The sequence below is a fragment of the Caretta caretta genome, chromosome 22, assembly GCF_965140235.1.
Source record: "Caretta caretta isolate rCarCar2 chromosome 22, rCarCar1.hap1, whole genome shotgun sequence".
Taxonomy (NCBI): Eukaryota; Metazoa; Chordata; order Testudines; family Cheloniidae; genus Caretta; species Caretta caretta.
Genome location: NC_134227.1, coordinates 2,614,316 through 2,684,223, shown reverse-complemented (window position 1 = coordinate 2,684,223; position 69,908 = coordinate 2,614,316). Strand labels below are relative to the sequence as shown.

The following is a 69,908-nucleotide window of genomic DNA, read 5'->3' as shown; positions in this document are numbered from 1 at the left end:
CTGGCGCCTACCCCTGCTCTCCCTGTCAGCTCTCAGGCTCCTCCGCCTCTGGCCAGAGGCTTCTGGGCTGCAACAGCACCACCCTGTGTCAGTTTGGGGGCCAGCACTAGGGCAGAACAAAGCTGGAAGGCCTGTCTGAGGGCACGGCTGCCCCTAAACCGCTAGGGCTGCACTGCCAGGGCGCTCCAGTCTAGGGGAGAACGGAGGAGCTGAGGGAGACGGAAGGAGCCTGGGGGTGAACCTGGAGGGTAGTTGGGTGTGGGTGGGACAATACGGAACAGTTTCTTTGGGGACGGGGGATTGTTAGGGAGTTGGGTCCCCCCTCCCATTCAGCCTCTGGGTCTACAAATCAGACTCAAACCTTTCTCCTCTTCTGATCCTCTAAACTGCTCCCTCTGTGCCAACAGGGACATTTTCACAGGGGGAAAGGAATGAAACTATTCTCTCCTGTGGGGACACTGCCGAGAGACACAGACCCAAAGCCCACACTTCTGGAAAGCACTATGTGTGAGAACCAGCCTCTTAAGTAATTTATGAAACAGCACTAGAGCAGAAATAAGAAAAGCACCCACCTCAGAAAGAGAAAATAGAGAAACTGACAGAAAACACAGCTCAAGGTTACAAATAAAAGAGCAATATGGGACACGTTTTTTCTTTTTTTGAACCATCATGCTCTCCCCAGGGGGAGGTGCACCATACCCAGCAGGACTGCAATACCAGGCTGATGCGTGGAGTGGATGGAGCAAGCCTCTATTCCAGATCCCTGTTCCAAAAATCCCTTCAATTGAGTTCTCAGCTAGAGAACATATCAGAGATTAAACTGTTAAGAACAGATTTAATAATTTTATTAAGATGATGTTGAAGTAAAAAGAAAATGGTACAGAGTTTAAGCATAGAAGTTTCTGTTTATCAGGGAATAAGGTACAGATTATCAAGGGGTGCGAAATTCGGCTTAGGAGCTGGTGGCGTAAGGAATACATAATCTGCAATCTCCCCGATTGGGGGTAAAAGTTTAACCGGTCAAAGTACAGACATTGAGATATGGGGGTATGTTGTCCATATAATGGCTATGTTCAGGTGTGGAGTATAATGAGCGGATACGATGATGAGGATGGATTTACCCTCATTTGGTGGGATTTAATGTTCAGTGAGTTTATGGTTCCAGTTCATACGGTCCAATGGAAAAAGCCTCTCAGTCCTTTTCCCATAGTGGATGCACGATGTCGTACCGGCTCACACCTCCTGGTACTGTCGGTGGCCGGTGATGTGTTCAATGTAGATGTCCCTGGACCATTGGATGGTGTCCGAGACCATGAGGAGCCGCATGAGCCGTGTGTAGTGTCGACCGATCCCACGGGTCCGCAGCACATGCTCGTTGCAGGGGTCCCAAGCGCCCAGGGCTCCGACGATCAGGGCATCCATCTGCACCTCGTAGCCCTTCGCTCTCAGGGTGTCGGCCAGGGGGGTGTAAATTTCCAGCGTCCGAGCTCGGGCTTCTCGGAGGGCCGGGGTCCTGTTCTCGAAGGAGACCGTGATGTCGAGGAGGATGAACTTTTTCTGGGCCTCGTTGGTGACTACCACGTCGGGTCGCAGCTGGCTGTCAGTGCCGGGGATGGAGCAGTTCACGGCGACCTCCCCCAGGCGCGGTGCGATGGCTTTCACCAGGCGGTCCTGGATGGCATTGTGGTGCAGCTGCCAGGCTCTGGAGTGGGGCTTGCAGCTGCACAGGATGTGGGGCAGGGTCTTGTTGGAGTAGCCACACTTCCTGCAACGCTTGTCTCGGTTCCCGTGGTGGACAGCCCCGTTGAGCGGGACGCAGTTGAGCCGGGTGCAGTGGCTGAACCGCCAGTCAGCGAAACGGGTGAAGCCGCCCCTGGCGAGGAAGTGGTTGCTGGCGTCCCACTTGCTGGTCAGTTTGAAGGCTTTACCCTGGTCCGGTTTACGCTTCAGGGCTTCCATGTACAGCGAGTGGATGGCTGCCTTCAGCGTCCTCTCCAGCATGCCCCTGGCGCTCGGGGTGAAGATGGTGTTGTCCTCAGACCTGATCTGCGGCCCCAGGACTCCCAGCTCCTGGCGCTCCTCGCACCACTCCCAGCGGCAGCCGATGTGCTTCCCCAGATGACGCGTGGCACTGCGAGCACGGGACCACAGTGAAGTGATGTCGCGCCCGTCCCGTCCGAATTCGCCATCCAGGGAACCGCTCAGGAAGCTGGCGGTGTCTTGGTTGGAGGGGGCTCTGCCGATCCGCTTCTTCGTTGCGTCATGGAGGGCGTTTGCTGCGATGTTCCTTACCATGGCATCGGGACACGTCAGCAGGCGGAAGGCGCGGGTGATCACCGCGATGTCACACATGCGGGGGACATTGGCACTGCCATGCCTGTGGGCGATGTAGACCAGCTCGTTGCTGCCTCTGTGGGGAAGGAACAGCCACATGGACCTATCCTCCATGAATTTATCTGGTTCTTTTTTGAGCCCTGTTCTAGTCTTGGCCTTCATAACATTCCTCCACCCCGTGTGGCAGCTGGGAGCTCTGGCGTCCCCCCGCAGAAGCTGGGAGCTATGGGGCCATCTGCAATGGCATGGGACTGCGGCTTCTCCCCATCACCCATGGTGACTGGGAACTCCAGGCTCTGCCTGCAGTGTCTAGGAGCTGGGGGCTCCCTCTGTTGCCTGTGGTGGCTGGGAACTCCAGGGTCCCCTGCCCCATGGGGTGCCTGGAGCTCTGGGGTCTGCTTGCAGCATCTGGGAACTGTGGGATCTATGTGCAGTGACATGAGCCTGTGGGGATTCCAAGATCAGATCCAGAAAGACCAATATGCTCAGAGAGAGTAGGCTACCCCAGAGTCCTATGGAGTAGTTCCAGAGCATTCACCCAGTGATTCTGGGCAAGACCAGCTGGGAGCAAAGCAGCTGCTGTTGTCACTAAGGTAAGTGTTTGTCTCCTCCAGGCTGTGGTGACAGCCCTGATGACTGCAGAGAGACTTCCCTTGGGCTGGGGCTAATTTCCAATTAAAGGTTCCCAACTAGCTCTGCGGGCAGGTGGAGAATTCCTTCATCTTGAGAGCTGCTAATCTTCCTTGGCATCGTCTAATGTGTACTTCTAGTGCAGCTCCCTGACCAGCTCCTCATACCTCATGGGAGTTGTAATCTCCTGGGGCCTGTGTTTCGAGATCTTGGTGACCTGGGCACTGCTTGGTGCAGCTGGATGTCTGCTCAGTGATTGATCAGTAGCAGGGTTTGGGGATTTTTTGGTAATTTTGGTTTTACAAAGCCCAGTCAGGCCTAAAAATTTTTTCCCTGGAAGCCAAGCTAGGCTCCTCCCATCCATCTCCATTGCAGCAGCCTGGTCCCTAGTAGAAAAAAATAGCTTAATGAATACTGGACTTCAAGTGAATTTTGTGTTGTGGCTACAGTAGAACCTCTAGCATTGCAAACACCAGTTACCTACTGACACGTCAAAAACACACCTCATTTGGAACTGGAAATACGTAATCAGGCAACAGGAGAGAGAACCAAAAAAAAAAAAAAAAGCACAGTAGTGTATTAAAGGTAAACTAAAATAATTAAAGGGAAAATTTTAAAAAAGATTTGACAAGGTAAGGAAATTGTTTCTGTCTGGTTTCATTTAAATTAAGATGGTTAAAAGCAACATTTCTCTCCAGCATAGTAAAGATTTAAAGCTGTATTCAATCTCTGTTCAGTTGCAGACTTTTGAAGGAACAACCAGAGCTTTCTATTCAGAGTTCTGAACCACCGCCATCCTGGGGTATTTGTAACCCGGAGGCTGTAATGTAATTGCTGAGGCTGTGCTGGTTTTTAGGGGGATCGTTCTGTGGAGGGATGTGGTTCTGGTCCCATTCAGGGGCTAGCAAAACGAGTGTGAATAATGATGCTGGAAATAAAATGTATTTTTCATATTTTTTATTTTTGCAATGTTCTAAATCCACCCCAATTGGAAAGGAAAATGAGATTCAAGCCCTGGTGGTTCAGGTGGGAATTGTGCGGGAGAAGATAGCTGGAAGGTTCCCGTTCCATGGGAGCAGCACAGGGCTGGTGGATTGCCCAGCTTTGGCTTTTGTTTGCTGGTTGTCCCCACAGGGTTGATTTTGTAGTTGGTCTTTTAGAATGTATTTGCTGGACACTTGTGTGGATCTTTTTGCCCTGGGGCTCCCATTGCTGGGGCCCTGGTTGCAGCCACCTCCATCTGCAAGTTAAACATGTAAATATTGTCCATAAAATCCATGCAGCTGTGTGCTGTGTCAAAGACAACTCCTGTGTCACTCTCCTATCTGTTACAATCCTTCCCCAGGGGGGCCCACAGATATGTTTGGCCCCAGGCCCACAAAAAGTTAATTCTGCCCTGCTGCCCGGAGCGGAGAGCCAAGTCCAGCCAGCCCCATGGCACCGGAGGTGCAGGAGCCGCCACCGTGGGGTGAGTGAAGGACAGGACCCAAACTTCCAGAGGAGGCAGGATCCACCCAAAACCCCCCAAATGCCTCCACCCCCAGACAATTTACTGAGTTGTGACAGGCCATAAACATTTACTAATGGGCCCTGGGGAATGTTTACTAATGGGTCCTGGGGAATGTTCTTGGTGTGGCCAAGAGTTTTCAGACTGTGGGAGGGGGCTCAGGACTGGGGAAGAGGGTTGGATTGGGGGGGGTGAGGGCTCTGGCTGAAGGTGTAGGCTCGGGGGGGTTGGGATGAGGGGTTCGGGGTACAGGAGGGGACTCAGAGCTGGAGCAGAGAGTTGGGGTGCAGGAGGACAAGGGCACTGGCTGGGGGTGAAGACTCTGGGGTGGCATTTGGATGAGGGGTTTGGAGTGCAGGAAGGGTCTCAGGGCTAGGGCAGAGGGTTGGGCTGAGTGGTCTGGCTGGGGGTGCAGGCTCTTGGATGTTGAGATGAGGGGTTCAGGGTGCGGAGGGGGCTCAGGGTTGGGGCAGAGGGTTGGGGTGCAGGGGGGGGGTGAGGACTTGGGCGTCTGTCTCATCCCTCCCTGCCCCACCCCACCTTCCATCCGTGCGGCTCTCCTCGTTGGCTAACCTGCCTCCTCCAACCTGCTCACTTCATTAGCCATCTTCCCTGCACCACAGGCTGTGCTACCTACTATGGAGCAGGGAGACAGAACATATCTGGGTAGAAACAAACCCTGGCTAATGTGCTGCTCTCACCAAAGTGTGCCCTCCACACACTTAATTTAATTTGCCTCCACACACTTTTTTTCCCCGCCTGCAGACTATAGTGATCTCAGCCCGAGAAGCTCTGGAATGCGATTCCTTCCACAGACATGCTCAACTGAGACATAATGGCATTGACTTGGTGTGCAAAAGAACAGTAAAAACATAATCAGGTCCCAGTTTTATGTGATTAATCCAGCCCTATGGCAGATAAAACCTAATGATAACACATCTTCAGCCAGAACATCATCTTCTGACAGCAGCCAGTGCCAGGGGCTTTGGAGGGAATGAACAGAACAGACAATCACTGAGTGAACCATCCCATCATCTACTCCCAGCATCTGGCAGTCAGAGGTTTAGGGACACGTAGAGCATGCAGAGACATCCCTGATTATCTCAGTTAATAGCTGATGCACTTATCCTGAGGAACTGATCTAATTCTTTGTTGAACCCATTTACAGCTTTGGCCTTCAAAACATAATGAACACACGTCTACAACCCCAAGGGGGTTTGACAATCCCAAGAATTCTAAAAACAGGCATTATACACCCGGAAGTCAAGAAATGTGAATAAAGTCATGATATTTCGTTCTTATGGGCCTCTTTGTTCCTGAGCCTTTAGGGTGCAGTAAGGCCACTTCCACAAAAGCTGGAGCCTAAACACCTGAATGAATCTTGGTCTCCCCTCATCCTTTTCCTGTTACCTCACCCAAACATTTCATAGACCTAAGGCCATAGCTACCCTACAAGCCTATGTTAACTCTCGTTACGTCAGCATAGACTCGCAACGGTCACTGTGTCACTTGTGTGACTGACTTCCTTGTGCCATCGTAATAAATAAAGAGGTAATGGATACAGACGTACACCAGGCAGGGTCGTTTGAAAGCCAAAGACTTGATGCTTCCATCCCATGCCACTGTCAAGTTTTAGCAAATTGGGACAAGTCATCCAGTAAGAACAACCTCAGGTATCAGTAACTGCTACATGTAGCAAATTCCTACAGATAGCAGTTTCTGGCACTACACCAGCACAGCTCTGCTCCCCGGCTCTTCTTGGGCAATTAGCGTATGCTTTTCAGTCACACCCCCATACACCATGCACGCAGTCCAGCCAGTCGTATTTATAGTTACCAGTCCAGAGTCTGGATCAACCTAGTGGCCAGCCAGATTGGTCGCAGAGGGGAGCCGGGCTCTGTCGGTCACAAACCGATGCTCCTGGAGTTGTTGGCAAGACGAACCCAAAGCCCCATGGCAAAGCACCCTGTTCTTGTAGTCCTTTTTCTTGTTGAAGTCTATGGGTTTTGCTGTGTCAGTTTATGACCAGTTACTCCTCTGTGGGTGTTATGTTTTGATGGCCAAAAGACCTCCGGGAGGGTCAGCCTGTCAGGTTTCCATTTAATCTATTATCTTGTGTTTTAAGGGTGCCAGTCTTCACCTGAGGTTCATCAGTCTGCCCCTCCTCAACCATGGATGTGGGTTGATGGTTCTCTGGTGTCTTTGAGTCTCTGCAGTCTCTTCACTTGTCCTCCCTTAGCCATCTGGCTTCAAAAATGGCCTTCACACCTTATCTTTCCCTGATGCATACATTCCTCAATCACACAAACAGGTCTTTGCGGAGACCGTCAAAAGGTAACAAATGGCAGTGTTTTATGTTGAACAAGTAAGGCATCGTAAATTAGGCCTTACTAAATCTTGCAACTATCTTTTCCTACATTGGGGCCTAGGCCTTCAAAATTCCTCTGATCTAATTAACATAGACACAGACAAGATCCTGTCTGTTACTTACAAGGCATGAATAAAAAGAAAATGGCTAATACTAGTATCCACTATCCTATTCATTTATTCTAATACCTTAATTCTTACTATAAAACATACACTGTATATAGCCAGAACATAACCAATTATATAGCACAGTACCCATGGTACAACATAATGACTCCCTCATTAGACTGCTTGCTCTGTCAGTCTGGCTAACTTGGAGCTTTGGCGTCTCCCCATTGCCCCTGGGAACTGTCAGTCTCTGGGTCCTGATTCCCCATTGGCCCTTCCCGCTTCTTTTGGTACTGGGAACTAACCAATCAAACAAACCCACAAAGTTTTAGTAAAGGGCCAACAGCCCCCTTACACAAGCCAGCCCCGTGGGGGTCACTGATATCCAGAGAAAGCAGCATGAGCTGGTCCCATGGTGTAATGGTCAGCACTCAGGCCTCTAAATCTTGCAATCTGAGTTCAAATCTCTTTGGGACCTTGTATTGGTTTGTAGTAAAGCCCTGGAGCTCAAAGTGCTCAACTTCCCTGTCTCCAAGTGTGAAAGAGTGAGTCATTTCTGTCCTGCTGGGTGACTCATGCCCACTGGAGCCAGGTCTTTGGTCAGGATGGCTGCAATGGGTTGGGGCCCTAGAATTTGCCACGCTGGCTAGTGATGCCTGCTGTCTGACCTGATGGTTGGGATTCTCGCTGTTTCACCTGATGCCCATGTCATAAATATAAAGGGAAGGGTAACCACCTTTCTGCATACAGTACTATAAAATCCCTCCTGGCCAGAGGCAAAGTCCTTTTACCTGTAAAGGGTTAAGAAGCTAGGATAACCTCGCTGGCACTTGACCAAAATGACCAATGAGGAGACAAGATACTTTCAAAGCTGGAGGGGGGGGGGGAACAAAGGTTCCTCTCTGTCTGTGTGATGCTTTTGCCAGGACCAGAGCAGGCATGCAGGTCAGAACTCTTGTAAAGAGTTAGTAAGCAATCTAGCTAGATCTGCGTTTGATTCTGTTTTGTTTAAATGGCTGATAAAATAAGTTGTGCTGAATGGAATGTATATTCCTGTTTTTGTGTCTTTTTGTAACTTAAGGTTTTGCCTAGAGGGATTCTCTATGTTTTTGAATCTGATTACCCTGTAAGGTATTTACCATCCTGATTTTACAGAGGTTTTTCTTTTACTTTTTCTTTAATTAAAATTCCCTTTTAAGAACCTGATTGATTTTTCATTGTTCTTAAGATCCAAGGGTTTGGGTCTGTGTTCTCCTACGCAAATTGGTGAGGATTTTTTATCAAGCCTTCCCCAGGAAAGGGGGTGTACTGCTTGGGGGGGGGGTATTTTTTTTTGGGGGGGGGAGACGTTTCCAAGTGGGCTCTTCCCCTATTATTTTTGTTAGACACTTTGGTGGTGGCAGCATAAAGGTTCAAGGAGAAAAGGTAAAAGTTTGTACCTTGGGGAAGTTTTAACCTAAGCTGGTAAGAATAAGCTTAGGGGGTCTTTCATGCAGGTCCCCACATCTGTACCCTAGAGTTCAGAGTGGGGAAGGAATCTTGACAGCCCACAAGTTTGGCCCTTGTGCTTGCTGCCCATGTTTTTCCTCTTTCCCACATGGCGCTTGAAGAAAGGAGTGGCAGGGCCAGGCTTCATAGTCAGAGCTAGGCAGGAGGGAGGAAGAGTCCCAGACTAGAGCACAGCACACCTCTCCTCCTCTGGGCACCTAGAGCAGAGGTGGCTGGTGCTGACAGCTCCAAGGGAAGGCTAAAAAGCCAGAGAGCAACCGAGGGTGGGGCAAGAGCAGGGGAGGACCGTGCCTGCACGTGGCCAGCAGACAGCCACAATGACACCCAGCCAACCTGTTCCCTGGCATGCCAAACACTCACTGAAGGCCACCCACAGACCAGCATGTGAGGCAGCTGCTGTTGCTCTGTGGCCAGCATCAGAAGATGGTAGGAAAACAGGGCCAGCCCCGCCAGTGTGGCCTCTGACCATTCCCACTCCAGGTACTCACTTTTGCAGTGGGGCAGGAGATTTTACCCCAAGAGGCTTTCCTCCGCTGGCGAGAAGCAGAGAAACACCCAGCCCCCTAGGCGCTGTTTAGCACCCTCAAGCACAGGGACAGGTGCACATTTGGAGGAGGGAAACTGCTCTACACGCTAGCCTGGGCAGCTGCCCATTTACTTTGGCAAGTCAGGAATGGCAAAGGTTAGACTGGACTCACCTGGGGCTCATGCCCTAGCCTTTGTGACGCCCAAACCCAACTCCTTCCCAGGGGTCTAGCTGAAGCCAGAGCATTGGCCTGAGCAGCCAAGAAGAGGATCCAGCCCTGAAGAAAGCAGGACCTTTAACCAAAGCAAGCACAACCATGGAGGAACTCCAATCCTGAATCATCTGATCCACAGGGAGATGCCTTATCCATCCGACCACATGAGGAGATATTCTAAGCACTTCTTCAGAAAAGGCGGACACTGTGTTTCTCGGGTCATCTACTGAGGGGGGCAGAAACTCTCTGGGCACAAGAAGTCGAGTTCCCAGCAAGATGTGAGATTTAATTCTATGCAGCCAGGTGCAGGACTTGGGAAGGGAGGCTTAGGCATGGGGGATTGGGATGCAGCGGATGGACTGGCTGTCTAGGTGCAGAGATTTAGTCACACTGAGGCACAGGAGGGAGGAGGAGGAGGAATCCTGCTGAAAGGCAGTGGCTGTGGAGAAAAAGAGGAGGGGTTTCTGGCACTTTTTTGCCTCTCTTTTGCCTGCCTGCTCATTCTTGTGGTCAAAGGGGTAGATTCTATCGGGAAGCCTAGTTAGCTCAGTCAGTTGAGCATCGGGCTCTTACTTTGGGGGTCCAAGGTTGAAGCCCCTGGCCGGGCACTCAGCTTTTAAATTGCCTTGTGTGCCAGGAGCCAAATGATTCCTGGTGGTGTCCAGAGCCACACAGGGATTCCCAGAAGCCATGACCATTTCCTGGAAAGGCCTCTTTCTGCTGCTTAGTCCTAGGAAGCAGGATAGAAGCCCACCTCCACAGGAGCGGGCCCAGAAAGCAGAGTCTCTGGTTGGCAGAAAGTGGGGCCAGCTACTATGATAAACCAAGGGAAGGGCGAGAGCAGCAGAGAGAGGGGGAGCAGCTGGAGAGCTGTAAGCGCAGAGTTCAAGCCTGCCAGCTGAGGGCCACAAGTGTCTAGAGACTGTGACATCATCGGGTCCCATGGCGTAAAGGTCAGCTGTCAGAGTGCTGAATACTGCAAGCTGAGCTCAGATCTCAGTGGGACTTTTGGACTTGTTGCTTCACACCTAAGCATAGGTGGAGTTTCAAGGCTTTGTCTTGCTCTTTCAAATGTGGGAGCCAGTCTTTTGCCTGCTTGCAGCTGTGACTTGAACGCCAGAGGAGACGTTGGATCCAGAAGGCTGGCCTTGCCTGGAGCCCTATAGGGAGGGATGTGAGCTGGATTTACTCTGAGTGCTGCAGCTGGGCTGCAGCAAGGCCTAGGAGGCAGCCCGCTTGGTTGACCTGCTGGCCCAAAGTCACTTTGGCGGTGTTGGTCTTTACCCAGGAATGCTGAAGGGTGGGCCTGAGGGAGGGAGACTCAATCCTCCTCCCTATTGGTCAGGGCTGGAGAGGAGGCTGTAAGAGTGGCCAGGTTGATGAGCTGGGCCTTCTAGAGTTTGGGGAGGGTGGAGTTGACTTGGGCATTGTGCTGGCAAAATGCCTCAGGGTGCTGGAGGGAGGAGGAGACCAGGGCTAGGGCTGGGAAGAGATAGAGAGAGAGCAGCAGGTTTCCTCTATTGTTTCCTGCTCTCTTTTTCTTGACTAGTTTCTCCTCTGCATGAACTTGTTCCTTTTCTTTGTGAGCCTGGCTAGCTCAGTTGGTAGAGCATCAGACTTTTAATCTGAGGGTCCAGGGTTCAAGTCCCTGGTCAGGCAATGAGCTATTTCCCAAGATTATAAAAGTCTATCACTTTTGCATCCTTCTGCGTGTCCTTTTCTCTTCAGGATTTTGCCTTTCCTAAGAAGGGCCTCTAGTGTGTGGGATTGAAGGGGAAACTTCCTGACATCCCCTCTGTCCTCACAGGCTGGAGGAATAAAGGCCTCTGGGCATATCGCAGGTTCCTCCCAGATAGCTGCATCTCACAGGGTGGAGGTGGAAGCTCTGTCTCCTTGCCTCTTTTTCTGCCTTCACGTGGCTGTGCTGATCTGGCTGGCCTGTCTGAGACAGGGTGTGGGGAATGTTTGGAGCTTTTGCTTCGTATTGAGGGCTCCCTCCTACAGCAGAGTGATGTGGGCTCCGTGGAGAGTCTGAAAGAATTGCCCCATCAGCGTTAGGTTTCACCCAGCGCTCGGCTTCCCTTCGTGGGAGTGGGGAGGAGGGTGGGGCTCAGCCCCCCCAGTTGGAGAGGGGTGCAGGTGGCGGGGCTGCTGGTTGGGACTTGGAGGAGCGTGAAACATCTGCGAGACGAGTGGAGTGGGAGGAAGAGCATGTGTCTGCAGTGCCTGGGGTGGGCCTGTGCCTCCCCCAGGAAGAAGGTTTTTGTGTGTGCCAGTCCCTGGGAGGCTTGGGTCCAGGCTAGTGTTGGGGCCTGACTTGTCAGGAGACCAGGTGAAGGAGAGTGCGGAATTGGGGGAGCTGGGGAGTGGAGCACCAGGAGTCTCTCACCCCACCTTGGGAGCACTTGTGGGGACTGAGCTGTCTTTGGGTCGGGGTAGTGGTGGGACCCCAGGGGATGGGGAGCAGCAGTCTGGGGGCTCATTCACCCAGGCAAGGAAACACCCATATGGGGGGAGAACTGACCCAGCGGTGAGCACTGGACCTGTTGGTGAGTCCCACAGTGTCCTTGGGTCTGACTTGAGACCAGAGGGCCCCTCGCCAGCGAAGAGGAAATCCAACACAGCAGCAGAAGCCTCTCTTTCAGCGACCACAGCGTATTCAGCGGTGATTGAGGGACTGCAGCCATCAACCTCCTTGCAGCAGCAGCGTCATGTGCTTAGGCTGCGGCACATGGGGATTTTGAGTGGGTGCCCCACACTTGACTTTGTAGTGGGCATGTTGCTGCTCTGCTCCTTGGTCTTTCTCCCTCGGCAGTTGAGGTCAGTGATTCACCTGCCCGACAGTAAGGAATTTGATGTTTGTTTCTATTCAGTCAAGGAGTCCGAGCAGTTCTGGGAGAAGATTGGGGAGAAAGCCCTCGTGGAGCAGGTGTGGGTGGGATTTGTCACTATCCCCCTTTTCAAGCCTGCCGTGAAGACAGTAACCGTATTTTTCCACACAGATGTGGTACGGGAGGAGGATGGAGTGTCATGCTCGGGTGAGCCGGGCCCTGGCCAGGGTACATGACAAATCCGGGGTGTGGGCGGGTGAATTCTGGGGGACAGTTGAGCTTTTAAGGGTTGATGGTGACCAGTTAAGACATGTTCCAAATATGTTTTCGATTGGGTTGGAGTGGGGTTATAGCCAGTATGTGGGACAGCCTAAGGCCTGCTTCAGCTCCAGCTCATCTGGGCACTTCAATTATGGGTGCTCTAGCTAGCGCTGTCTGCGTGGTGAGTCCCCGGAGCACAGGACAGAGGGCTGCCGGCTGGGGATCTGTTGCATTTTGTGTGGGAGGGAGGGACCAGTGTACCGCAGTTGTCCAGAGGCATGGCATATCCAAGAGGAGACACACTGGCGACTGTGTAGAGCATGCATGCAGATGGAGAGTGCTTAGGAAACAAGGGAAAAGGGAACGGGAGTGGCCAGGCAGACACCGGCCTCGGAAGTGAAAGGAGTGGAGGGTTCATGCCCCAGAGATGGGGAAAGCAGTGGACCCAGGGGTAGCAGACCGAGCCTGGAGGAGCTAGTGCAGAAGAGGGAGGGAAGCAGTGGGGCAGGCATGGGAGTACAGTCAGGCAAGGCCCTTGGCAAAGTGCTGGCCAGGGTAACAGGGCCCAGACAATCTCTATGTGACCAGAAACAGGGTGACGGGACCCAGCTGGGTCGTGAGATGCCTGACCCCACCATGAGCAGGTGGGAGGAGGCTGAGTCACTGGGGAGACTTTTGTGAGGGTTTCCTGAAGGAAGAGGCAAGGAAGAAAGCCTTCTGGAGTTGTTAATGTCCCACTGGCTCTGCGGGGGTCATATGAATGCACGTTGCCAGCTCCGGCTGCAGTAGGTGGTATGGCACTTCTCCAGAGCCACCGTTTTGCAGTGTTGGACCAAGCAGAACTGGCCGGGGAAGGGAAGGAAGGGTAGCTTGATGGGCAGAGGGTGATTGGAGGAAGGGCCCGTCTCTCTGGTCCTCTGGGCCAGGGAAGAATGATGGGGTTGGAGTCTTGTTCTTCACATTCGCGGTGTGAGTACCGAAGGTCGCGGCATTCCGACCGGGGAGCAGGATTGTTAAATCCAGACACCAAAAGCTCTTTGGATGTGCCCCTTCCCTTCACAACACCTCATTCCCAGCTGCTGTCCTGGTCAATGAAAACCCAGAGTTGGAACTGTGGAGTTCACCTCTCACCTCCTAGGGGGAAAGCCCCTTTCCCCCTCCACTGACCACATCACCAGTCTCTTGCCACTCCACCCTTTCACCGCTCTGCTGGCTAACCTCACCTCTCTGGGATGTCTTGTGGTCCCACCAGGAGCATCGCAGGCTCCCTAAAAGTAGCAGACCACCAGAGCACGAAGAGTAGCCCCATCCCTTCCCCTTAAGGCCATGTCCCTGCACCATCCCTTCTCCCCAAGGTCCCGCTCCTGCACTGATTCTTCCCCCTAAGACTCCGCCTCCCGATCATTGCTCTCCTCCCCCTCCCCACCCTCACTTGCTCTTATGGTCATTACAAAGTGGTAAGGCAGAGCCCTCCCATTTCTAAAAGTCCTGAGGCGTCGTGCCCCCCTGTTCACGCACCCCTGGGTCCCGGCACTTCACACAGCTCTCACTGATCTCAGCTGTTAGGGAGGGAGCCTCACTGCTCGCACAGACTCGGCAATTTCCTGTCTGAGAGACTCTGTCCCAAAGCAGGACTAATGCTTAGACCTGGTTCTCAGGGATTTCAGATCTGTTGATCTGCAGCAAGACTCTCCATTGAGTCTTAATCAGCTCTGGTATCGCACAGAGAAGAACAAAAGGGTCAAATGGTGCCTGGAACCCTTCAGAAGAACCCACCCCACCAAGGACCAACACTTGTCTCTACCCTCGCTCAACTCTACTGAGAATTTTTGGGGGGTCACGCCTCGCCTTTATCAACCTAGGGCCCTGGGAGAAAAGCAATGGACAGGTGCCCCAGTGGCGCAATTGGTTAGCGCGCAGTACTTATAGGGCAGTGCTGAGAGGAGCGATGCTGAGGTTGTGAGTTCAAGCATCACCTGGAGCACTGGTTTTCATTAGCCAAATGGCTTCACTCACTTGACCCTGTGGAATGTAGAATTCCAGCCCAGGGGACACTGAGGAGGGGAGGACTCAAAAATGCCCCTTTCAGTTATTACCTCCTCTCCAGAGCCTAGAGTCCTGCTGATCCCTGAGCCTGGGGAGGAAGAGGAGCCATTTTTAAAGGGCTTTCCCTTCCCCTGCCCCCTTCCCTGGTTCTTGTCACAGAGACAGGAAGCAGCAGAAGACCAGAATTCCGAAGTGCAGACAATGCAATGTTTACTGGGGTTAGTTTCCATGCAAGCGTATTCCAAAGCCCTTCACACCAGTTGGGCTTAATCTCTATCCGCCAGTCGAATCTGTTCCCCAGGGTTCCCTTCCCAGCTCCGACGCCACAGAGCATTTGCCCCGCGTTCCCCTTCCCAGCTGTGACACTGCAGAGCCTTGCTTGTGTTCCCGTTCCCCCACCTTAGCAAACATGATTCCAATTTCTCCTTCCACTTCCTGTTTGACCCCAGTTTATATAGTAATATTCTCAGCTATACCTTAACCAATCATATTGTAACATAATTCTCTAACCAATTATATCCCACTACTTACACCTAGCAACATTAATTATACAACAGACAGAAACAATTAGAGAACCAGACAGATTGACAATAGAAAAGTGGGGGCCGTAAAGATAAAATATACAGAAATGAGGGTTTCACAACCATTGAAAAGGGAATTCTTGCCAGACAGGAGGCTCTCTTAAGATCTGTTTCTTTATCTGGTGGTGATGGGCACTATCAGGACAGGATCATCTTCCTAGCAGCCCAATACCTCTGTATTTTAATGTGACTGGTTTGGGATTGGAGGATGTGACCTTACTCTTCCCAGCTTATAGCTGCCCCTGCTGCTTAGCCAAAGGCCTTAGCCTAAGAACAAGGCCTCAGACTCTCCCGAGGAGAGAAGACCCATACACAGGCAGACTGTGATTTTGATTCTTTGTTTTATACCCCTGTAACTCACTAAGTGATAGAAATACACCTAAGTTCTTCAAGTCGAGGCCTGTACAGGCAGTCTAAAGATCTCTATTCTAACAGCCGTCAGTCCCTGGGGCAGAATGATCCATGTAGCTCCCTGAGTGGTTGGTGGGCTGAGCTTCCCCCCGCTGGAGCTTTTCAGGGATGAGATTTTGATTAATTGTAACAAGAAGAAAATCTCTCCTGTTCCTAAAAAGAAAAGGAGTACTTGTGGCACCTTAGAGACTAACCAATTTATTTGAGCATATAAATAAATTGGTTAGTCTCTAAGGTGCCACAAGTACTCCTTTTCTTTTTGCGAATACAGACTAACACGGCTGTTCCTCTGTCTCCTGTTCCTGTTTGTCACCTTTTGCCCTTCTTGTACCTCCCTCAGCCTCTGTTCTCCCTGATAGGGGAGATGCAGAGACAAGCCCCAGTCTTTCTGAGTCATACAGTCTGTATCCACCTCTGAAATATTGCCACTCGAGAGTATGGCTCCCACTCCTTCCGTAGAGGGACTGCGACAGCGGCTACCCAGTTGGGTCTGGGGGCACCAGAGATCCAGGCTCTAGTGTTCAGGTGATATAGGGCCTATAAGTCCCCCGCCTGAGGGGAGGCCAATGCATATGGTGGGCCATAAGCACCACAGGTTTTAACCCTGTCGGCTTCCTTCCCCATGGCTCTTATTTAGATTATATTGAAGTACACCTGTGGATGGGAATATGAATTTGTGGGCACAGCGTTGTGCAGTGTGCTTCCAAGGCAGCCTGTAATTCAGCCAGGGGTTTGCAACTGGGCTTTGGGCTGGAGGCGATTTTCTCTCCACAGAGCAGATGGGGGATGCGCTGGGACCAGCTCCTGGCTCTTTTTTAGTGAGCTGGTTCCCTGTGAGGACACACCAGACGTCACTGCTATCTATGTAGGGGAGAACCAGCTGGGGAAGTTCTCCAGACCCAGCTGATTTGGAAGGTTAAATAGGATAGTGAACAACACAGCAATGTGGGGCTAGGTCCCTGAGAAAACAAAGTGGGGGGAAGACCAGAGATGAGAACTAGAGATGGGGGAGGAGAAAAGGTCTCAAGGGAGGGAGCAGCTGGAGAGAACCAAGGAGTGCAGTGGACAAGTCTGCTGTCTGAATACTAGTGGTCATAGGTGTTCTGCAGAAAAACCAGAGCCAGCTGGTCCCATGGTGTAATGGTCAGCCCTCAGGACTCTGAATCCCAGTTCAGAGCTTGGTAGGATCTTCTGGAGCTGCATCAGATTGCTGTGAAGCCCTGGAGGCGCTGCTGCTCAGCATCCCAATTGCACAAGAGTCTCTCTTTTCCCTCCTGCTTGGCTACTTATGTCTGCTCAAGGGAGATTTTTGTTCCAGATGCCCCCATGCTATTGAACTTGCGAGTCCAGCTAGAGATGCCTTCCATCCTTTGGGTTGACTTATAGCTGCATTCCAGGCTGCCTCAGCTGATGGCCACAGGCTATTGGGAACCCCAGCCCCTAACCCAGGGCAGGTGGAGGGTTCGGAGCTCCCCATAGTGGCTTGGGCTCCCTAGGTGTTTTTTTCCACAGCCTGGCTTGGTTTTTACCACAGCTTCTGTCCTGGCTCGGGGGCAGGGCCTCCAGGGGAAGAAGAGAGGTGGGGCCATGGAGAAGGGCAGGGCCTCGTGGCTCCCCTACTTCTTCCAAGGTTCCGGTGCTTTTGCTCAGGAGCAGAGGCTGCATCATTGTTTAAATCTAAACCAACACCAGCTGAGGATGGGGACATTCCCTTGGTATCTCAATCCTAACCTGCCTCCAGTCCTGCTGCCAACGCAGCTCAGGCGAAGCCTGCAGCCCCTAGCTGTTGATGCTGCCCTTCAGCCGCAGCTGTGCAGGGTGTGAAGCCCTTTCACTTGTGTTGCCAAGTGTACCTAGCCCTGAGGACTTTCTCTCTCCTCGTCCTGAGGGATCTTCCACTCCATTCCCAACCCATGTCCTAATGATCCAGGCGGTCTTCTCCCAGAAGAGGATCATTTGGGAGCTGGATCCCTCTTTGCCTTTTCTCTGTGTCTAGCACAGTTCAAGGTGCCTACGGGTGGGATGTTTGATCCCAATGACCTGATGTGGAGCTGCCATTCAGCTTCCCATATTTGGTCTCCTCTTTCACTGAATCCAACATTTTTTCAATCTATCATCACCATCCTCCCAAGCACATTTCAATTGCTTCCACCTCCCTTAACCAGATCGTGTCCCTGTAGTTTGAGGTGTCTTCATAGGTCATTTCTCCATCTTTCTCACCCTCTCGTGTCTTTTCACCCTCATTAACTCTCCTGGGTCTCTGCTTTCTAAGCTCAGACTGTCTCTGCATTTCTGGCTGTTCAGAGGAGGGAGGACCATGTCTGCGCGTGGCCAGCCTGCTCCCTGCCATGCCAAACACCCACTGAAGGCCACCAGTCAACCAGCATATGGGACGGCTGCTGATGCTCAGAGGCCAGCATCAGAAGATGGTAGGAAAGCAGGGCTACCCCCTAGTGGGGCCTCTGACCGTTCCCACTCCAGGTACTCACTGTTGCAGCGGGGCAGGAGATTTTACCCCAAGAGGCTTTTCCCCAGCTGGCGAGAAGCAGAGAAACACCCAGACCCCTAGGCGCTGTTTAGCCCCCTCAAGCACAGGGACAGGTGCACATTTGGAGGGGGGAAACTGCTCTACACGCTAGCCCGGGCATCTTCCCATTTACTTTGGCAAGTCAGGAATGGCAAAGGCTAGACTGGACGCACCTGGGGCTCACGCCCTAGCCTTTGTGACACCCAAACCCAACTCCTTCCCGGGGGTCTAGCTGAAGCCAGAGCATTGGCCTGAGCAGCCAAGAAGAGGATCCAGCCCTGAAGAAAGCAGGACTTTCAGCACAAAGGGAAAACTACACAAGTCCAACCACGAAGGGACTCGAACCCTCAATTGCCTGAACTGAAGTCAGATGTCTGATCCATTAGGTCACGCAGTCACACAAGAAAAGCCTCTCCAAACACTTCTTTGGAAAAGGTGGACACTGTGTTTCTCAGGTCAGCTACTGAGGGGGGCAGAGGCTCTCTGGGCACAAGAAGTCGAGTTCCCAGCGAGACGTGAGACTTAAGTCTATGCAGCCAGGTGCAGGACTTGGGCAGGGAGGCTTAGGCCTGGAGGATTGGGGTGCAGCGGGCGGGCTGGCTGTCTAGGTGCAGAGATTTATTCACACTGAGGCACAGGAGGGAGGAGAAGGAGGAATCCCGCTGATAGGCAGTGGACGTGGAGAAAAAAGGGTGGCGATTCCCTCATCCTAAATGGGTTGGCTGGCTTGACCCTCACCCCTCTGCAGAATATGGCGGGGGCTGCCGCTCGCCCCCTGTGGGGCAGGAGGGTGCAGGTGTGGGTTGCTGGGCTCTGATGCACCTGAAGGGCAGCTCGGGTGAGGCGGGGCAGGACCTGTGGTTTCCATTCTGTGTTGCCTGTTGCTGGGCTGTTGCACAAGCCCCAGCCACGCAGCACAGGGTGCCCTGAGAGGGGGAGAGGACCAAGCAGATGATCCAGCACGAGGGGGGAGAGGATAAGTGGTTGTGGGAATGGAAGGCCTCGGGCTGCACTTGGGGGAGTGAAGAGCTGGGTGACAACCCAAAAACCTGCAGCGAAGGGATGGACAGGTGGAGGGGGGGATAGAAGAGGCAGCGAGCCTAAAATCTAAAAGTGCAGTAGGGTCTAGTGGTCAGAGCGGGGCTGGATACCAGGACCCCTGTGTTCTATCCTGGGCTCTGGGAACAGAGCAGGGTCTAGAGGTTAGAGCAGGGGGACTGGGAGCCAGGCAGTGTTTTCTGCAGGAATTGCAATGGGGCAGGGGTTCAAATGTACAGGGGGTGAGGGTCACGGCCGATGAGGGGTGAGACCGTGACAGTGAAGGTAGGCTGTATGGCACCATAGTAAAAACTGAAAAATGTTTCATGACCATTTTATTAGACTTAACTCATGTTTTAAAATCATCACACAAATTAACGTTGGCTACAGAAACCTTCTATGGAGCACTACGTCTACATCCTTCTTGGTTTCTTGTTACAATTTTGCACAACTCTGTTAATGAACTTCTTGAATGCAGTGAGTTCATCTTTGGTGGCTTATCGTGTGTCCGGTACTTCCATTCCGTCAATTGATATGCTCATTAGTTCATTCACATGATCAGGCAGAAGGCGACTTCTTTCAGAACACAAAATTCTATTCAATGAAGAAAAAGAACACTCTTTTGTTGTGTTGTTGTTGTTTTGTTCTGTTGTGAGTGGGAGTAGCAAGAGATGAATTCTTACTCCTTTGATCCCAGGAAACAGAACACAAAGGTCGGGTAGAGCCACTAGCGATGATAAAAAAGAAGTTGAAGTCAAATCTTCATTCATTCGTCGTATGATATTTCACTCTATGTTCAAATTCTCTCTTCTGGACTGAGCACGTGGCAGCCCCCTTGCTGGTAGTACCTCGCTCCACTCAGCTGTCGGTGTTTTATAGGACAGGCATCTGTAAAAGCTACGTAGAGGTTGAGTAGAATCTAGAAGTCGCTGTTGTAGATCTTTAAGAATCAAGGCTGTGTACTTTTTCAGTTGTCTTAACAGACACTTCTTGTCCTCTACACTTAAGTATTCACTATAAATGCCTTCATTAGTCAACTTCTGGACTGAAGTCTTTGCTTCTTCCAGTACTTTTTCAAGGGATAGCTCTCTGATTGATCCAAATTTTGCTTCTATTGCTGGACAAAGATCTACTACTGTTGTAGCAGATGCCTGGACGGCATTGTTTAATGGCCCAAGTGGTTTCAACAGTAGACTTACAAGGGAGAGAATGGCAATAGTCTTCTCTAAATGTAGTAGGAAAAGTAATCCACCAGCCTCACTACTTAGATCCATCCCATCTTGGCAGATACTTTCCAAAGCCAGTAATAATGGCTGGAGTAATTCTAAGACAACAGCCAAGGATTGCTCATGAGAAAGCCAGAGGGTTTTCCCAGGTTGGACTAATCTGAACTTCAGTCCTAGTGTATCTTCTGTATTTTCCAAGATATTCAGTCTTTTTGGACTCTTGCTGAAAAAAGAATATAATGAAGACGTTAAATGTACAGCTTTTTGAATGTCTTTTGAAGAGTTGGCAGCTCGTACTAGCGCTAGTTGGAACAGATGGCCTCTGCAGTGTGTACAGGAGAGATTAGGTTTCAGAGTAGCAGCTGTGTTAGTCTGTAGTCGCAAAAAGAAAAGGAAAATCTCCTCACTGTATTTTCCACAGTATGCATCCGATGAAGTGAGCTGTAGCTGACGAAAGCTTATGCTCAAAATAAATTGGTTAGTCTCTAAGGTGCCACTAGTACTCTTTTTCTTTCAGGAGAGATTAGGGTTACACTTTTCTCTGAGCAAAGCTTGTACTCCACCAGAGAAGTTTGCAGCTCCATCAAATGCACAAGCAGCCATCTGTTTGGGCTCCAGTTGACAAGCATTTAACTCTTCTAAGACGTAGGTTGTCACAGATGCAGCCGATGTGTCTTGTGTAACTTGAACATCTAGAAATGCATCTACTGGCCTACCACTGACATCAAGATAATGTACACAATGACTTAATGCTTGATGCCCATTTGCATCTGCGCATTCATCAGCCATGTATGCAAATGTTTTGAATGTGGGGAGAGAGTTCTTCACTTTTTTAACTGATGAGACTTTCACTGTTGCACCACGTGCTTCGAGCCAGTCAGTGGAGTTTCTTGCAGAAAGGCAGTGAGCATTTGCTGGTCTTGTTCGGAACCAGTGTTCAACTTCAGGATGAACAAGTGACCATGCCCTTAACATCGGCCTCCAGTTCGCAGTGTGCGGTGTCTCGCGCTTCAATAGGAAGTACTGTACGATGCTTGTTTGTTCGCATGAACTGTGCTGTGTCTCCAGCATTCTTACGAGCCCCGTGAACACTCACCGGTGTTGTCCTGGGTCAGCGGAGACTCAGCGTTCAGAGGAGCTTTCACATGAGTTCATCTCCCAGGTGAGGGGCAAAAAGGCACCTTGCTCGTTCCTCCAGCTGCTCACGGTTTGCTCTGGCCACTGTTGTTCGTTGTGCCACCGTTCACTCCATCGCTCTGTAGCCAATGGCCCTGCGCCGTCACCTGCTGCTGCCACCTGCCACTGTGACCTCTGCGAGTTGGTCTCTTGAGGTTCCACCGGCTCTCAGTGATTTCAGCCGAGCTCTCAGTGCGGGAACCTCGCTGCGAGTGCAGACTGGGCCGTCTCTGCCACAGAAACACTGTCCCACTGCAGGTCTAAGCACTTAGACCTGATTCTCAGTGATTTCAGCTGTAGTGGTTACTTAACAGAACAAAGACTCTCTATGGAGTCTGATCAGCTCTGTCTTTAATCAGTGGAGAGGGGCAGGTCAAACAGTACTTGTGACTCAGGCAGACCATCAAGCTAAACACCTGTCCCCACCCTCTCTCCTGATGCCCTCAGTCAGCACAGGCTAAGGACAGTTCTACTGCCCTTTACTCAGACAATAAGAACAACATTTCATTACCCCCCGCAACCCTCCACATTCCAGTGAGTTGTAACCCAACCCCAGCCAAAATCTATCACTTGGGCAACAGAGCTTTGTTTGCTGGATACCTCGGTAGATTAGGTGTGAATGTAAATACAATCTGGTCCTGAAGCCTTTCCCCCAGCTCATCACTAGCTGTCAGGGAGAGCTCATTTAGACTTTGCTTACAAATCATCATTTGAAATGATTAGGTTGGCCAACATCACCGCTAAGAATGCACTGACATGGTCATTGTCAAGGTTCCTTCCCAACTCAGAATCTAGGGTACAGATGTGGGGACCTGCATGAAAACCTCCTAAGCTTACTTTTACCAGCTTAGGTTAAACTTCCCCAAGGTACAAAATTATTTTACCCTTGGATTTCCTCTGCCACCACCAAACTTTATCTGGGTTTACTAGGAAACATGGTTTGGACACATCTTTCCCCCCAAAATCCTCCCAACCCTTGCACCCCACTTCCTGGGGAAGGTTTGGTAAAAATCCTCACCAATTTGCATAGGTGACCACAGACCCAAACCCTTGGATCTTAGAACAATGAAAAAGCATTCAGTTTTCTTACAAGAAGACTTTTAACAGAAGGAAAAATAAACCACCTCTGTAAAATCAGGATGGTAGATACCTTACAGGGTAATTAGATTCAAACATAGAGAATCCCTCTAGGCAAAACCTTAAGTTACAAAAAAGACACACAGACAGGAATATTCATTCTATTCAGCACAGCTTATTTTCTCAGCCATTTAAAGAAATCATAATCTAACACATAGCTAGCTCGATTACTTACTAAGTTCTAAGACTCCATTCCTGTTCTGTCTCTGGCAAAAGCATCACACAGACAGACACAGACCCTTTGTTTTTCTCCCTCCTCCCAGCTTGGAAAGGCTCTTGTCTCCTCATTGGTCAATTAAGTCAGGTGCCAGCGAGATTACCTTTAGCTTCTTAACCCTTTACAGGTGAGAGGATTTTTCCTCTGGCCAGGAGGGATTTTAAAGGGGTTTACCCTTCCCTTTATATTTATGACAGTCATAAAAAACAACAGCTGTATAAGGAAGCTAATCTATGTTCATACTTTCCAAATCTATTATAGTTTTTCAGATACATGTATTTTATTATACACATTATATGCTTTTAAAGTGTGTATTAATATTTCAATTTCAATTCAAATGTCCAAACAATCATTATATTGGCAACACAGCATGTAACTAATTCACAAACCTCGGGGATGGGAGGGTTGGGGAAATTCAGGGGGTGTAGGAAATCCCTGCCAGCGCTCCAAATGGGGGGCCTGAACCCCGCCCTACTCACCGCTTTCCAACTGGGGAGCCTGAGCGCTGCCCTCCTCACTGCACCCTTGAAGGGAAGCCAAGCACTGGGTGAGCACTTAACGCTGATGGGGCAATTCTTTCAGGCTCTCCAGGGAGCCCACATCAATCTGCAGTAGGAGGGAGCCCTCAATACGAAGCAAAAGCTCTCAGACAGGCCAGCCAGATCAGCACAGCCACGTGAAGGAAGAAACAGAGGCAAGGAGACAGAGCTTTTACCTCCACCACATAAGATGCAGCCAGCCATCTGGGAGGAACCTACTATATGCCCAGAGGCCTTTATTCCTCCAGCATGCGAGGACAGAGGGGATGTCAGGAAGTTTCCCCTTCAATCCCTCACACAAAAGGCCCTTCTTAGGAAAGGCAAAATCCTGAAGAGAAAAAGACACCCAGAAGGATGCCAAAGTGATAGATTTTTATTATCTTGGGGAATAGCTCAACACCTGACCAGGGACTTGAACCCTGAACCCTCAGATTAAAAGTCTTATGCTCTACCAACTGAGCAAGCCAGGCTCAGAAAGAAAAAGGGCAAGTACATACAGAGGAGAATCTAGTCAAGAAAAAGAGAGCAGGAAACAATAGAGGAAACCTGCTGCTCTCTCTCTATCTCTTCCCAGCCCTTGCCCTAGTCTCCTCTTCCCTCCAGCACACTGAGGCATTTTGCCAGCACAATGCCCAAGTCAACTCCACCCTCCCCAAACTCTAGAAGGCCCAGCTCATCAACCTGGCCACTCTTACAGCCTCCTCTCCAGCCCTGACCAATAGGGAGGAGGATTGAGTCTCCCTCCCTCAGGCCCACCCTTCAGCTTTCCTGGGTAAAGACCATCACCACCAAAGTGACTTTGGGCCAGCAGGTCAAACAAGAGGGCTCCCTCCTAGGCCTTGCTGCAGCCCAGCTGCAGGACTCAGAGTAAATCCAGCTCACATCCCTCCCTCTCTCTTCTCCTCTCCCCCTCCCCTTGGCTTTCTCAACACCTGGCCCCACAGCAAACCAGAGACTGGTGCTTTCTGGGACTGCTCCTGCAGATGTAGGTTTCTATCCTGCTATTTAAGGACTCAGCAGGAGAAAGGGACCTTTCCAGGAAATGGTGACAGCTTCTGGGAGTCCATGCATGGCTTTGGACACCACAAGGAACCATTTGGCTCCTGGCACACAAAGCAATTTAAAAACCTGAGTGTCCAGATAGGAGCTCAAAGCTTAGACGAAGGGCCTGATGCTTGACCAACTGAGCTAGCCTGGCTTGCTGACAGGTTATATCCCTTTCACCACAAGAGCAATTGGGCAGGCAAAAGAGAGGCAAAAAACGTCCCAGAAACCCCTCCTCTTTTTCTCCGCAGCCACTGCCTATCGGCAGGATTCCTCTTCCTCCTCCCTCTTCTGCCTCAATGCAACTAAATCTCTGCCCCTAGACAGCCAGCCCATCTGCTGCATCCCAATCCCCCAGGCCTAAGCCTCCCTGCCCAAGTCCTGCACCTGGCTGCATAGAATTAAGTCTCACATCTGGCTGGGAACTCAATTTCTTGTGCCCAGAGAGTCTCTGCCCCCTCCCTAGATGACCCGAGAAACACTGTGTCCACCTTTTCTAAAGAAGTGCTTAGACTCCCTCATCATGTGGTCAGATGGATAAGGCATCTCCCTGTGGATCAGATGATTCAGGATTTGACTCTCCTTGTGGTTGTACTTGCTTTGGTTGAAAGTCCTGCTTTCTTCAGGGCTGGAACCTCTTCTTGGCTGCTCAGGCCAAGCTCTGGCTTCAGCTATACCCCCGAGAAGGAGTTGGGTTTGGGCATCACAAAGGCTAGGGTGTGAGCCCAGGTGTGTCCAGTCTAGCCTTTGCCATTCCTGACTTGCCAAAGTAAATGGGCAGCTGCCCGGGCTAGCGTGTAGAGCAGTTTCCCTCCTCCAAATGTGCACCTGTCCCTGTGCTTGAGGGGGCTAAATAGCGCCTGGGGAGCCGGGTGTTTCTCTGCTTTCTCTGTTCACTGTGGTGGAAAATTAACCACTCGTTGTGTTTGGTTCAGAACAAGACTGAGGCCAGCTTTATTCAAGAATGCGCATACAGGGAGAGTCAGCCGGAGCTGCTCTGGCGTAAACAGAAAATACAGGAGTTTATATAGCTGAAAACCACAATTGGTCAAGCGCACTTCCACCAATGGAGCTTTCGCTTATTTGGCATATAATGCGAGCCTTAACAGTAGTTTTGCCTTATTTGGAATATAACAAAACAAGCTTTTCCTGTTATTGACAGGTTGTTCTTTTGCGGTTAACGGTCTTTCCTGATTTCTAGCTGTTAGGGTTACTTTTCTTAAGCTGTGCTGCTGCAATTGTCCCACAATGGAATTTTTCTTACTGTCTTCTTAGGCTTCATATACACAGTTAGCTTGACCAAAGTTTTGGGCCTACTTAGGTCTACCGTGTTTTTCCTCCACACCACCAGCTGGGGAAAAGCCTCTTGGGGAAAAATCTCCTGCTCCGCTGCAAAACTGAGCACCTCGAGTGGGAACAGTCAGAGGCCCCACCATGGGGGCTGGCCCTGCTTTGCTACCATCTTCTGATACTGGCTGCCAAGCGACAGCAGCTGCCCCACATGCTGGTCTGTGGGTGGCCTTCAGTGGGTATTTGGCATGCCAGGTGGCTGGGAGCAGACCGGCCAAGTGTCTTTGTGGCTGTCTGCTGGCCACACATAGGCATGGTCCTCCCCTCCTCTTGCCCCACCTTCGGTTCCTCTGTGGCTTTTAAGCCTTCCCTTAGAGCTGTCAGCACCAGCTGCCTCTGCTCTAGGTGCCCAGAGGAGGAAAGGTGTGCTGGGCTCCAGCCTGGGACTTTTCCTCCTTCCTGCGTAGCCCTGACTATGAAGCCTGGCCCTGCCACTCCTTTCTTCAAGCTCCTTGTGGGCAAGAGGAAATGTGTGGCAGCAAGCACAAGGGCTAAACTTGTAGGCATTAGGTGAAGCAGCAAGAATCCCAACTACCAGGTCAAACCGCAGGACTTCAGGCATTGGTAGCTAGTTCAAGATCCCCAACCAACTGCAGCCATCCCAACCAAAGACCTGGACCAAGTGGGCATGAGTCACCCAGCAGGAGAGAAACAACTCGCTCTTGTACAAGTGGAGAGAGGGAAGGTGAGCAGTGCAAGCTCCAGGGCTTTACCCGAAACCAACACAAGGTCCTACTGAGATTTGAACTCAGATTTTAGGATTCAGAGTCCTGAGTGCTGACCATTACACCATGGGACCAGTTTATACTGCTTTTGCTGGAGGTCGGTGACCCTCATGGGGCTGGCTTGTGTAAGGGGGATGTTGGCCCCATATTAAATCTTAGTGAGGTTTTTTTGGTTGGCTAGTTCCCAGTCCCAATAGAAGGGGGAAGGGTCAATGGGAAATCAGGACCCTGAGACTGACAGTCCCCAGAGGCAATGCAGAGAGGCCAAAGCTCCAAGTTAGCCAGACTGACGGGCCAGGCAGTCTCATGAGGGAGTCACCAGGCCAGGGGGTCCCATCCTCCGTGTGAGCTGGAACTACCTGAGCGAGAGTGGGGCCGAGCTAAGGTGGGAGCAGGAGCCCAAGAAGAGCCGGGGAGCAGAGGTGCACAGGAGTAGTGCCAAAAACTGCTACCTATAGGAATTTGCTACCTGTAGTAGTTTCTGATACCTGACATTGTTCTTATTTGCTGACTTGTCCTAATTTGCTAAAACTTGACAGTGGCATGGGATGGAAGCATAAAGTCTTCGGCCTCCAAACGACCCTGCCTGGTGCACGTCTGTATCTATTACCTCTTCATACAGGGTTGCAAAATATAGAGTGAGGTCATTTAAACATCATTTATTTTGCAGCTTCATTTACTGTGCTAACAATGGAGCATCCTGACACTGATACTTCTGCCCAAGTGACCTGTGGGTTGGATTCAGTTTAGTGGGACGCGGGACACGTGGAGGATAATTTAAACTCTTAATTTCCTTAGGGTTTCCCTTCAACATACTGTAAGGAGGGTGCAATCTCTTTATTTATTACGATGGCACAAGGAAGTCAGTCACACAAGTGACACAGTGACCGTTGCGAGTCTATGCTGACGTAACGAGAGTTAACATAGGCTTGTAGGGTAGCTATGGCCTTAGGTCTATGAAATGTTTGGGTGAGGTAACAGGAAAAGGATGAGGGGAGACCAAGATCCATTCAGGTGTTTAGGCTCCAGCTTTTGTGGAAGTGGCCTTACTGCACCCTAAAGGCTCAGGAACAAAGAGGCCCATAAGAACGAAATATCATGACTTTATTCACATTTCTTGACTTCCGGGTGTATAATTCCTGTTTTTAGATTCTTGTGGTTGTCAAGCCCTCTTGGGGTTGTAAATATGTGTTTGTTATGTTTTGAAGGTCAAAGCAATAAATGAGTTCAACAAAGAATTAGATCAGTTCCTCCGGATAAGTGCATCAGCTATTAGCAAGATAATCAGGGATGCTTCCCCATGTTCTCTGTGTCCCTAAACCTCTGACCACCAGATGCTGGGAGTGGACAATGGGATGGTTCACTCACTGATTGCCTGTTCTGCTCATTTTCTCAGAAGCACCTGGCACTGGCTGCTGCCAGAAGACAGGATACTGGACTACACAAACTATTGGTCTGATCCGCTATGGGAGTTCTGTTATTCAGTGAAAATTGTCCCTTTAACTCTCCAGCCTGGGCTGTCTCTTACAATGCTGTGCTAGTGACAAGCAGCAAAACTCCTCCAGGAGCTGCGATCACTCAGCCAATAACATGCAGTGATACACCCAACCTAGTTGCATGAATGTTCTGTAAGCCACTCATGAATTACATGGAGAGAGACACCAGCATATCTCCCCAGCCCTCAGTCTTGCACCTCAGAAATGTACTATCTTCCACTGCTCAAGAAAGTCTCTTGAACTGTGCAAGCTCATTAATTAGTTCACCACTTCCTCCAAAGAAAGTGGCCATATGCCAGACTTTATAATCTGAGCAACTCTCCCAAGCTCTTTGGACACTCACTAGTAAATTGCATAATGACAGGTTTCAGAGTAACAGCCGTGTTAGTCTGTATTCACAAAAAGAAAAGGAGGACTTGTGGCACCTTAGAGACTAACCAATTTATTTGAGCATGAGCTTTCGTGAGCTACAGCTCACTTCATCGGATGCATACTGTGGAAAGTGTAGAAGATCTTTTATACACACAAAGCATGAAAAAATACCTCCCCCCACCCCACTCTCCTGCTGGCAATAGCTTATCTAAAGTGATCACTCTCCTTACAATGTGTATGATAATCAAGTTGGGAGTGGCTAAGTCATTATGCAAGGTAACCTATTTCCCCTTGTTTTTCCTAACCCTCCCCCCCCCCCCCCCCGACGTTCTTGTTAAACCCTGGATTTGTGCTGGAAATGGCCCACCTTGATTATCATACACATTGTAAGGAGAGTGGTCACTTTAGATAAGCTATTACCAGCAGGAGAGTGGGGTGGGGGGAGGTATTTTTTCATGCTTTGTGTGTTTAAAAGATCTTCTACACTTTCCACAGTATGCATCCGATGAAGTGAGCTGTAGCTAACGAAAGCTTATGCTCAAATAAATTGGTTAGTCTCTAAGGTGCCACAAGTACTCCTTTTCTTTCCACTAATAAATATAAAACATTAAAGTAAGTCTATTAACTACAGAAAGATAGATTTGAAGTGATTAGAGGTGTTAGGCGCAGAGGTCAAAGTTGGTTACATAACAAATAAAAATGGGATCAAAGTCTAAATTCTAACTTGAACAGACTAAGCAAGAATTATATCAAATAACTTTTGTCACCCCACTGGATGTTCCAGGCAGGTTTGAGTTCTTACACAGGCTGAATTCCCTCTCAGCCTCGGACCAATCTCCCCAGTTCAATGTCTTTGTCTTCTGGACGATCTTCCAGGTGTTGAGATGGGGGAGGTGTGACGTTATTGACATGAACTGGGATTGTATAGATCATTGTTGCAACCAAAGTCCTGTAGTGGCACCAAATCTTGTATAAAGGGGGTCAAATAAGGTGTCTAAGACAAGGTTATGGTTTGCTGGTTATAATTATGCTATCTGTATATGTGTATCATTTTTGTATTTGAAGTTATCAATATTGGCTCTATACTGTCTGTATTTCAAACTATTGTGCTATGCTTCTGGGTGACACCCCAGACAAGTTGGTGTCAGCTGTGCATAGGCTGCTGGATGGCCTATTAAGGACCATCAGCTACACAACTGACCCACTGAGAGAAGGCAAATACATCTTGTGACTCAGCAAAGTATGCAGGGACTTGCCCATGTGACGCCAAACTCTATTTTGCTGTAATTTTCCACAGTGAGAACAAAGCGGGGATCTTACACCTGGAAAAGAATATAAAAGGCTGATGCCTCATCTCCATCTTGTCTTCAATCCTGCTCCCTGCCTCTGGAGGGACTTTGCTACAAACAGGAGCCCTCCACATCCCAGCTGGGGATGTTCTTCAGAGACTTGATTTGAACCTGCAATTTGTTCTATCACTGCTGCAAGTCTGAAGGAAGAACTCTGCCATGACTGTGTGTCATTGATTCCATTTAACCACTTCTAGCTCTCGTCTGTATCTTTTTCCTTTTATGAATAAACCTTTAGATTTTAGATTCTAAAGGATTGGCAACAGCGTGATTTGTGGGTATGATCTGATTTGTATATTGACCTGGATCTGGGGCTTGGTCCTTTGGGATCAGGAGAACCAGCATCGTTACCAGAGATAAGAGGCCATTTGGTGGTATCATCAACCCTCATTTATATTTTCTCTTCAGATGCTAGAAAGACCCTTGCTGGGACATGGAGGTTAGGTAGCCCCCATTGTGTACCGTGCCCTCGCTGAGAAGTCTCTGGGAGCATGGATTCTTCTTGATGGGCCACCAACACACGTCTTGTTGGTCCTGATGTCGGCAGCTCCTTTGTTGATACTGAAAAGCTAGATGCGGGCCTTTGCCACTTACCCCACATTTCAGGAATGAACAGATAGCAATACATGATAACTTCACATACAATAAAAAAAAAGGAGTACTTGTGGCACCTTAGAGACTAACCAATTTATTTGAGCATAAGCTTTCATGAGCTACAGCTCACTTCATCGGATGCATACTGTAGAAAATACAGAAGATGTTCTTATACATACAAACCATGAAAAAATGGGTGTTTACATACATTGTATCACATACAATAATAGCACATACAATCCAACAGGATAGTGATGTTCAATGGACCAAGACTTTTTAAACCATACCTAACAAGGCATGCTTTCTTCAAAACATATCATAATCATAGCACAGCTGTGAATATGGGGGTCCAGGATGCTACTTTGAGGTCCAGAGCATCACATTCTGCCAAAGCCTTTTTCCGCTAGCAGGGACCTCTCTGTGCCCAGAGCTCCTACTAGCTGCATGTCTGGAGGCAGTGGAGAACTCTGGTTTGGCATCTCTTTCTCAGTGAGCATCAGCAGTGGCTCTTGAAAGGCCTCCAGAGAGTGACCTTTCAGAAGAGCTCACTGAAGAGCCTTTCTAGGAACCAGGAGCTCCTGGCTTGACCTGTCAGACTTTCCTTGCTGAGATGACTGTATCTGTCGGGCTGCCTTTTTGGTATCTCTTTCTTCTAACCAGAAAAGACCTTCCTGGGCAATCCTTTAAATGCTTGTTCAAGACAGAGAGAGGCTTCCTCGTGGCTAAGTCTTGGAATTCGGCAAATGACAAGTCTGGAGCTGATGAAAAGGTTACTGTCACTCAGAGTCAAGTCGAGGTTGCTATGACCACAATGCAGCACTATACGAACACAGCTGCTAGCAGGAAAAGAGTGCCTTAGAAACCCTTTCTCCCCTCAGATGTGGCTTTCTGTGCGCAGAGAGCCAGGCAGCTTGATGTCGGCAGGCCTTGCAGAAAACCATTTGGAATTTGGATGCGTTGTCTTGGAGCATCAAGTGGAGCAGTTGCCTATTGCTTCCAGTGGCAGGCACCATGGCTAAGCTGGCTAACGCGCCTGTCCAGTAAACAGGAGATCCTGGGTTCAACTCCCAGTGGTGCCTTACTGCACATCTTTTGTCTCCTCTGCTCAGAGTTTGCAATGTCTTTCTAGGAAATGGAAGAGACCTGTGTCAGCAATCCAAGAAATTACTTGATAAGGAAAAGGCTTCTTTTCAGAGGAAAGTTGGAAAGAATCAAATCACCAGCCTGGAGCTGATGAAAAGGCAAATATGTTAGCAAGGAGGTTGCCTCGGCTGTAATTCCTGTGACAGGAGAGCCTGTGTCTTTTGTCTTTTTTATTAATTAAAATATCGGATCCAGCAGAAAACCCCGTTATACAAAGCAAAATGAAATCACCGACACAAAGCCATTGGAAATACCAAAAAAGGAATAATGCAGTCATGAGTAACGCAGGGTTTCCGGGCCAATCCTGTGCACTGACCACCCGCTAAGGGTCCTGGGTGCTTAGCAGAAACCCGGAGGAACTGATACCGGGCCTGAACATGAAACTCAACTGCTCCCAGTTGCTGCTGAAAAGCCCCGTCCTGCCTAGAGAGAAAGACCAGCAGGAGGGAATCAAGGCTCGTCCTGGTCCCAGAGCCCACTCCACACCCGCCTCCACTCTGCTAGTCACTAAAGTTTTTTTCCACCCACAGTCAGCCAGTTAACAGCCACATAAATCCGGTTAGCCACTGCTGCAGGGAACTGCCTTCATCGCTGAAGATGCTCCTGACAGCGTCTCTGCCAAAGGTGGTACATTGCTATGGCATCGATCAGGTGCAGTGTGTCCCGTGACACCCGCCCACTATACGGCGGCCCCTGCTGAGCTTGTCCTTGCTGCAGCTGGTTCTGCTGGCACCCTGCGGCTTGCCCTCCTTGATCCAGGAACAAGCCTCAGGCGAACTGTAAATAATCCGGTCCAACTAAGTCTGGCATCCGCCATCACGTAGCCAGAAGTCCCCACACCTCCTGGGTAAAAAAACAAGCCACCAGAAAGTGGTCTATAGTTTCAAGTGGTGCCAGAAACTGACACAGCACCTGGGGGCAACCTTTGCTCTGCACATGCCGGCTGTGCACATTGGCATGGACGGACAGTTTCCCATGAATGATGAGCCACCACAGGTCTCGGTACTTAACAGGCACCCGGGCCATGTGCAGATACTTCAAGGCTCCCGTCAGTAAGTTCCCAGTGAGATGTGAGACTTAATTCTATGGAGCCACGTGCAGGACTTGGGTTGGGAGGCTTAGGCCTGGGGGATTGGGATGCAGCGGATGGGCTGGCTGTCTAGGTGCAGAGATTTAGTCGCACTGAGGCACAGGAGGGAGGAGGAGGAGGAATCCTGCTGAAAGGCAGTGGCTGCGGAGAAAAAGAGGAGGGGTTCCTGGGACTTTTTTTTTGCCTCTCTTTTGCCTGCTGGCTTACTTCTTGTGGTGAAAGGGATCAACCCTGTCAGCAAGCCTGGATAGCTCAGGTGGTAGAGCATCAGGCTCTTAATCTGAGGGTCCAGGATTCAAGCCCCTGTCCAGGCACTCAGCTTTTAAGTTGCCTTGTGTGCCAGGAGCCAAATGGTTCCTTGTGGTGTCCAGAGCCAGACAGGGATTCCCAGAAGCTGTGGCCATTTCCTGGAAAGGTCCCTTTCTCCTGCTGAGTCCTTAAGAAGCAGGATAGAAGCCCACATCTGCAGGAGCAGGCCCAGAAAACACCAGTCTCTAGTTTTCTGTGGGGCCAGGTGTTGAGAAAGCCAAGGGGAGGGAGAGAGGAGAAGAGAGAGGGAGGGATGTGAGCTGGATTTACTCTGAGTCCTGCAGCTGGGCTGCAGCAAGGCCTAGGAGGCAGCTCTCTTGGTTGACCTGCTGGCCCAAAGTCACTTTTGCGGTGTTGGTCTTTACCCAGGAATGCTGAAGGGTGGGCCTGAGGGAGGGAGACTCAATCCTCCTCCCTAATGGTCAGGGCTGGAGAGGAGGCTGTAAGAGTGGCTAGGTTGATGAGCTGGGCCTTCTAGAGTTTGGGGAGGGTGGAGTTGACTTGGGCATTGTGCTGGCAAAATGCCTCAGGGTGCTGGAGGGAGGAGGAGACCAGGGCTAGGGCTGGGCAGATATAGAGAGAGAGCAGCAGGTTTCCTCTATTGTTTCCTGCTCTCTTTTCTTGACTAGTTTCTCCTCTGTATGAACTTGCTCTTTTTCTTCATAAGCCAGGCGAGCTCAGTTGGTAAAGCCTCAGACTTTTATTCTGAAGGTTGAGGGTTCAAGTCCCTGGTCAGGTGTTGAGCTATTCCCCAAGATCATAAAAGTCTCTCTCTCTGGCATCCTTCTTGATGTTTTTTTCTCTTTTGCTCTTCAGAATTTTGCCTTTCCTAAGAAGGGCCTTTTGTGTGTGAGATTGAAGGGGAAACTTCCTGACATCCCTTCTGTCCTCGCATGCTGGAGGAATAAAGGCCTCTGGGCATATAGCAGGTTCGTCCCAGATGGCTGGCTGCATCTTACGTGGTGGAGGTGAAAGCTCTGTCACCTTGCCTCTGTTTCTGCCTTCATGTGTCTGTGCTGATCTGCCTATGGTGGGGAATGTTTGGAGGTTTTGCTTCATATTGAGGGCTCCCTGGAGAGCCTGAAAGCATTGCCCCGTCAGCGTTAGGTGCTCACCTAGCACTTGGCTTCCCTTCGAGGGAGCGGTGAGTATGGCAAGGTTCAGGCTCCCCAGTTGGAGAGGGGTGCAGGCAAGGATTTCCCTACACCTCTCCTGAATTTCCCCAACTCCACCTCCCCATCCAGGTTTGTGAACTCATTACATAGAGTATTGCCAATGTAGTGATTGTTTGGACTTTTGAATTGAAATTGAAATATTAATACACACTTTAAAGGCATATAAAGTGTATGATAAAATACGTGTATTTGAAAAAGTATAATAGATTTGGAAAGTATGAACATAGACTAGCTTCCTTATACAGCTGTTGTTTTTTATGACCATGTCAGTGCATTCATGTCGGTGATGTTGGCCAATCTAATAATTTCAAATAATGATTTGTAAGCAAAGTCTAAATGAGCTCTCCCAGACAGCTAGTGATGAGCTGGGGGCTGTGGGGAAAGGCTTCAGGACCAGATTGTGTTTACATTCACACCTAATCTACCTAGGTATCCAGCAAACAGAGCTGCATTGCCCAAGTGATAGATTTTGGCTGGGGTTGGGTTGCAAACCACTTGAATGCAGGGGAGCAGGGGGTAATGAAATGTTGTTGTTATTACTGTATGAGTAAAGGGCAGTAGAACAGTAGAACATTAGCCTGTGCTGATGTTATACAGACAAAACTACACAGGATCATTTCAGGGAACAAGAGAAGTTGTCACGTTTATTATAACACAATTTGATTTATGACCAATAACTAATATCTAATACCTATGTATACACACACACACACACACACACATCAAAATTTCTGCAGCTGGTAGATAGTTACCAGTCCTGAACATAGCTTGAGCTCGTGGCTTGATTTCACAGCTTGGGATCGTAGCTCGTGGTGGCTAACTGGCCAGGAAAGCCGGGCACGAGGAAGGGCTGGGTCTCTGTCGGGCACGCACCGATGCCCCTCAATGTTGGCAGCAGAACGTTACCCAAAGTCTTCCATCTCACCCATCCTTTTAATCATTTTTTAGTTTGAATCCAGAATCTATAGGTCTTGCTTTATCACACTGCCTCTGGGTTCGGTGTGATTGATCACCTGTCAATTGCAGATGTGACTTTTAGCCTAGGACCTGGCTTTGATCTTCCTTCTATTGTACCTTTGTTCTTTTCTTTGTAGGGTGGGCTCTTTTTACTTTGTTAGGGCTGTTCCCTGCATCTTCAGCCGTTGGTATTTGAACTTTATTTCATCAGGACAGGCTGGGGCTGGAGGTTGATTCCATCATCCATCCATACCTCATTCACACATCTAAACTACACTAATAAGATTGCAGCACGGTTTTGCAAAAATGAAGGTCACAGCAAGCTTTTTCAAAATGGAGTGAACATTTTAAAATGGAGTTTGGGACAAGTTAAAATGGAGTTTGAGTTACAATATGGACAAGTGTAAGGAATGGCAAACAGTGAGCAGAAGTTACAATGTTGAAACAGTGTAAATTTCAGGGATTTAAGCAGCAATTGGATTGAAAGTGAAATTTACAAGGGCAGTGGCCTGAACAGCTGTGGCTCTTAACAAGCAGCTTAATTGTCAGTCAGTTATTGGGGTACCCAGTTTTATGAATGAATGAAGTTTCATTAATAAAACTTTACTTATGAAGTTATAGGAATAAATTGAACAATTACAAACAATTTCATTTATCAGGTCTACATTGTCCCCCTTTGACCCTTCAATCCAGGGGTATTGAATGGGTCACACTTTATGTAATTGTTTCAAGGCTATATATTGTGAAGCAATGTGAGCCTGTGGTTTCAGCTTAAAATACAGTCTTTTCATCCAGCAGCACATGCCACACATTACAATTAACATAGAATCTCAGGGTTGGAAGGGACCTCAGGAGGTCATCTAGTCCAACCCCCTGCTCAAAGCAGGACCAATCCCCAATTTTTGCCCTAGATCCCTAAATGGCCCCCTCAAAGATTGAACTCACAACCCTGGGTTTACAGGCCAATGCTCAAACCACTGAGCTATCCCTCCCGCCAAACAGGGAGCTTCTCAGGATAAAGAAAACAATTGGGTATAACATAATTTTTAAAGTTGAAGACTAAGAGGGGTCCTATCCTTTAAAAATATCACACCAATGGTGCGTCATGATTTGTTCTGCTTGTGCGGACACTCTTAATATTTCAAATCCCTGAAGTAAAATAGCCAAACTGCGTGTCTGAACCTGGGTCCGTGTGGTTTCAGTCAGTTGGCTAATTTGTTCATTTCTCTTCATTAGTTCATACAAGCTTGTCCAATTGACCCCCAAAGAGAAATTAAAGTCTTGAATATTACTGGTATCCAGTGTGTTAGTTCTTTTATCCTCATGAGTTGGGAAGTAAAGCGTTAAGTTGGGCGTTTTTAACATAGTTATATTACACATACACTGTTCTACTGGCGGTTCTGAGATGTATTTATCTTGCCACACAAGCTCCTCTAATCCAATGGCACAGACACAACTTTTTCTATCAAAAGACACTTTTGGGGTACTGTTATCTAGTTCATCCCAGTAACAGGTTGCCAGACTTTTATGTTTTAAGGAGTAGGGCTCTTCTAATTTTGGTAAGGTAGGACATACCCATTGTTGTGCAGTCCACCTTGTACACAAGCAATGGTCTATGATTTCAGTGCTGCCCAGTGGGAGGCCACACCCCAATCCCCATGCCTGAGCCCCCTCCCAAAGCAAGCACCCCCTACCCCCTCCTGCACTCCAAACCCCAGCCCTGAGCTGCCTTCCAGAGCCAACACCCCATAACCCCTTCTATACCCCAAACCCCCTCCTGCACCCCAAGCACCAGCCCTGACCCCTCTCCCAGAGCTAGCACCCTGTACCCCCTCCTGCACCCCAACTCTCTGCCCCAGCCCAGAGCTCCCTCTCACACTGTGAACCCCTCAGCCCTAGCCCAGAGCAAGCCCCCCATCCCAAACCCCAACGCCTTGCCCCAGCCCAGTGAAAGTGAGTGAGGGTGGGGGAAAGTGAGCAACGGGGGGGGGGTGGAATGAGTGGGGCAGGACTTTGCAGAAGGGGCAGGGTCTCGGGGAAGGGGCGGCGTAGATCTTGAATTATCCTTAGATTCAAAAAGTGATCTTGGGCATAAAAAGGTTGGAGATCACTGCTGTAGGCTCTTTGCAGATAACTTGAAAGTTCTCTGACAGGAGCACTGTACCTAATTCATGTCTAGAGAAAGAGAAAAATATACACAAACACCAATTAAAGCCATATTTTAAGTTTGTGTAAATTTAGAATAATCAGGTGATAATACAGAAAGATATTCCTAATCCCAAGACTTGAGGTCTCATCTGAACATGAGAATGGCCAGACTGGGTCAGACCAGTGGTCTATCTAGCCCAGTGTCCTGTCTTCTGACAATAGCCAATGCCAGGTGCTTCAGAGAGAATGACCAGAACAGGCAGCCATGGAGTGACCCATCCCCGGTCATCCAGTCCCAGCTCCTGGCAAACAATGGCTAGGGACACTCACAGCATTGGGTTGCAGCCCTATCCATCCTGGCTAATAGCCATGGATGGACTTATCCTCCATGAACTGATCTAGTTCTTTTTTAGCCCTCTTATACTTTTGGCCTTCACAACATCCCAGGGCAACCAGTTCCACAGGGAGACTGTGCCATGTGTGAATTAGTACTTCCTTTTGTTCATTTGTTTTAAACCTGCTACCTTTGGGGGGCCCCGTGGCAGCTGTCCCAATCACTGTACCCTAGGGACAGCTGTGTGTGCGTGTCATGCGGGGGGAGGGGGGTGCTAGGCCAGCCCGGGGAGGGGTGGGGCTAGGGTGCGGGGGGGGTAAGGCTGGTCCAAGGGGCCTAGCGGGGGGCTGACATTGGCAGCGGGAGTCAGACCCACAGTCACCGGTGAGAAATGGTATCAGCGACCCCAGCTCCCAGCATCTCCCGGCAGAGGGAGCAGAAGGTGGAATGAGGCGGAGCAGGGGCTGGAAGAGTTGGGGTGGGGGTTTGGGGGAAGGGGAGAGTGGGGACGGGGTCCAGGGCAGAAGTGGAGGGATTAGTCCCAGGCCCCACACCCCCCTAGGGATGCCCCTGAAGGGAAGTTCTGACTATTACAGTGACAATAAAACTGACCAGCATTGTGGGGGAGACTGAAGGAGATCCACACTCATCAGGTCTCTTCTCTCCCCCAGGGTGAGCCAGACACTGCTCTCTCCTGGCTCTCATTCTAGCAGCTGGATGCCAAGGAGCTATTTCCCCCCAAGAAGTGCATTGAGTTCCCCTGTGGTGCTGAGGTGGCTAGCGCTGCTGCTGGCTAAGGGGGCTGTCAGGGTGGGTTGATGTGTGCATAGACTCTCAGCTGCCAAGCAGGAGGGGACACTTGGGACTCGATCAGACTGGCTCAGTGAAGATGGGGTGTTGACAGACCAATACAGACGCTCTCCAGAGTATGGAGGAGCTTCCCCCCATGCAGCCAGGCAACGAGCATTTCCCACAATGAACCTGGAGCTGAGAGGGAGGCGGCAGCTGCTGTTCCCGCTCCTCAGGGAAAGGCCTGTCACCCAACAGACACTTGTTACTCAGCCACTGCTAAGGGCTTCGGGTTCCTCTGGTGGGAGTGTGGAGAAGCCATTCATTTTCCTGTTCACACTCCTCTGTGATGTGAAAACTGGGGAGGGGAAGCAGAAGCCCCACTTCCCTCCCAGAATGACGTCCAGTGGGAAAGCCAGGACAACAGGGTGGGGTGGAAAGTGGTGGCCAGACTCTTGCCACCAGGGTCTAGTCTAGCTCAGGGTCCAGCTCAACTTCCTCCCTGCACCACTGGCCCCCAATCTCCTTCCACCACCAGGTCAACCCTGGAACTCAGGCAGGAACGGGGTGAGGCAGCAAGTCAAGCTGAGCAAGGCAGGCAAAAGAGAGTCTTGCCTTCGTGGGCCTCTCACAATGATGTCCTTTTCGTGTGCCATGGCTGACAAAACATCCCTGACAGAGAAGCAGCAGGGCAAAGGGGAGCCATGCAGCTGCCAAAGTAGCTCAGTTGGGAGAGCGTTAGACTGAAGATCTAAAGGTCTCTGGTTTGATCCCAGGCTTTAGCAGGCCCTTTCCTCCTCCTTTGTGCAGGGGTGGCTTGTCCTCTAGGAGCACAGTGGCACCTTTACCTGAGGTGAGTCCCTGATTTTGAGCTCCCCAGCAGGACAACAGAGCGTGGGCTTCTGTCCCTAGTTGGCCCACCTGACCTTTAACAATGAGAGACAGGAGCCGTCTTTCCAACACACTTATTGGTCAACCCAATATGGCGGGAAGAGAGTGAGGCATGGCCATCGGAGATGGTGCCAGAAAGGGTGCTGGGCAGTGACGGGCAGGGACTGGGGACGAAAGATCCTCTGCACAGCTGAGCGAGGGCAGTACTGGGGAAAGGGCATCTGTGAAAGTGTCCACGTGGAGAGGGGCCCAGGAGGAAGCGCTTGTTGTTCAGTGCCTTGGAGTAGCTGGACTCGGACATGGTGGGCATTCAGGAAATGCACATTAACGAGTTTAGGGCAGATCGATGGGCAGAGGGTGATTGGAGGAAGGGCCCATCTTTCTGGTCCTCTGGGCCAGGGAAGAATGATGGGCTGGAGTCTTGTTCTTCACATTCGCGGTGTGAGAACAGAACGTGGTAAAGCTATGCCCAAGGAGGGCATTACTGGTGACTTTGTGCTCCATGGCACTGGTTACTGCTATATTAGTGTGTATGGTCCCCAGTTAAAGTGTGAAAGGAAAGATCAATGGAAGGAACTGGCTCCCTTCCTCTGGACCGCACAGTGTTTGCTGTTGGGGGGGATTTTAATTGTGTCCGACGGCCTGAGGACCACGGGTCCCATTTTCCAGACCATCAGAGGACACGTTTTTACAATAGGTTTCAGAGGAACAGCCGTGTTAGTCTGTATTCGCAAAAAGAAAAGGAGTACTTGTGGCACCTTAGAGACTAACCAATTTATTTGAGCATGAGCTTTCGTGAGCTACAGCTGAAGTGAGCTGAAGTGAGCTGAAGTGAGCTGTAGCTCACGAAAGCTCATGCTCAAATAAATTGGTTAGTCTCTAAGGTGCCACAAGTCCTCCTTTTCTTTTTACAATAAGCACTACCTGGCACAGGTCTGTAGCAAGGTTGTCTTAGAGGACTTGTTTCTCGATAGTGGAGCCAGTGAGGTGGTAGCCTCCTATTCCTCTCATCCAAGCTCACACCAGCCACAGAGGGGGTACACCTTTCTGTGGGGGCAGGCCAGGAGTCGCATTGACTGGATTTACATGAAAGAGAGCATGTTGACAACCCAGTGCAGGGTAGTGCTAATGGATTGTTTGGATCACGCAGCTCTCACCATGTGCCTCAATGTGGGCAATTCCCTGACCCATGGCAGAGGATATTGGAAGCTGAACTTCCAGAGCTGGCAAGATAAAGGGGAGGGGCGGCTAGGACTGGTGGTGCTGGCAGAATGGGAAAGCATCAGAGGGTTCTATGGCAACCAGTGGGATTGGTGGGAGCTGGTGAGGGAGGAGCTGGCGGCTTTGTTTCGGGGGCCAGGCAAACACCACAAGTTAAAGAAACGAACAGTGCCAAGTCCTGCAGCATCGTCTGTGGGATTTCCACAAGAGCATCCAGGCAGGGGAGCCAGTCAGCATGTGACTGTGCGACCGGATCAAGCGACAGCTGGCCGAGTTCCAGGACATGAGGCTGCAGCTGGCCAATATGAGCGGGACCACTGAGTGAAGGGAGGGGAGGCCTCCCCTGGCATTTTTGCAGCCTGCAGAGACCAGAGGCAAAGCAGGGGGATGTGGGGACTCAGGGCAGGATCCGTGGATCCGGTAATGCAGGACCACATTCGATGGAGGAGGAGAGAGAATTCTGTGAGAGGAAGCAGCTGGAGGGAAGCAATAAGTGCAGAGTGCAAGCCAGCCAGCTGAAAGTCACAGGGGTCCAGAAAAAGAAACAGCAGCAGGTCCCATGGTGTAATGGTCCGCACTCAGGACTTTGAATCCTGGAATCTGAGTTCAAATCTCAGTGGGACCTCCTGGAGCTATGTTGGTTTGATGCAAATCCATGGATCAAAATGTGCTTGGTTTTCCTGTCTCTGGATGCATGAGAGTGAGTGTTCTTTTCCATGACAGATGCCCACTGGATAGCTTATGCTCAAATAAATTGGTTAGTCTCTAAGGTGCCTTAAGTAATCCTTTTCTTTTTGCGAATACAGACTAACACGGCTGTTACTCTGAAACCTGTCATTATGCAAGGCACTGCATTTCATAGAATCATAGAATCATAGAATATCAGGGTTGGAAGGGACCTCAGGAGGTCATCTAGTCCAACCCCCTGCTCAAAAGCAGGACCAATCCCCAATTAAATCCTTTGTCAAGCCTGACCTTAAAAACTTCTAAGGAAGGAGATTCTACCACCTCCCTAGGTAACGCTTTCCAGTGTTTCACCACCCTCCTAGTGAAAAAGTTTTTCCTAATATCCAACCTAAACCTCCCCCACTGCAACTTGAGACCGTTACTCCTTGTCCTGTCCTCTTCTACCACTGAGAATAGTCTAGAACCATCCTCTCTGGAACCACCTCTCAGGTCGTTGAAAGCAGCTATCAAATCCCCCCTCATTCTTCTCTTCTGCAGACTAAATAATCCCAGTTCCCTCAGCCTCTCCTCAGAAGTCATGTGTTCCAGACCCCTAATCATTTTTGTTGCCCTTTGCTGGACTATCTCCAATTTATCCACATCCTTCTTGTAGTGTGGGGCCCAAAACTGGACACAGTACTCCAGATGAGGCCTCACCAATGTCGAATAGAGGGGGATGATCACGTCCCTCGATCTGCTCGCTATTCCCCTACTTATACATCCCAAAATGCCATTGGCCTTCTTGGCAACAAGGGCACACTGCTGACTCATATCCAGCTTCTCGTCCACTGTCACCCCTAGGTCCTTTTCCGCAGAACTGCTGCCTAGCCATTTGGTCCCTAGTCTGTAGCGGTGCATTGGGTCCTTCCATCCTAAGTGCAGGACCCTGCACTTATCCTTATTGAACCTCATCAGATTTCTTTTGGCCCAATCCTCCAATTTGTCTAGGTCCCTCTGTATCCTATCCCTGCCCTCCAGCGTATCTACCACTCCTCCCAGTTTAGTATTATCCACAAATTTGCTGACAGTGCAATTCACACCATCCTCCAGATCATTTATGAAGATATTGAACAAAACTGGCCCCAGGACCGACCCCTGGGGCACTCCACTTGACACCAGCTGCCAACTAGACATGGAGCCATTGATCACTACCCGTTGAGCCCGACAATCTAGCCAACTTTCTACCCACCTTATAGTTCATTCATCCAGCCCATACTTCCTTAACTTGCTGACAAGAATACTGTGGGAGACCGTGTCAAAAGCTTTGCTAAAGTCAAGAAACAATACATCCACTGCTTTCCCTTCATCCACAGAACCAGTAATCTCATCATAGAAGGCGATTAGATTAGTCAGGCATGACCTTCCCTTGGTGAATCCATGCTGACTGTTCCTGATCACTTTCCTCTCATGTAAGTGCTTCAGGATTGATTCTTTGAGGACCTACTCCATGATTTTTCCGGGGACTGAGGTGAGGCTGACTGGCCTGTAGTTCCCAGGATCCTCCTTCTTCCCTTTTTTAAAGATTGGCACTACATCACTCCACCACTACATCACTCTTGTTGCACACACTTCTAAACTTAATCCAGAGACACTCAGGTTTTTCTACAGTTTCGTACCGGAGCTCTGAGCAGTCATACTGCTCCCTTACATACAGTGCTACTCCCCCACCTTTTCTGCCCTGCCTGTCCTTCCTGAACAGTTTATAACCATCCATGACAGTACTCCAGTCATGTGAGTTATCCCACCAAGTCTCTGTTATTCCAATCACGTCATAGTTCCTTGACATCACCAGGACCTCCAGTTCTCCCTGCTTGTTTCCAAGGCTTTGTGCATTCGAAAAAGGACTTTTATACAAGGAAACTCTTTCTGGTGGACACCAGGAAGACTGGCATCCTCAGAGACAGTTGGTAGTTCCAACTAAATACAAGGCAAAGCTCTTGAGCTTAGTGCATGATTATCCTAGTGGCCATGGTGGGGTGAACAGGACCAAAGACCGTTTGGGGGGGTCATTCCACTGGGAGGGAATGGGCAAGGATGTTTCTACCTATGTCCGGTCTTGTGAAGTAGGCCAAAGAGTGGGAAAACCCCAAGACCAGGTCAAAGCCCCTCTCCAGCCACTCCCCATCATTGAAGTTCCATTTCAGTGAGTAGCTGTGGATATTCTGGGTCCTTTTCTGAAAAAGACACCCAGAGGAAAGCAGGACATACTGACTTTCATGGATTTTGCCACCCGATAGCTGGAAGCAGTAGCTCAAAGCAACACCAGGGCTAAAAGTGCGTGCCAGGCACTAGCAGACATTTTTGCCAGGGTAGGTTGGCCCTTCGACATCCTCACATTGCGGGGACTAATTTCCTGGCAGGAACTTTGGAAAACCTCTGGGAAGCTCATGGGGTAAATCATTTGGTTGCCACTCCTTACCACCATCAAACAAATGATATGGTGGAGAAGTTTAATGGAACTTTGGGGGCCATGATACATAAATTTGTAAATGAGCACTCCAATGACTGGGACCTAGTGTTGCAGCAGTTGCTCTTTGCCTACAGAGCTGTACCACACCCCAGTTTAGAGTTTTCCCCATTTGAACTTGTATATGGCCGTGAGATTAAGGGGCCATTACAGTTGGTGAAGCAGCAATGGGAGGGATTTACACCTTGTCCAGGAACTAACATTCTGGACTTTGTAACAAACCTACAAAAGACCCTCCGAACCTCTTTAGCCCTTGCTAAAGAAAACTTACAGGATGCTCAAAAAGAGCAAAAAGCCTGGTATGACAAACATGCCAGAGAGCGTTCCTTCAAAGTAGGAGACCAGGTCATGGTCTTAAAGGTGCTCCAGGACAATAAAATGGAAGCATCGTGGGAAGGGCCATTCACGATCCAGGAGCGCCTGGGAGCTGTTAATTATCTCATAGCATTCCCCACCTCCAACCGAAAGCCTAAGGTGTACCATATTAATTCTCTAAAGCCCTTTTATTCCAGAGAATTAAAGGTTTGTCAGTTTACAGCCCAGGGAGGAGACGACGCTGAGTGGACTGAAGGTGTCTACTACGAAGGGAAAAGTGCTGGTGGTGCGGAACAGGTGAACCTCTCCATGACCCTTGGGCGTATGCAGCGACAGCAGATCAAGCAGCTGTGCACTAGCTATGCGCCGACGTTCTCAGCCACCCCAGGACTGACTGAATGGGTATACCATTCCATTGACACAGGTAATGCTCAACCAATTAAAGTCCAACCTTACCGGGTGTCTCCTCAAGCTAAAACTGCTATAGAACGGGAGATCCAGGATATGTTAGAGATGGGTGTAATCCACCCCTCTGGAAGTGCATGGGCATCTCCAGTGGTTCTAATTCCCAAACCAGATGGGGAGATACGTTTTTGCGTGGACTACCGTAAGCTAAATGCTGTAACTCGCCCAGACAACTATCCAATGCCACGCACAGATGAACTATTAGAGAAACTGGGACGGGCCCAGTTCATCTCTACCTTGGACTTAACCAAGGGGTACTGGCAGGTACCGCTAGATGAATCTGCCAAGGAAAGTTCAGCCTTCACAACACATCTCGGGCTGTATGAATTTAATGTACTCCCTTTCGAGCTGCGGAAGGCACTCGCCACCTTCCAAAGACTTGTAGATGGTCTCCTAGCAGGATTAGGACAATACGCAGTCGCCTACCTTGACGATGTGGCCATATTTTCGGATTCCTGGGCAGAACACCTGGAACATCTACAAAAAGTCTTTGAGTGCATAAGGGAGACAGGACTAACTGTTAAGGCTAAGAAGTATCAAATAGGCCTGAACAGAGTGACTTACCTTGGACACCAGGTGGGTCAAGGAACTATCAGCCCCCTACAAGCCAAAGTGGATGCTATCCAAAAGTGGCCTGTCCCAAAGTCAAAGAAACAGGTTCAATCCTTCTTAGGCTTGGCCGATTATTACAGACGATTTGTATCGCAATACAGCCAAATTGCCACCCCGCTGACAGATCTAACCAAAAAGAAACAGCCAAATGCCGTTCATTGGACCGAAAAGTGTCAGCAGGCCTTTAACCACCTTAAAGCGACACTCATGTCTGATCCTGTACTAAGGGCCCCAGACTTTGACAAAACGTTCCTAGTAACCACAGATGCGTCCGAGCGTGGTGTGGGAGCAGTTTTAATGCAGAAAGGACCTGATCAAGATTTCCACCCTGTAGTGTTTCTCAGCAAAAAACTGTCTGAGAGGGAAAGCAACTGGTCAGTCAGTGAAAAAGAATGTTACGCCAATGTCTATGCCCTGGAAAAGCTACGCCCATATGTTTGGGGATGGCGTTTCCACCTGCAAACCGACCATGCTGCACTACAGTGTCTTCACAGCGCCATGGGAAATAACAAAAAACTTATTCGGTGGAGTTTAGCTCTAGAAGATTTTGATTTCGACATCCAACACATGTCAGAAGCTTCTAACAAAGTGGCTGATGCACTCTCCCGTGAAAGTTTCCCAGAATCAACTGGTTAAATTGTCTTTGAGATGTGGAAAATATTGTTAGTCTTTATGTACTTGGTAGTATATTTAGAGGTGCATGTGTCTTATTAACTCTGTTTTTCCTAGAGCTTCAGGAAGAAATCCTAGCCAGCGTTTCACCCTAGCTGAAATTTGGGGGGAATGTCATAAAAATAAAGGGAAGGGTAAACCACTTTAAAAATCCCTCCTGGCCAGAGGAAAAATCCTCTCACCTGTAAAAGGTTAAGAATCTAAAGTTAACCTCACTGGCACCTGACCAAAATGACCAATGAGGAGACAAGAGACTTTCTAAAGCTGGGAGGAGGGAGAAAAACAAAGGGTCTGTGTCTGTCTGTATGATGATTTTGCCAGGGACAGAACAGGAATGGAGTCTTAGAACTTAGTAAGTAATCTAACTAGATATGTGTTAGATTATGATTTCTTTAAATGGCTGAGAGAAGAGCTGTGCTGAATAGAATGACTATTCTTATCTGTGTGTCTTTTTTTGTAACTTAAGGTTTTGCCTAGTGAACTCGAGGGTACAGAGGTGGGGACCTGCATGAAAACCTCCTAAGGTTACTTTTACCAGCTTAGGTTAAAACTCCCCCAAGGTACAAAATTATTTTACCCTTGGATTTCCACTGCCACCACCAAACTTTATCTGGGTTTATTGGGAAACATGGTTTGGACACGTCTTTCCCCCGCAAAATCCTCCCAACCCTTGCACCGCACTTCCTGGGGAAGGTTTGGTAAAAATCCTCACCAATTTGAATAGGTGACTACAGACCCAAACTCTTGGATCTTAGAACAATGAAAAAGCATTCAGTTTTCTTAAAAGAAGACTTTTAATAGAAGTAAAGGAATCCCCTCTGTAAAATCAGGATGGTAGATACCTTACAGGGTAATTAGATTCAAAACATAGAGAATCCCTCTAGGCAAAACCTTAAGTTACAAAAAAACCCACACAGACAGGAATAGTCATTCTATTCAGCACAGTTCTTTTCTCAGCCATTTAAAGAAATCATAATCTAACACATACCTAGCTAGATTACTTACTAAAACTTCTAAGACTCCATTCCTGTTCTGTCCCTGGCAAAAGCAGCATACAGACAGACCCAGACCCTTTGTTTTTCCCTGTCCTCCCAGCTTTTGAAAGTCTCTTCTCTCCTCATTGGTCATTTTGGTCAGGAGCCAGCGAGGTTACCTTCAGCTTCTTAACCCTTTACAGGTGAGAGGATTTTTCCTCTGGCCAGGAGGGATTTTAAAGGGGTTTTACCCTTCCCTTTATTTTTATGACATCCCCTATTTGGGTAGTGACTACTGGTGGCTAAGTGAGGCAGTGGCCTTTGATTTCCTCTTCTCTCCCCGCACTCCCACATCTGAGGTAGTGCCCCCTGTTGGCCAGTTGAGGCACTGCCTGATGTGTGTATCTACTAATTGGAGCCGTGACCTCCCCGTGGTGGCCTGGTGTGGCAGTGCCCTAGTGGTATCTCCCTCCCACAACAGACAGACACACACCGTTGTGATAGTGGCCACTTCAGGCCGTGGCCTGTTTATCATTCCCCCCCACCACCATTGCAGCAGTGACGCCTGGTGGCCACGTGAGGCAGTGCCCTGCATGTGTCGCCCCGGCCAGTGCTGCAGTGACCCCTGGTGCCCAGTTTGAGAACAGGTTTTGTATACCTCATGTGTAGCCTGCGTGTACCGCACATCTTGGGGCAGTGAAGTGTGGTAGCCAGCTAAAACAGGGCACAGTCTGGTGGCCACGTGGGGCAGTGGCCTGTGTGTACATCTCCACTGGCGCCGTGACCCCTGGTGTCTTGGTACTAAGATGCAGCCACATCTGGGTTACACAGGGGGGCTGTATATAGGCCAATGGGGATAGCCCCCCCCCCCCGTTCCAGGAAGTAGACAAGGTCTAAGATACCAGAGCAACTGCTGCTGCTATTTCAACAGGAAGAGAAGGAGGAGGCTGCAGGATGGTGAAGGAGAGAAAATCAACACTGCAGGAGCAGGAGAAGGTAAAGACCAGGAGAATCCAGAAAACAAGTCACCAGAGAGGCACAGGGAACCTCTCTGCAACCTCCCCAAAACTCTCATTTGAAGAGGGGTGTGGACTGTGGACTGTGCCCCCTGCCATGAGCCGCTCAGGAGAGCTGAGGGCACCTCCACGACCCCAGCGCACCCCCCCAGCCCTCTGCCCTGACTCCTGCACCCCCACAACCCCAACCCCCCTGCCCTGACTCCTGCACCCCCCCACACACACCCAGCCCCCTGCCTTGACTCCTGCACCCCCCACAAACACCCTCAGCCCTCTGCCCTGACTCCTGTAAGGAGGTTTTCATACAGGTCCCCACATCTGTACCCTAGAGTTCAGAGTGGGGAAGGAACCTTGACAGGGGAGACGAACACACACGCACAGGGCACTGCCCCAATTGGGGGATATGTAGAGGGTATTGCCCCATGTGGATGCCAGGGATTAGTGCCTGCCATAGCTGGCCACAGAGGGGGTGGGGGGCTACACACAGGGAGCTGCCCCACTTGGCCACCAGTGCACATCCCTAGTGGGGGAGTGATGTGCACCAGGAACAGGGCTCACTGCCACAAGGGGGTTGGAAGATACCCAGGGTACTACCTAACACGGCCACCCAGGCACCCTGCCACCTTGGGGGAGGTGAAGAGCTCACCTAAAGCACTGACTCATCTGGCTACCAGTGGTGCCTGGCCGGCAGGGGTCACTATCACAGTGCTGGGGGGGGGAGATACACATAGGGCACTATCCCACCTGGGCAGCAGGGGTCAATGCCCCAACAAGAGCGATATTCACCATGCACTGCCTCACCTGGTCACCAGGGGGCCCTGCACCCTGACACCGACCCACACATACCCTGGTGAGAGAAACCTGGGAAGAAGGAAAGAAACTCAGAACCGGGAGTCACACTCATGGATTCAACCTTCTGCTAGGGAGCACACCCCACTCCTGGCCAGAGAGATGACCAGCCCCCACAAATGGCAACATCATCTCCCTTGAAGCCACAGCTAGTCAGGAAACCCACACCCAGCTAACGGGAAGTCCCTGCTTGGAGCCAGGGGGGGCAGTGACCAGGGCCCTCCCCGAACCAGACACTTACCTTACTGACAGCGACAGCTGCTTCGTTCCCAGCTGGACAGGTCTTGCCTGGCAACAACAGGATTCATGCTGTCACTGCTCTCGCTCACTTTCCATCTCACCTCGGGGCTGGACTCCGTCCTCACGACTTCTTTCCCCTTGGTATTAAACACAACACAAGAGGGAAAGAAAAAACAATGGTGGCGAGGCTCCTCTTCTCGCTCCTCCCGCACCCCAGGGCTCTGGCTTCAACCCTCCTCCTGTTATGCCATGACAGAAACAATTAAAAATCCCCCCTCTGCACCTGCACCCAAAGGAGTCACTCTGCACAGGAGACGATTGTCTCTTCCCCTGCCCTTAATACCACGTGCAGCTCATGGCCTCTGAAGGAATCTAACCTGGGAAGAGCTGAGGAAGAGAGTGCCGTCACCGCTGACTCACACCCAGTGTGGGAAAGGCAGAAGGTTCAGGACTGTTCATCTCTGCTTCCCGGGATGTCCAGCCTGCTCAGCTCCACTTCTTCCAGCTTCTCCTCTGCCTGGGGCTCCTGGGCGACTCATCTGCAAGTTCAGGAAATAACCGACGAGGGAGACAGCCCTGCCCACAGCTCTACTGGTGCGCGACAGCTCGGCCTCCCTCTGTCTCCCACATGATCTAGAGCAGCCCCACGTGAAGGAAAGAGACAGAGCCAACGGGCTGCGTGGCTAGTCACCCCACCTCCCCCATTGTCGCCTCCAGGACCCGCTATGATTCTCTTCCCTCCTGCTAGATGGTGCAGGCTCTCGAGACCAAGCCTGTGGTGATCAATGCGCACTTCTCCTGCCCATGGCCTGTGGTAGGAGGCACAACAAAGAGAGAGAGAAGGTGCGTTGTCCAACACAGAAGACAAGACAGAGAGAGAGGGGGAATAGGAGAAATTAAAGTAACTCAGCACCTGGAGTCACCCTCCTGGATCCAACCTCCTGCTGGGCTTGGACACACCACTCCCACCAAGAGAGATGAGCAGTCCCCAAACCAAGCACTCCTCTCACAGACAGAGACAGCTGCTCCACTCCCAGCTGAACAGGCATTGCCTGGCATTAACAGTGTTTGCGCTCTCGCTTGCTTTCCATCTCTCCACCAGGACGGACTCTGTCCCCGCCCCCCTCACCCTCCAACATACACACACACACTTACACACTTCTTTTCTCTTGGTGCCAAACACAACGCAAGAAGGAAAAACAAAAGTTATCGTCACACTCTGCCATGATGGCGAGGCTCTGCTTCTTACATCTCCCACACCCCAGGGCTCTACCCTGAACCCCCTTCCCATGATGTTCTGGGAGCTACAATTAGAAGCTTCCCAGTGCACCTGCACCCAAAATCGTCACTCTGAACAGGAGACTCTTGTCCCTTCCACTGGTCTTAACCCCGCAGAGCCCCGGGCCCAGCTAGGATGCACCTTATTATTCTTGAGTACTGGGGCGCTCGTCCTCTCCTTCTTATCCCTCTTGGACTCCATCTGTGAGAGAGGACAGGATAGTGTTACAGACTCAGACACCCTCCCCCAGCTCTCTGCACCCTGGGCTCACACCTGGGTGTCTCCCGAATCCTTGGCATTGTCCAGCATGTCTCCCTCCACAGAGTCACCTGGCCTCATCTTAGATGCCATCTTCATATTGCTCTTCTCCTTCCCAGAACTCCTGCTCTGCTTCTCAGACCCGTCTGTCCTCAGCTCTGCAAGCAGAGGGGAAGGGGCACGGTGGGATCACACACACCCCATTCCAGACACCCCATCGCATTCACAGGGCTCCCAAATGGTGTCACCTTCGGCCAAAAACCACACCCCACCCTGAGGGATCAAAGAGTCTTTGTGAGCCCAGCACACACCAGACAGGAAAAGATTCACACCCACACCTAGCCCAGCCACATTGGGAGCTTGCTCCCCCGCCCGGCCACAGGGCCACAGGGCTCATGGATGGAGAAGTTTGGTGGGCTGTGGGGGCCCCTGAAGGAGTAGCACAGCATGTGAACGAGTGTGGGGGAGGACTGTGGGGTTGAGGTGTTCAGGAGGACCGAAGGGAAGGGAATAGGGGGATTCGAGGTAGAGGAGGGAAGGGTTACCAAGGTGTACTGTGGGAATAGGGGATTTAGAGACCCCAGAGGGGACAGGTTGGGGGCGTGTTTGAGGGCCCCACGCTGGCTGAAAAGGGGAACCCGGCAGGATGGGGGGTAGCAGAGATTGGAGATGAGGAACCTGGCACACTGTGGATGGACTGGGGGACGGGTGACGAGAAAGTGGGGGCCAGCAATGGGGAAAGGGGTGGGAGTCCTTTGGGGGCGGCGTGCTGAGGACGGGGGGAGGAGGTTGGGGGCGGCAGCACATTTCGGGGGACGCTCGGGGCCGAGGAATGAGGAAAAGGGTTGGGGTGAACTAGGGATCTTAAACATAAAAAAGAAGCTTACAAGAAGTGGAAGGTTGGACATATGACCAGGGAAGAGTATAAAAATATTGCTTGGGCATGTAGGAATGAAATCAGGAGGGCTAAATCGCACCTGGAGCTGCAGCTAGCGAGAGATGTCAAGAGTAACAAGAAGGGGAGGGATAGCTCAGTGGTTTGAGCATTGGCCTGCTAAACCCAAGGTTGTGAGTTCAATCCTTGAGGGGGCCATTTAGGGGGTTCTGGGGCAAAATTGGGGATTGGTCCTGCTTTGAGCAGGGGGTTGGACTAGATGACCTCCTGAGGTCCCTTCCAACTCTGATATTCTATGAATCTAAGGGTTTCTTCAGGTATGTTGGCAACAAGAAGAAAGCCAAGGAAAGTGTGGGCCCCTTATGAATGAGGGAGGCAACCTAGTGACAGAGGATGTGGAAAAAGCTAAGGTACTCAATGCTTTTTTTGACTCTGTCTTCACTAACAAGGTCAGCCTCCCAGACTACTGCGCTGGGCATCACAACATGGGGAATAGATGGCCAGCCCTCTGTGGAGAAAGAGGTGGTTAGGGACTATTTAGAAAAGCTGGACGTGCACAAGTCCATGGGGCTGGACGAGTTGCATCCGAGAGTGCTAAAGGAATTGGTGTCTGTGATTGCAGAGCCATTGGCCATTATCTTTGAAAACTCGCGGCGAACAGGGGAAGTCCCAGTTGACTGGAAAAAGGCTAATGTAGTGCCCATCTTTAAAAAAGGGAAGAAGGAGGATCCTGGGAACTACAGGCCAGTCAGCCTCACTTCAGTCCCTGGAAAAATCATGGAGCAGGTCCTCAAAGAATCAATCCTGAAGCACTTACATGAGAGGAAAGTGATCAGGAACAGTCAGCATGGATTCACCAAGGGAAGGTCATGCCTGACTAATCTAATCGCCTTCTATGATGAGATTACTGGTTCTGTGGATGAAGGGAAAGCAGTGGATGTATTGTTTCTTGACTTTAGCAAAGCTTTTGACACGGTCTCCCACAGTATTCTTGTCAGCAAGTTAAAGAAGTATGGGCTGGATGAATGCACTATAAGGTGGGTAGAAAGTTGGCTAGATTGTCGGGCTCAACGGGTAGTGATCAATGGCTCCATGTCTAGTTGGCAGCTCGTGTCAAGTGGAGTGCCCCAAGGGTCGGTCCTGGGGCCGGTTTTGTTCAATATCTTCATAAATGATCTGGAGGATGGTGTGGATTGCACTCTCAGCAAATTTGCGGATGATACTAAACTGGGAGGAGTGGTAGATATGCTGGAGGGCAGGGATAGGATACAGAGGGACCTAGGCAAATTGGAGGATTGGGCCAAAAGAAATCTGATGAGGTTCAGTAAGGATAAGTGCAGGTCCTGCACTTAGGACGGAAGAACCCAATGCACAGCTACAGATTAGGGACCGAATGGCCAGGCAGCAGTTCTGCGGAAAAGGACCTAGGGGTGACAGTGGATGAGAAGCTGGATATGAGTCAGCAGTGTGCCCTTGTTGCCAAGAAGGCCAATGGCATTTTGGGATGTATAAGTAGGGGCATAGCGAGCAGATCGAGGGACGTGGTCGTTCCCCTCTATTCGACATTGGTGAGGCCTCATCTGGAGTACTGTGTCCAGTTTTGGGCCCCACACTACAAGAAGGATGTGGATAAATTGGAAAGAGTCCAGCGAAGGGCAACAAAAATGATTAGGGGTCTGGAACACATGACTTCTGAGGAGAGGCTGAGGGAACTGGGATTGTTTAGTCTGCAGAAGAGAAGAATGAGGGGGGATTTGATAGCTGCTTTCAACTACCTGAGAGGTGGTTCCAGAGAGGATGGTTCTAGACTATTCTCAGTGGTGGAAGAGGACAGGACAAGGAGTAATGGTCTCAAGTTGCAGTGGGGAGGTTTAGATTGGATATTAGGAAAAACTTTTTCACTAAGAGGGTGGTGAAACACTGGAATGCGTTACCTAGGGAGGTGGTGGAATCTCCTTCCTTAGAAGTTTTTAAGGTCAGGCTTGACAAAGCCCTGGCTGGGATGATTTAGTTGGGGATTGGTCCTGCTTTGAGCAGGGGGTTGGACTAGATGACCTCCTGAGGTCCCTTCCAATCCTGATATTCTATGATTCTATGATTCTAGGGGGGAGTTTGGGGAGTGGGGTCTGAGGGATCCCCCGGATGGAGGGCGGGGGTGGGGTGGATGGGGGGATGGAGGCGCCCATGTTGGGGCTGGAGGAGTGTCAGGGGCCAATGCTGCGGAGGGTGTGGGAGGGACTATAGGAGGTGTTGGGGAGGGTGGGCTGAGGGAGCACATGGGTGGGGGAGGGATCAGGGGGCGCAGACTCGGACCAGGGCAGGGTGGGGTCGGGGCTGGGCTGCTTGTGGCTCGCGCGCAACACGTGGCTGAGGACTGGAGAGAGGCACGCTCCTCCCACGTCACCCTCCACCCCCCCCCTTGGGGGCCTCTGACCTTCTCCTAATGGCGTCCTGAGAGCAGCACTCACTTCCTGTGTCCGCAACTTCCGGACATGTCACATGTCCTGTGAGCCCCCTTGTCTCCATTCTTCCAGGGCTAGCCCGCACCAAGTGAACAGAGCCATTTACAACCAATTGTCCCAGTCAGTGGGAGCCATCAAGCTTCCAAACCATCATCAACAGGCCACACTTTCCATAATTACAACAGGACTTCAGATTCATACTTCATATTTCTAGCTTCAGACACAAGAATGATACGTGTACAAGAATGATACAGATAGGATGACCACACTCAGGAGATGATAAGCCTTGTAATGAGACCTTACCAGAGGCTTTTTTGCATAAAGCATTATCCAGTTACACCATATTCACACTTATAAGCATATTTCCATAAAACATATAGATTGCAGAGGTGTGGGGGGAGCCCAGGGCTGAGATAGCAGGTCATGCGGGTCGGGAATGAGGGGCACCAGCAGAGCAGCGAGTGGGGAGCTCAGGGCTGGGAGAGCAGGGGCTGCAGGCAGAGGTGGATTTACAATGAAACTCACAGTTCCCTGTCTCATTATTAAGGATCCTTGACCATCAGGGAGGTTGTGGAAGTGACGGATTCTGTGACTTCCTGTGACCTCCATGACTTCTGCAGCGGCCAGTGTGGCTGACTACAGGGCCGCCCAAGCAGCTGGCCCCAGGGACCACCAGAGCAGCGGCCAATGCAGCTGGCCCAGGGGATCATTTGAGCAGTGGTCCTGGGGGCAGTGAGAGCAGCCGCAGCTCAGTGGCTCCCGGCAGCTGTCCTGGGGGCAGTGGGAGCAGCTGCTCAGTCCCTGGGGCTCCCCCCTGCGGTGGCAGCAGGACCCCGGGGCTTCTCCCCTGGTAGCTGGTGCTATGGGCGACCCAGACTCCCTCCCCCCACAGCTGGTGCTGCAGACTCCCAGGGATCCCCTCCCTGCAAGATTCAATGAGAGGTATCTATGGTTTAAATCATGGACAGGTCACGGGCAATGATTTTTTGTTTCTTGCCTGTGACCTGCTCATGACTTTTATGAAAAATACCTGTGATTAAATCATTGCCTTACTCATTGTCAATGAAATAAATTGAAACACTTCCACCTGCAAGTGGATTTAGCCCAGGACCCTCAGTGTCAGCGGCTGTTACACCCCGCACTGAGCTCTCTGTCAGGTATCCCAGTGCTGGAAGCCTCCTGTTTACACCCTAAGATAGCATTTTTGCACCGGGGGGCTGATAGTTTGGACTGGACACTGTAGCAGGGAAAGGTGCTGCTGTGCTCCAGAAAACAAGCCACCTCTCCACAAAGAGGGATGAAAGGACCTGCCAAAGCCCGGGATTGAACCAGGGACCTTTAGATCTTCAGTCTAATGCTCTCCCAACTGAGCTACTTCGGCAGCTGCATAGCACTCCTTTCACCTGCTGCTGCTCTGTCCGGGATGTTTTTGTCAGCCTTGGCACACAAAAAGAACGTTGTTGTGAGTGGCCCATGAAGGCAAGACTTGCTTTTGCCTGCCTTGCTCAGCTTGACTTGCTTCCTCACCCCATTCCTCCCTTAGTTCTTAGGTTGACCTGGTGGCTGAAGCAGACTGGGGGCCAGTCGCCCATGGAGGAAGTTGAGCTTGACCCTGAGCTAGACTAGACCCTGGTGGCGAGAGTCTGGCCACCACTTGCCACCCCACCCTGTTGTCCTGGCTTCCCCTACCGGACGTCATTTAGGGAGGGAAGTGGGGCTTCTGCCTCCCCTCCCCGATTATCATACCGCAGAGGAGTGTGAAAAGGCAAACAAACGGCTGCTCCACACTCCCACTGGAGGAACCCGACGCCCTTAGCTGTTGGCTGACAGGCCTGTCCCCGAGGAGTGGGAACAGCAGCTGCTGCCTCCCCCTCGGCTCCAGGCTGCCTTTCCTGTCTCCTAAGGGCCAGGTTCTCTGCCATGGAAACAGCTGCCACTGCTCTCCATGGGTCTGTGTTCCACACAGCAACGTACAAACCTGCTCCCAACTGAAGCGGGGTCAGAGGGTGACAGGGCTGGTGACACAAACACTTCAGACTATGAACCCTAGGGCCCTTTCTTTCTTTAACCCAGGACGTGCCAGTCAACTGCTAACCAGGGTGTTGTCTTCATCTTGAAATACCTCTCAGGACATTTGACAGGGGAAGGGAAACCCCCTCCCACCAATGGCTCCCTGTGAAGGAGTTGTACCATACCTGCCCCTGCAGACAGGCTGTTTTTATACTCTTGGAGCTTTTTCTTTTCAGACCCATCCTGATCCCAGTCTAGGGGCCAACCTCCGCAGTTCAGAGTTGAGAATTTACTGCCATCACCCCCGTATGGCACTTTCTAGGTGAATGAGAGAAAGTCAGTGGGGGAAGCGACATGGCTCATGAACACTGATGCTGTGGGCGAGGCCTGGACTCACAACCCCAGCAGTGCATCCCCCCTGCCCTTGCCAGTTGCACCCCTGTAGGTGCTGCCGAAACAAACCTGGAAAGTGGGCAGTTACCTGAGTCTATGGTTATCAACTTTGGCTGGTAGCTGAAAGGCTGGTGATCCAACCCACCTGAAGATGGCATAGGCGCTGACTTCTGCTGGCGCCAGTGGGTGCTCGACCCCCCTCTGTCCCTGGCCATGCCCCGATTCCCCCCTGCCCCAACCCCTGTCGTTGCAGGAGGGGAAGGTCATGCCAGGAATCCTGGTTCTCAGGCTCCCTGATGGGACTGCCCTGGGATGGGGGGTGCCATGGCCGGATCCATTAGGTAACCAGACTGAGCCAACTCATACCCTTGGCATGCTGCCCACTGCAACGATGGGGCTTTTTAACACACACATCCTGGCCCGGGGTGGGATCCGGCTGCCACAGCTGGTATCTATGCCCCAAGCACTGGTCGTCACGCAGAAGTTGTTGGTTTCCCTGATGAACGCTTGTCAGGGGGAAGGCGGCAGCCCAGCTGGCTGGAGAAGAGGGATCCATTCTGCCCCCCGAAGAGAGAGGGAAAAGGTCCATCTGACTGTCCTGGTAGCAGCACAGCGAGGATCCCTCTGGCCTCCCCCAGCCACGTCCATCCAGCCTCTCCACAGGATGGGAGCACCCAGCTCTCGGCAGCCCCAGCTTTCGCTCCTGAGCTCTCCCGGCAGACATGCAGCAAGCACAGTTAGGGTGACCAGCTCACAAGAGTGAAATATCAGGACACATTGGGCGACCGGATCGGGAGGGAGAGACAGACACAGGTGCACAGCCCCGACTGGAGCCAGAGCACACCATGGGGCGGCTCCCGTCCTGGGAACCATCTGGCAGGCGGGTCCCTCTGGCACCAAGGGTCACGGGTCACGTCAGGTGGGGTCGGGTGGGGAGGGCGGCGGAGGGCTCTCTGCCCATTCCCGGCCCCTGCATGCCCCACCCCTGCAGCATGTGGCACTCCTGCCGGCGGGCGGGCACCGAGAGCTGCCCCAGGAAGCAGTGAGCGACGGCGCCGCGGCTGCAGTCCGGACGGTCCCGATATTGGGACAAAGGGCGTCCCAACCGATGTAGGGTTACCCTATGTGCACGGGGGGCATCGCGCACACATGGGACCGAGAGAACTAACCGATGGACTCCTGGGAGAGACAGCCTGGCCAGGCTCCCCAAAGGAGCATTGCAGCTCTGAACAGGGGTTTCCTGGCGAAACCGGCTTTGGCTCCAGGCTGGGAAATGGGGACAATGGCTGGTGCTGGCGATGCAAGTGAAGCCGACACACACACTGTGTCTCCCTCACAGGTCCAAACCCGCCCGCAGCCCACAGGGCAGCCCCTGCTTCCGGCGCTCCAGTCCTTAGAGCAGTCGGAGGTGAGCCGAGAGTGGGAGCCTGCCTAGCAGCCTGGCAGCTGCCTATTTGGGTTCAGCTGGAAACCCGACAAGCCGGGATCCCCAGAGGCCTCAGCCGGAGATACAGCTATGGCAGAGATGGGGTGGGGCACCCAATTCCTCCCCCTCCCCGTATGAACTCTGCTGGAGGGACAGGCCCGGCAGTGCGCATGCCGCACCTTTGATTGGGGCAATGGAAGGGGATTTAGCCCACGTCAATCGGACCCATCAACATTTTTCTGTAGAAGCTATTTTTGATGGAAAAGTTCATTTTCCGTTAAATGCTTTCCACACAAACGTTCGGTTTTTACAGAAAAAATTGGAAAACCCCAAATTGAAAACTTTCCACCCAAAACCTTTTGGGTTTGCAATGAAAATGTTCAGTGTGACAACCAAAAGTCACCGTTTGCCCTGGAAACACATCACTGTCGTACCCGCTCCACACGGCAGGGGAAGAGGTGGCCCAGCAAGAGCAGTCGCTCCCAAGTGACCTCGTTCCAGGCTCCGCACAAAGGGGACTGGCTGCTTGGGCCCCAGGTGGGAATCCCCTCTTTTTAGACCAATGCAAAGTGGGCAGGGGGCAGCTCTGGGCCTCTTCTCACCCATGGCATAGAGTTGCCTTGGTGGAAAATAAAAAGTGCTGTTGGCCTGGAGCAGGAAGGTAACAAGAGAGGCAGAGTCTCTAGGAGAGAAAAGTTCTCCAGCCGCGTATTGCCCGGCACGCTTTGGCCAGCCTCCTAGGTAGGGTCTGCTCCTTGAGCTGCACTGGATAGAATTTATTTAGCGTGTGCAACTGGATATATAATGAGCCGACTTCAAAGCACTCGCCCCACACCCCCTTGCAGGCGCAGCATGCTGCTGTCAGTCCCTGCGCTGCAATGCTCGTGTTGGAAGCAAACCATCTTCTCCATGCCTGGGCACAACAATTCCTCTCTGCTGCCAATTCTGCCAGGTCTGGGCAGGTAGCACAGGCCTCCCAGGCTGCTGGAGAGTTCAGGCAGCTCATGGTTGCACATGGTTGTATGTAAGACTGAACAGTCCCCTGGGGTCCCTAGAATGGGCTGCAACAGCACACGGCATAACTTCGGGGACTCTCAGCAAAAGGGGCTAAGAACCATGCTGTTGTCCTTGTAGGACTCACAAGAGATTCTTTCCATACATGGTATTTTGCAAGTTCCCCCCGGCGTGACCAAATCTGCGTTTGGAGTTTGAAATGAAGGAATCAAAGCAGAACTCCCAAGCCTGGAAGTCTGGCTCTACACCAGGCAGAAAGGTTCCTCAGCTGGGTTTTTTTAGTTTCTGACCTCTTTGCCCATGTGCAGCAAGTGGATGGACAAGCAGACCCCCGGGGCTCCCAGCATCATGACCGGTGAAGTGAAGAGGATTGTCCCAGTGGGCTTTGAAGACTTCAAAAAAGCTGGGATCATCTGTTCTACTCAAAAGCCTTTCTATTGGCAGTGCCTAGCTGGGGGGTCACATCACGGACAGAACCTGCTCTCGGGAAAGTAAGTGACTCCAAAGCGACAGGGGCTCCTCTTGGGGTATCATTTATTCAAAGAGACCAACATCCTACGGGCCTGGCTATGCTATGGGTGCGACAACAACACAGCGACATATCGCAGCATCTGTAGCGCTGGAGTGTAGACACTTCCTGCATTGAGAGATGGGGGTTACCGCGATGGTGGGAATCCACTTCTCCAAGTGGTTGTAGCTATGTTGATAGAAGAATTCTGCTGTCACCCCTCACCATGTCTACACCAGGGGCTAGGTCGGCTTAGCTACGGCGCTCGGGTGGGTGAATTCCCTCCCCCCGCCCCCCCAAGACATAGCTAGGTCAATCTAAATTTTAAGTGTAGACCAGCCCTAAAACAGACAAATAAATGCACATGGCCATAAAACAATCAGATTAGATAGATAGATAGATAGATAGATAGATAGATAGATAGATAGATAGATAGATAGATAGATGATGAGTGAGTGAGTGAGTTTTGGTTTGCTCACATCTAATTTTCAGTTGCTGATCTCTGGGGTCCAGAGGCACCATTTCTTTCATGCTCCATGTGTTTTAAGATACAGCTTCAATGTTTTTCTTTCATTTTTATAACTAGGGGGATGCCATTTGAGGGCTGTGAAGCCTTCCCCACTTCAGCTTGGAAATTGTGAATACTTTGCCGGACACTTTAGTTCTGAGGTAACTAAATATTAATACAATAATGTTACATGATTAAACATTTAATTCTTTCCCCCAATATTTCTACCCATATAGATGCCCGTATAGCTGCTACACTTTGTCCTGCTTTCCCTCCAGCTGCATAACTCCTTCTAATGGAGGAAATTGGGTATCCAGAAAATGAACACAGTGGCCACTTGTGAAAATTTTGGTTTACATGACTTGCCAAACGTAACACAAGAACTCTGGGGCAGAGGCAGGGAGAAAATCCAGTTTACCAGGGCAGCATTCATCTGTCTAAACCATGGGACCAGCCTTTCTCCTCCTGAAATTCTCTGCCTCCTTCACTGCGCACTTTCCAACTTCTGCAGCACATGAGGCTGGGGTCCTACAGCCGACAGCCTCCTTCAGTCCACAGCTTGATTTGTCCCCGCAGCACTATCCATTCTGTGCACTGGATGAGGCCGGGATCCCGTGGGAAAGTGTGTGACCGTGCAACTAACGCATATGCTTCCTGGCAGTGCCATCCACAGATGCTCCTTACAACCTGCCTGAGCAGCGTCTACTCAGCCTGAGTTGCGAGCGGGTGTACAAGGCACCAGCCCTGCTTTCAATCTGTTTTATGCACGTTTAAAAGGAGACAGGTGCCCACACGGATGGCCACATTTTAGCAGTGTCAGGCGAAGGACTGAATGTCTCTTTCACCCCCACGGGTGACCCTCCAAGGTCAGTTCTGGTGAAGAGCCAGAGGCCCTGGGACTTGGTGCCCCAGCTGATGGCAGGACCCAAAGCTCCCAGCAGAGAGGGGAGCTTTTGGTGACCCGAACCTCCATCTTGTTGAGCCTGCATGGCTGACCTGCCACATCCGAGCCAAGGGATAGCCAGGGGAATCTCACTGGCCCACTTTGGAGTAGCCCCGGTATTAGAGAGTTGGAATCACAACTGTTTTAGAAATCGAACCATGCACTGATGTCCCATTCTGGTTGTCAGGGACTCCCAGGATCACATGGGAATGGGCGATGTAAATAGAAGAAAAGTGAATGAGTGCTGGTGTAAGGAAATCTGCAGGAGCCGCCGGGAGTTCACTGTCCACATCCAGAGGGACTTTGGATCCATTGAGCCAAATTGCCTTTGAAAATCTCAGCCTAGATCGTCAACGCTTTAAGCATAGCAGTCTTAGAATCATAGAATCATAGAATATCAGGGTTGGAAGGGACCTCAGGAGGTCATCTAGTCCAACCCGCTGCTCAAAGCAGGACCAATCCCCAACTAAATCATCCCAGCCAGGGCTTTGTCAAGCCTGACCTTAAAAACTTCGAAAGAAGGAGATTCCACCACCTCCGTAGGTAACGCATTCCAGTGTTTCACCACCCTCCTAGAGAAAAAGTTTTTCCTAATATCCAACCTAAACCTCCCCCACAACAACTTGAGACCATTACTCCTTGTTCTGTCATCCGCTACCACTGGGAACAGTATAGATCCATCCTCTTTGGAACCCTGCTTCAGGTAGTTGAAAGCAGCTATCTAATCCACCCTCATTCTTCTCTTCTGCAGAATAAACAATCCCAGTTCCCTCAGCCTCTCCTCATAACTCATGTGTTCCAGTCCCCTAATCATTTTTGTTGCCCTCCGCTGGACTCCTTCCAATTTTTCCACATCCTTCTTGTAGTGTGGGGCCCAAAACTGGACACAGTACTCCAGATGAGGCCTCACCAATGTCAAAGAGAGGAGAACGATCACGTCCCTCAATCTGCTGGCAATGCCCCTACTTATACATCCCAAAATGCCATTGGCCTTCTTGGCAACAAGGGCACACTGTTGACTCATATCCAGCTTCTCGTCCACTGTAACCCCTCGGTCCTTTTCTGCAGAACTGCTGCCCAGCCATTCAGTCCCTAGTCTGTAGCGGTGCGTGGGATTCTTCCGTCCTAAGTGCAGGACTCTACTCTTGTCCTTGTTGAACCTCATCAGATTTCTTTTGGCCCAATCCTCCAATTTGTCTAGGGCCCTCTGTATACTATCCCTACCCTACAGCGTGTCTACCTCTCCTCCCAGTTTAGTGTCATCTGCAAACTTGCTAAAGGTGCAATCCACACCATCCTCCAGATCATTTATGAAGATACTGAACAAAACTGGCCCCAGGACCGACTCTTGGGGCACTCCACTTGATACCGGCTGCCAACTAGACATGGAGCCATTGATCACTACTCGATGAGCCCGTCAATCTAGCCAACCTTCTATCCACCTTATCGTCCATTCATCCAGCCCATACTTCTTTAACTTGCTGGCAAGAATATTGTGGGAGACCGTGTCAAAAGCTTTGCTCAAGTAACAACACGTCCACTGCTTTCTCCTCATCCTCAGAGCCAGTTATCTCGTCATAGAAGGCAATTAGATGAGTCAGGCATGACTTGCCCTTGGTGAATCCATGCTGACTGTTCCTGATCACTTTCCTCTCCTCTAAGTGCTTCAGAATTGATTCCCTGAGGACCTGCTCCATGATTTTTCCAGGGACTGAGGTGAGGCGGACTGGCCTGTAGTTCCCAGGATCCTCCTTCTTCCCTTTTTTAAAGATGGGCACTACATTCACCTTTTTCTAGTTGTCTGGGACTTCCCCCGATCACCATGAGTTTTCAAAAATAATGGCCAATGGCTCTGCAATCATATCCGCCAACTCCTTTAGCACTCTCGGATGCAGCGCATCCGGCCCCATGGACTTGTGCTCATCCAGCTTTTCTAAATAGTCCCGAACCACGTCTGTCTTCACAGGGATCTGGTGACCTCCTCTCCATGCTGTGCTGCCCAGTGCAGTAGTCTGGGAGCTGACCTTGTTCGTGACGACAGAGGCAAAAAAAGCATTGAGTACATTCACTTTTTCCACATCCTCTGTCACTAAGTTGCCTCCCTCATTCAGTAAGGAGCCCACACTTTCCTTGACTTTCTTCTTGTTGCTAACATACCTGAAGAAACCCTTCTTGTTACTCTTAACATCTCTTGCTAGCTGCAACTCCTGGTGTGATATGGCCTTCCTGATTTCACTCCTGCATGCCCGAGCAATATCTTTATACTCTTCTCTGGTCATTTGTCTAATCTTTCACTTCTTATAAGATTCTTTTCTGAGTTTAAGATCAGCAAGGATTTCACTGTTAAGCCAAGCTGGTCGCCTGCCATATTTACTATTCTTTCTGCACATCGGGATGATTTGTCCCTGTAACCTCAATAAGGATTCTTTAAAATACAGCCAACTCTCCTGGACTCCTTTCCCCCTCACGTTATTCTCCCAGGGGATCCTGCCCATCAGTTCCCTGAGGGAGTCAAAGTCTGCTTTTCTGAAGTCCAGGGTCCGTATTCTGCTTCTCTCCTTTCTTCCCTGTGTCAGGATCCTGAACTCGACCATCTCATGGTCACTGCCTCCCAGGTTCCCATCCACCTTTGCTTTCCCTACTAATTCTTCCCGGTTTGTGAGCAGCAGGTGAAGAAGAGCTCTGCCTCTAGTTGGTTCCTCCAGCACTTGCACCAGGAAATTGTCCCCTACACTTTCCAAAAACTTCCTGGATTGTCTGTGCAGCGCTGTATTGCTCTCCCAGCAGATATCAGGGTGATTGAAGTCTCCCATGAGAACCAGGGCCTGCGATCTAGTAACTTTTGTGAGTTGCCCGAAGAAAGCCTCGTCCACCTCATCCCCCTGGTCTGGTGGTCTATAGCAGACTCCCGCCACCACATCACCCTTGATTGCTCACACTTCTAAACTTAATCCAGAGACACTCAGGTTTTTCTGCAGTTTCGTATCGGAGCTCTGAGCAGTCATACTGCTCCCTTACATACAGTGCAGCTCCTCCACCTTTTCTGCCCTGCCTGTCCTTCCTGAACAGTTTATATCCATCTATGACAGTACTTCAGTCATGTGAGTTATCCCACCAAGTCTCTGTTATTCCAATCACGTCATAATTCCTTGACGGTGCCAGGTCTTCCAGTTCTCCCTGCTTCTTTCCCAGGCTTCTTGCATTTGTGTATAGGCACTTGAGATAACTCGCTGATCGTCCCTCTTTCTCAGTATGAGGCAGGAGCCCTCCCCTCTCGTGCGCTCCTGCTTATGCTTCCTCCCGGTATCCCACTTCCCCACTTACCTCAGGGCTTTGGTCTCCTTCCCCTGGTGAACCTAGTTTAAAGCCCTCCTCACTAGGTTAGCCAGCCTGCTCGTGAAGACGCTCTTCCCTCATCTGGCTCTTAATCTGAAGGCTGAAGTTACAATTCCCTGTTCGGGTGCTTGGGGCTCCTCTTCAACAGTACAGCACACAATCCGCTTAAGCCCCCACCCAGTAATCTGGGGAAACTAACCAGGGCCACTGGCTGCCTCTAAGAGGCAATACTTTCCCCACTCACCAGCACTGAGTGGAGAAAAGAAACTTTAATAAAAAGGAGGAAAATCACCTTGTCTTAACTTTGGAAAACACCACAATCAGGATTCATAACATGACACTGTGAGCAAAACACCCGCCCACAGTATGCTGGGCAGTGTCCTTTTGCCTCGGGCTCTGAAATCCAGAGACCAAAAGCTCTTTGGAAGTGCCCCTCCCTTCACTGCACCTCACTCCCAGCTGCTGTCCTGGGTCAATGAAAACCCAGTGATCACCTCTCACCTCCTGGGGGGAAAGCCCCTTTCTCCCTCCCCTGTCTGCCCACATTGCCGGTCACTTGACCTTCCACCCTGTCACTGCTCTGCTGACATCCCTCTCTCCTCTGGGATGTCTTGCGGTCTCACTAAGAGTGGTGCAGGTTCCCTAAAAGTAGCGGCCACCAGAGCCCGAACAGTAGCCCCATCCCTTCCTCTTGAGGCCACGCATCTGCATCACCTCTTCTCCCCGAGGCCCCACTCCTGCGCTGACTCTTCCCCCCAAGACCCCACCTCCCGATCACTGCTCTCTACCCCCTCCCCACCCTCCCTCACCCTTATGGTCGTTACAAAGTGGTAAGGCAGAGCCCTCCCATTTCTAAAAGTCCTGGGGCGTTGTGCCCCCCTGTTCACGCACCCCTGGGTCCCAGTGCTTCACACAGCTCTCACTGATCTCAGCTGTTAGCGAGGGAGCCTCACGGCTCGCACAGACTTGGCAGTTTCCTGCCTGAGAGACTCTGTCCCAAAGCAGGACTAACGCTTAGACCTGGTTCTCGGGGATTTCAGATCTGCTGATCTGCAGCAAGACTCTCCATTGAGTCTCAGTCAGCTCTGGTATCGCACAGAGAAGAACAAGAGGGTCAAATGGTGCCTGGAACCCTTCAGAAGAACCCACCCCACCAAGGACCAACACTTGTCTCTACCTTCGCTCAACTCTACTGAGAAGTTTTGGGGGGTCACGCCTCGCCTTTCTCACCCTAGGGGCCTGGGAGAGCAGCCATAGCCAGGTGCCCCAGTGGCGCAATTGGTTAGCGCGCAGCACTTATAGGGCAGTGCTGAGAGGAGCGATGCTGAGGTTGTGAGTTCAAGCCTCACCTGGAGCACTGGTTTTCATTAACCAAATGGCTTCACCCACTTGTTTGTTTGGCCCTGTGGAGTGTCGAATGCCAGCCCGGGGGACACTGAGGATGGGGGAGGACTCAAAAATGCCCCCTTCAATTATTCCCTCCCCTCCAGAGTGCAGGTCAGAATCTACAATCCTTTCTCAGGGGGATAGCTCAGTGGTGTGAGCATTGGCCTGCTTAAACCCAGGGTTGTGAGTTCAATCCTTGAGGGGGCCATTTAGGGATCTGGGGCAAAAATTGGGGATTGGTCCTGCTTCAAGCAGGGGGTTGGACTAGATGACCTCCTGAGGTCCCTTCCAACCCTAACCATCTATGATTCTCCCCCACCAGCCGCTGGGCCAGGATCCCTCAAGCAGAGCCTCGAGTCCTGTGGATCCTTGGCGCCTGGGGAGGGAGAGAAGCAAGGCAGCCATTTTGTAAGAGGGCTTTCTCTTCCCCTGCCCTCTTCCCCAGTTCTTGTCACGCAAGCAGCAAGCAGCAAAAGACCAGAAGTCTGAAGTGCAGACAATGCGATGTTTCCTGGGGTTAGTTTCCAAGGAAGCATATTCTGAAAGCCCTTCACACCACTGGGGCTTATCTCTATACACCGATAGACTCTGTTCCCCAGTGTTCCCTTCCCAGCTCCGACACTGCAAAGCGTTTACCCCGCGTCCCCCTTCCCAGCTCCGACGCTGCAGAGCCTTTCCTGTGTCTCTCTTCCTTGTTCCCATTCCCCCACTTCGCAAACATGATTCCAGTTTCCACTTCCACTTCCTGTTTGACTCCAGATTATATGGTAATATTCTCAGCTATACCTTAACCAATCATTTTTCTGAAATGTAATTAACCAATCCTAATATATTGTAACATAATTCTCTAACCAATTATATCCCACTACACTAATGAACTTACACATAGCAAAATTAATTATACAACAGCCAGAAACAATTAGAGAACCAGACAGATTGACAACAGAAAAGTGGAGGCCGTAAAGATAACATATATTGAAATGAGGGTTTCACAACCACAACCACTGAGAAGGGATTTCTTGTCGGACAGGAGGCTCTCTTAAGATCTGTTTCTGTATCTGGTGGTGATGGGCACTATCAGGACAGGATCGTCTTCCTAACCACCCAGTACCACCGTATTTCAATGGAACGGGTTGGGGATGTGAGGATGTGACCATTCGCTTCCCAGTTTATGGCTGCCCCTGCAGCTTAGACAAAGGCCTTAGCCTAAGAACCCAGCCTCAGACTCTCCTGGGGAGAGAAGGCCCATACACAGGCAGATTGTGATTTTGATTCTTTGTTTTGTACCCCGTAACTAGCTAAGGATGAAAACACACAGTAAAAATACACTGTGATAAAAAAAAGGCCTGTACTCTTAAAGTATAGGCTTTACAGGCAGGCCTGAATATCTCTATTCTAACAAGGATCTTTGGGAAATTAGCCTTTGCAGACAAGGTTTGTCTCTGTTCCTATTTCACCTTCCGGTGTTAGAATCATAGAATCATAGAATATCAGGGTTGGAAGGGACCCCTGAAGGTCATCTAGTCCAATCCCCCGCTCGAAGCAGGACCAATTCCCAGTTAAATCATCCCAGCCAGGGCTTTGTCAAGCCTGACCTTAAAAACCTCTAAGGAAGGAGATTCTACCACCTCCCTAGGTAACGCATTCCAATGTTTCACCACCCTCTTAGTGAAAAAGTTTTTCCTAATATCCAATCTAAACCTCCCCCACTGCAACTTGAGACCATTACTCCTCGTTCTGTCATCTGCTACCATTGAGAACAGTCTAGAGCCATCCTCTTTGGAACCTCCTTTCAGGTAGTTGAAAGCAGCTATCAAATCCCCCCTCATTCTTCTCTTCTGCAGGCTAAACAATCCCAGCTCCCTCAGCCTCTCCTCATAAGTTATGTGTTCTACACCCCTAATCATTTTTGTTGCCCTTCGCTGGACTCTCTCCAATTTATCCACATCCTTCTTGTAGTGTGGGGCCCAAAACTGGACACAGTACTCCAGATGAGGCCTCACCAATGTCGAATAGAGGGGAACGATCACGTCCCTCGATCTGCTCGCTATGCCCCTACTTATACATCCCAAAATGCCATTGGCCTTCTTGGCAACAAGGGCACACTGCTGACTCATATCCAGCTTCTCGTCCACTGTCACCCCTAGGTCCTTTTCCGCAGAACTGTTGCCTAGCCATTCGGTCCCTAGTCTGTAGCGGTGCATTGGATTCTTCCATCCTAAGTGCAGGACCCTGCACTTATCCTTATTGAACCTCATCAGATTTCTTTTGGCCCAATCCTCCAATTTGTCTAGATCCTTCTGTATCCTATCCCTCCCCTCCAGCGTATCTACCACTCCTCCCAGTTTAGTATCATCCGCAAATTTGCTGAGAGTGCAATCCACACCGTCCTCCAGATCATTTATGAAGATATTGAACAAAACCAGCCCCAGGACCGACCCCTGGGGCACTCCACTTGATACCGGCTGCCAACTAGACATGGAGCCATTGATCACTACCCGTTGAGCCCGACAATCTAGCCAGCTTTCTACCCACCTTGTAGTGCATTCATTCAGCCCATACTTCCTTAACTTGCTGACAAGAATACTGTGGGAGACCGTGTCAAAAGCTTTGCTAAAGTCAAGAAACAGTACATCCACTGCTTTCCCTTCATCCACAGAACCAGTAATCTCATCATAAAAGGTGATTAGATTAGTCAGGCATGACCTTCCCTTGGTGAATCCATGCTGGCTGTTCCTGATCACTTTCTTCTCATGCAAGTGCATCAGGATGCAGAGGGATCTTATGCAGAGGGATCTTTGGCATATTTTTGCGAGCTTAATAACTATCTCCGAAACTTTATTTACTCAAACTTCAAAATTGGTGTCACCTGATTTTTGCATCACCCTGTGAAAAAACAGCGGACACGTGGGGCTTTCTCCAGGGTGTCATGATGCTAAAGTTGGGGAATTCAATCGCTGTACTCGTGTGTGGGGGGGTGTTTCTCCACAGCTGACTCAGAGCTTCCAGCCTCGGGCTGCCCCTGCCTCTACTGCCAGGCACACCGGGCTGTTAGCTGCACCCACTGTCCTTGCCAGGGGTCCCTGCTGAACCCTGCGGGTGACTCTGCAGGTGGAGAAGGTGGTGTGTAGCGATGTAGAGCAGGTGCAGGAAGGAGCCGGGGTCACTATTCAAATTCTGAATTGCACAATTTTCCAAAGTTGGGAGTGTCCAAAACCAATTCTAACGGGAAGGCGAATGCAGAGCAGTTACACTGGAGGGGCCCAGACCTGCAGTGGAGGCACAGTGGAAATTAATAATGCGGAGATCATTTGTTAAATTAGTCGTCACTGACAAGATTTGTCTCTGTTCTTATCTCACGTTATGGTGTTATTTAGAGGAATCGGTACATATTTTTACCATAGTAATTAAACCCTTAAATTTATTTAATCAAGCCAAAAACTTAGTGTCACTTATGTTTTTCTCTGTCCTAGCAGGAATGAATTGAATTTTGTGACTTTCTCAAAAGTGCAGAGAGCTTAAATTTGGGGAATTCAGTCTCTGTGTTTGTGAGCTGATGTTTTCCTCTCACAGTTCAGTGCGTGCATGGAAATCCTAAGGGGGATCTAAGTGCTGGTGTATGCTGGGCAATTAACTGGCAGAGCTACGTCTCTCAGGGTGTGAAAAATCCACACCCCCAAAACCAATAGAGTTAAGCTGACCTAAGCCCTGGTTAGATAGAGCTAAATAGAAAGAAAAATTGTTCTGTCCCTGTCGCTATTACAGGGATGGGAAAACCCCTCCAGTCAGTGTAGTGACTGTCTACCCAAGGTGCTAGAGAAGTGTCACAGCAACATTTTAAGTGTAGACAGCCAAAGAGACCAGATCTGGCTCCAGTTCACACTGTGGATGCTCAGGCACTAAGACTACAGTAATAATAACAGCCCAGTGCTTCCGTAGTTGGCAGGATTTGAACCTGCGCGGGGCGACCCCAATGGATTTCTAGTCCATCGCCTTAACCACTCGGCCACAACTACTGGATGTACAGCTGCTCCACTACACTATGATTCAATTCTCACAGAATTGTCACTTCAAATTGTTTGCTCAGACCAGCTTCCCCAGCACACTCAAGGCTGTGCATTAGTGTAAGTGTGTCCATGGCTGAACAGCGAGAATTCCTGCCCATTCCCCTTCCGGCTGGAGCTCGATGAGAGTGTGTTTGTGTTAACGACATTGCTGTAGATCATTGTTCATTCCCCACGTTGACAAGCAGACAGTCCCTTTCCTAGTCAAATCTCCAGCACGTCATTCCAATAGCAGGGGTCGGGTTTTCTCTGGGGCATGGAAACTTTTCAGGGGGTTGGTGCGTGAACTCAGCCTTGCATTCCATCCTTGATTTTTCATGGACTAACAACAGCAGCATAAAGAAAGAGCCGAGCCAATGTCTCCCCGACAGGGACGCAGGTGGCCACGTCCCTCTGTCTGATCATTGCCATTGCAGGAGAGAAGGGTTCACTGGAATTGAGTGCCGTGGCTCAGACAAGAGACACAGGGAGGTTTTGCTGTTCATGGATCTGTGCAAAGGAAATTGTGTCTTTGTGTGAAATTGAGGTGGGAAATGAAACATCCACGTGGTGGCCCAATGCCTTACGGACTGTGGGTGAAGGGCTCAGGCTGACAAATGATTTAACTGGGGTTTGTTTCAATTCATTGCCCTGATTAAAAACTATGGCTAAAAGGGAGCCATTGCTGTTAGTACTGGTACCTGTGTAGGACACCCCAGTGGGTGTCAAGTCCATGGCCTTAACCAGGGGTAGTCGGTTCCTTTTATCAAGATCCAAATTTCTTGGTCAAGGTACAGTCAAGGTCTAGACTCCAGAGAAAACAATACACTGAGGTAATAAGAAGTATGTAAAAAGATTTTGCAGTCACTGTGGGCATAGCTATGATGTGTCGTGTTTCACTCTTTATATCTGGGGCCACCGCCTTTCCCTTTAGCCTTG

The 69,908-nt window shown here is 50.4% G+C and overlaps 12 non-coding genes across 12 annotated transcripts; 7 read left to right on the top strand and 5 right to left on the bottom strand.

The window, feature by feature from the left end:
* Nucleotides 1-683: 683 nt before the first annotated feature.
* LOC125629410 (U2 spliceosomal RNA) lies at nucleotides 684-875 on the bottom strand. The gene has a single exon (XR_007354416.1). It is a non-coding gene; the product is annotated as a U2 spliceosomal RNA (small nuclear RNA).
* A 9,906-nt stretch (nucleotides 876-10,781) lies between these two features.
* TRNAK-UUU (transfer RNA lysine (anticodon UUU)) lies at nucleotides 10,782-10,854 on the top strand. The gene has a single exon. It is a non-coding gene; the product is annotated as a tRNA-Lys (tRNA).
* Nucleotides 10,855-14,177: 3,323 nt separating this feature from the next.
* TRNAI-UAU (transfer RNA isoleucine (anticodon UAU)) lies at nucleotides 14,178-14,271 on the top strand. Its single transcript has 2 exons — nucleotides 14,178-14,215; nucleotides 14,236-14,271. It is a non-coding gene; the product is annotated as a tRNA-Ile (tRNA).
* A 9,311-nt stretch (nucleotides 14,272-23,582) lies between these two features.
* Nucleotides 23,583-23,655, bottom strand: TRNAK-UUU (transfer RNA lysine (anticodon UUU)). Its single transcript has one exon. It is a non-coding gene; the product is annotated as a tRNA-Lys (tRNA).
* A 2,651-nt stretch (nucleotides 23,656-26,306) lies between these two features.
* On the bottom strand, nucleotides 26,307-26,378 carry TRNAQ-CUG (transfer RNA glutamine (anticodon CUG)). The gene has a single exon. It is a non-coding gene; the product is annotated as a tRNA-Gln (tRNA).
* Nucleotides 26,379-31,120: 4,742 nt separating this feature from the next.
* On the top strand, nucleotides 31,121-31,194 carry TRNAT-AGU (transfer RNA threonine (anticodon AGU)). Its single transcript has one exon. It is a non-coding gene; the product is annotated as a tRNA-Thr (tRNA).
* Nucleotides 31,195-32,589: 1,395 nt separating this feature from the next.
* TRNAK-CUU (transfer RNA lysine (anticodon CUU)) lies at nucleotides 32,590-32,662 on the top strand. The gene has a single exon. It is a non-coding gene; the product is annotated as a tRNA-Lys (tRNA).
* Nucleotides 32,663-38,772: 6,110 nt separating this feature from the next.
* On the top strand, nucleotides 38,773-38,845 carry TRNAF-GAA (transfer RNA phenylalanine (anticodon GAA)). Its single transcript has one exon. It is a non-coding gene; the product is annotated as a tRNA-Phe (tRNA).
* A 1,880-nt stretch (nucleotides 38,846-40,725) lies between these two features.
* Nucleotides 40,726-40,797, top strand: TRNAQ-UUG (transfer RNA glutamine (anticodon UUG)). The gene has a single exon. It is a non-coding gene; the product is annotated as a tRNA-Gln (tRNA).
* A 13,913-nt stretch (nucleotides 40,798-54,710) lies between these two features.
* TRNAF-GAA (transfer RNA phenylalanine (anticodon GAA)) lies at nucleotides 54,711-54,783 on the bottom strand. Its single transcript has one exon. It is a non-coding gene; the product is annotated as a tRNA-Phe (tRNA).
* A 10,020-nt stretch (nucleotides 54,784-64,803) lies between these two features.
* Nucleotides 64,804-64,897, top strand: TRNAI-UAU (transfer RNA isoleucine (anticodon UAU)). Its single transcript has 2 exons — nucleotides 64,804-64,841; nucleotides 64,862-64,897. It is a non-coding gene; the product is annotated as a tRNA-Ile (tRNA).
* A 3,963-nt stretch (nucleotides 64,898-68,860) lies between these two features.
* Nucleotides 68,861-68,942, bottom strand: TRNAS-AGA (transfer RNA serine (anticodon AGA)). Its single transcript has one exon. It is a non-coding gene; the product is annotated as a tRNA-Ser (tRNA).
* Between the last annotated feature and the right edge of the window lie 966 nt (nucleotides 68,943-69,908).